Here is a 72,089-nt window from a genome sequence, read left to right on the forward strand (position 1 = left end):
TCATGTCAGCTGCATCCACAGCTGATTCTATTCGTAATCAGCTAAGGGCAGTGTCTTCTGCAATGAGTGATGCTTTATCTAATCACTGGAGGCCTTTTAAGGAGGATTCAGAAGAGACAAGCTCTCTTCCTGCCTCGGCCATTGAGCTTCTCCTGTGGAGTTTGTCCAGACCCTCCATCAGAATCATCAGCTTCATACCCTGCCTTTCAGACTTTGGACTCTATGTTCCTATGATTATATGAGATACTTTTATAAATTTTATGTTTACGAATATTTCCTGTTGATTCTGTTTCTCTAGAGAGCCCTAACTAATACACAAAAAATTCAATCAAGATATTCACATGCTATAAAAGCACAGAAGATCAATAAGCATATCATAATGTAGACAGATATAGCCCTGCCTAATGACCAAATTAAAATACCAGAGGAGATGCAGACATTGGAAGAACTAATCAAAGATGTTCACATAACTCTACTTAATAAAATAATTGGGATGGCAAATGACATAAAGGAGATCAAGAAGACAATAGAAGAGCATAAAGAGGAATTTGAAAGAATAAATAGAAAAATAGCAGATATTACAGAGATTAAAGACTTGGTTTACCAAATAAAAAACATACTAGAGGCACACAACAGCATATTTCAAGAGACAGAACAAAGAATGAGCAATATAGAGGACAGGATAACTGATTCCAAATACACAAAACACTGAATGGAAAAAAAGGATGGAAAAAATTTGAATTGGATCTCAGGGAAATAATAGTAAAACAAAGCACACAAATTTAAGGATCACTGGTGTCCCAGAAGAAGAGAGGAATAAAGGGCTAGGAAGAGTAGTTGAGGATATGATAGGGGAAAACTTCCCAACACTTATAAAGGACATAAATATACAAATCAAAGATGCCCAACAAACTGTAAACAGAATAAATACAAATAGGCCTTCCCCAAAATACACATTTATCAGTCTGTCAAATGCTGAAGAGAGGCAGAAAACTCTGAAAACAGAAAGAGAAAAACAATGTACTATATAAAAGGAAAACCACATAAGACTGAGTTCAGACTACTCAACCAGCACCATGGAGGTGAGAAGGCAGTGGTATGATACATTTAAGATCCAGAAAGAAAAAGACTTCCAGCCAAGAATTCTGTTCCCAGTCAAATTGTCCTTCAAAATTGAAGGAGAGATTAAAATTTTCACAGACAAACAAGTCCTGAAAAAATGTGTCAACAAGAGACTGGCCCTACAAGAAATACTAAAGGGAGTTCTTCCAGTTAAGAAAACAAAGAAAGGACAAAAAAAAAAGGAGAAGGAGGCCAGGAGGAGGGCACAGAATTGAAGAGTACCAATAAGGGCAACTTAAAAAGAGAAAGAGTGGAAAGAATAAAGATCTTGCAAATAAAGTAAAAAAAAAAAAAAAAAAAGAGATAAGATGTTGGATTCAAGAAACACCTTTTCAGTAATAACTTTGAATGTTAAAAGACTAAACTCACCAATTAAAAATATATAGATAGGCAGACTGGATTAAGAAATATAATCCAGATATATGCTGTTTACAAGAGATGTAAACATGTATCTTAGAAAAAAGGATACAAATATATTAAAAGTGAAAGGATGGACAAGTATTTTCCACCTAAGTTGTAACCAAAAGAAAGCAGGAGTAGCTATACAGACAAAATAAACTTTAAGTGTAAAGACATCATAAGAGACAAAGAAAAACACTATATACTAATTAGAGGGTCAATTCACCAAGAAGATATAACAATCATGAGTGTTTATGCTCCAAATCAAGGATCTCTATAGTACATGAGACAGACATTGCCAAAACTTAAGGGATCAATAGATGTTTCAACAACAATAGTAGAAGTCTTCAATGAACCACTCTCTACTATAGAAAAAACAACTAGACTGAGATCAACTAGGAAATAGAGAACTTAATCAATTTGATAAATGAATTAGACCTAACAGACATATCTAGGTCATTGCATCCCAAAAAACAAGGATATATATTCTTCTTTAGAGCTCATGGAACATTCTTCAGGATAGATCATTCACTGGGGGCACAAAACAGGTCTTTATAAATTTAAAAACATGGAAATTATTCAAAGCCCTTTCTCTGATCACAATGGAATGAAGCTGGATCTCAATAGCCACAAAAGAATGAGAACAGTCACAAATATATGGAGATTAAATAATAAACTATCAAACAACCAGAGGGTCAAAGAAGAAATTCCTAGAGAAATCAGTAGCTCTCTGGAGATGAATGAAAATGAGAATACAACTTATCAGAACTTATAGGATATGGCAAAGACTGTGCCTAGAGGGAAATTTATTGCCTTAAATACCTATATTAAAAAAAAAAAAAAAACAAGAAAGAGAAAAAATCAAAGACTTAACTGCTCACCTGGAGGAACTTGAGAAAGAACGCAAACTAACCACAAAGCAAATGGAAGAAGAGAAATAACAAAGATTAAAGCAGAGGTCAATGAATGGGAGGACAATAGAACAATAGAAAGAACCAATAAAACCAAAAGTTGGTTCTTTGAGAAAAATCAATAAAATTGATGGGCCACTAGCAAGACAGACAAAGACAAAAAAGAGAGAGGATGTAAATGAACAAAATCAGAAATGAGAAAGGGTGTGTAATAACAGACCCTGAAGAAATAAAAGAAATCATAAGACAATACTATGAACATCTATGTGCTAACAAAATGAACAAAGTTAGATGAAATGGACAAATTACTGGAAACACACAAACAAACTACACTGACTCAGAAAGAAATAGAAGATCTCAACAAATGAGTCACAAGTAAAAAAGATTCAATCAGTCATCAAAAATCTTCTGAAAAAGAAAATTGGGGAATTTTATCAAACATTCCAAAAAGAACTAGCACCAATCCTGCTCAAACTTTTCCAGAAAATTGAGAAAAAAGGAACTCTACCAATCACATTTTTTTAAGCTAATACCAACACTGGGTAAAGATGCAAAAAGAAAGGAAAACTAAAAGCCCTAAAATCTCCCTAATGAACATAGATGCAAAAATTCTCACCAAAATATTAACAAATGGAATCCAACAACACATTGAAAGAATTATACACCACAACCAAGTGGAGTTTGTACCAGGAATGCAAGGATGGTTCAACACAAGAAAATCTATTAATGTAATACAGCACATTAACAAATCAAAAGGGAAAAAAATCACATAATCATCTCAATTGATGCTGAAAAGGCATTGGACAAAATTCAACATCCTTTTCTGATTAAAAAAACACTCCAAAAGATAGGAATCAAAGATAACTACCTCAATATGATAAAGGGACTATATGAAAAACTGATAACCAGCATTGCACTCAAAGGAGAGAGACTGAAAGCTTTCCCCCTAAGATCAGGAATGAAACAAGGATGCCCACTGTCACTACTATCATTCCACAATGTGCTAGACATTTTAGCTAGAGCAATCAGGCAAGAAAATAAATAAAATGCATCCAAATTGGAAAAGAAGAAGTAAAACTTCCATTATTTACAGATGACATGATATTATACTTGTAAGATCCTTAGAAATTTACAGCAAAGTTACTTGAGCTAATGAACAAACTGAGCAATGTGGTAGGATATAAAATTAAAGTGCAAAAGTCAGAAACATTTCTATACACAAGAAATAACAGAGGCGTCAGTTAAGGAAGAGATGTCATTCAAAATAAAAACCAAAAGAATCAAGTACTTAGGAATGAACTTGACTAGGAATGTAAAGGACTTTTACACAGAAAACGATATAACATTGTTAAAAGAAATCAAAGAAGATCTGAATAGGTGGAAAGACCTTCCCTGCTCATGTATAGGAAGGCTAAATATAGTTAAGATGTCAATTCTACCCAAATTGCTCTACAGATTCAACACAGTACCAATCAAATTTCCAACAACCTACTCTGAAGACTTGGAAAAGATAGTTACCAAATTCATCTGGAAAGAAAAGAGACCCTGAGAGTTAAAAGCATCCTAAAAAAGGAACAAAGTGGGAGGATTAACACTCCCTGACTTTAAACCCTATTATAAAGTCACAGGGGTCAAAATAACTTGTTACTGGCACAAAGATAGAAGCATTGACCAATGGAATCAAAACGAGAGTGCAGAAGAAGACCATCAAATCTATGGTCAACTAATTTTTGACAAGGTCCTCAAATCCTCTGAATTAGGACAATATAGTCTTTTCAATAATTTGGCATGGATGAACTTGATATTAATAGCCAAAAGAATGAAAGAGGACCCTTACCTTACACCCTATACAAAAATGAACTCAAAGTGGATCAAACATCTAAATATAAGAACTAGCACCATAATGCTTCTAGAACAAAATGTAGGGAAACATCTTCAAGACCTAGTAATAGAAGGTAGCTTCCTAAACTTCTCAACCAAAGCACAACCAACAAAAGAAAAAAATAGATGAATGAGAATGCCTCAGAATCAAATGCTTCTGCACCATAAAAGACTTTATCAAACAGGTGAAGAGGCAACCAACTCAATGGAGAACATATTTGGAAATCACATATCGGACAAAAGTTCGATATCCTGTATACAAAAAGAAGTCATACAACTCAACAAAAGAAGAAGAAACAACCCAATTATAAAATGGGCCAAAGATGTGAATAGGCACTTTTCTGAAGAGCAAATACAGATGGCTCAAAACCACATGAAGAGATTTCATTTTCATCGGCTATAAAAGAAATACAGATCACGACTACAATGAGATACCACCCCACACCCATATGAATGGCTGCTATTAAACTAACAGGAAACTATAAATGTTGGAGAGGATGTGGAGAAACTGGGACACATGCATTGCTGGTTGGAATGAACTCTGGTGCAGACACTATGGAAGACTGTTTGGCACTCCCTTATGAAACTAAATATCAAGTTGCACTATGACCCAGTAAAAAAGTACTTGGTATATATCCAGAAGATCTGAAATCAATGACACAAATAGACCTTTGCACACCGATGTTCACAGCAGCATTATTCACAGTTGCCAAAAAATGTAAACAAACCAAATGCCCATCAACAGATGAGTGCATCAACAAAATGTGGTATATACATACAATGGAATATTATGCAGCAGTAAGAAGAAATGACATCCTGAAGCACAGAATGGATGAAGATGGAGAGCCTTGAGGATATAATGCCGAGTGAAATAGGCCAGACACAAAAGGATAGATACTGCATGATTCTACTTTTATGACCATGGTACAAGTAAAATCAGAGGCTTATAATACAGAATGTAGGGGACTTAGAGATGCATAGAAGCTAGAAATGGGTGAACGGTTAGCTAATGATGTTGAACTCCAATGTGAGATGGAAGTGAAGGCAGTTCTCTAGTGGTTCTATAAGTAATATTATCAAATTGAAGATGAACAAGATTGAACTGGGTTGTATAGACCTATGTGTTCCAATGATTAACGCTAGAATTACAAATTACTTCTTGCAAGAATTACTTTAAAGGTATAATTTTCTTCAAAAAGTATTTAAGTACAGGGTTTATGGGGGAAACTACTATTGCATCCTATGGGCTATGTTTAAAAGGAAAAGGTCAGCACTACCACAGCAAGAGCAGAGGCATATATAGGGGGAAGGACAAAAGTTAAGAGGAGGTTTAGATTTCCTACTTGGCACAGGTGTGTTCGTTTATTGGTTTTCTTTCTCTTGGGAACAATGCAATTATCTAAAATTGAGAGTATTCGTGGATTGTGAACTGAGTGCACTATAAATGATGCCTGATGAACGCAGGTGGCTGAAGGATGCACTGACTGAGAAGCAGATTGGCAAATGATGGTGAATACATCTGAATGAACGTTTTGCTGCTACAGAGAGTAAAGAAGTCATGAAGCATGCAACGATGTGAATGATCATGTGGGACATTTGGTGGGGCAAAATATGCCAGAAACAAAAGAACAGCAACAGTGTGGTCTCCTTTAGAAAATGCTTATAAGGAAACAGGGGCCTAGATTGTAAACTCTTATAGCAGACACATTAAGTACAGAGTGGTAATTATTAATTTCTGAATTTCGAGAGACCTAATACTTAAAGATAAGAACTAAGATAATCAGGTTGGGGTTAAAGTAATTCAGAACACAGGGGTAAGGAAGATATTGTCTATATTTAAGAATCACACATACTCTTTGAGACCAAAGGAAGGAGGATTTCTTTGGTCTGGAACTGAAATTTTCTGTAGCACATAATCTTGCTCAAGCTATCTGTATAGTCTATTTGAATAATTGAAACACTGGGAGCCCAGAATAAGAAAAAGGTCCTTTAATCCTGAATAGATTAGAGTAATGCCTGGATATATACTAGAGTATATTAAGCAGATAATCAAAAATATTGGCAAAGTTCCTTGAGGGATGGGAGGAAAAATATGGAACTATTAAGCCTTGCCATCAGGGAATCTCCTGATACTGTGTCAAACTTTAGGGACACCCAAATCAATAGGCCATGCTCTTGATCCTGAGGCTTATTCTTGTGAAGCTTATGTAGGCCATGGAGAAGCCTAGACTACCTATAGACATGCCTAAGAGTTACTTCCAAAGAACCTCTTTTTTTGCTCAAATGTGGCCTCAGTCTCTCTAAGCCCAACTCTGCAAGTGAAATCATTGCCCTCCCCCCTAGTTGGGGCATGACATCCAGGGGTGAACGTCTCCCTGGCAATGTGGGAGATGACTCCCAGGGATGAATCTGGCCCTGGCACCATGGGATCAACAAATCCATCCTGACCAAAAGGGGAAACGAAGTGTAACTAACAAAGTGTCAGTGGCAGAGAGAGTTCATATAGAGTCAAGAGGTTACTCCAGAGGTTGCTCTTACACAAGCTTCAATTAGACATTGCTATCTATCATAACCTGCCAACCCTAACCAGGACCATTCCAGCCAATCCTAAGAATATCTTGGGCAATATATAAGATTCCATAAGGGTTCCATGCACTAGTGTAACTTTCCAGAAATGTACAACCTCCATATTGATCCCTGGGCCAGATAACCCAGAAATCTAGAGGGTCCAGTCTCTCCAGAGCATCAGATACTTCCATCTCCTGACCCCATATCAGTGACCAACCGTTCCAACATGAAAAAGTTAGAATAGCCATAATCAAACACCACTAAAGAGAGGGATAGAAAGATCAAATGTGATGGTGGAGTTATACAGAGAAGACAGGATTTAACAAACAAATATGATCGCTGAATCACTTAATGGACACTGCTTTCAGTCTCAGTATCTTATAGCAGCTAGAAGTAAAAACCTAAAATTGTGGAATTAATGCATATCAAACTCTGAAATATGTCCTAAAACTAATTGTTGTGCTGTGCTTTGAAATGTCTTGTTTTTGTATATATGTCGTTTTTTACAAAAAAGAAAGAAAAAAGTTGACTGCAGTGACAAAAAGAAAATATTTAAGCCTTCTAGCCTCCTATATTCTGGAGCAGCTAGAAGGAAAAATCTAAGAGGATTGTGTGGTCGCCCATGACAAACTCTCGGATCTGTCTTGTAACTTCTTGTTGAGGAGTGTTGTGAAAACTATCGAGTTTTTTATTTCTTTCCTTTGTTTATATGTTATATAATGCAATAAAAAAGTTAAAAAAAAAAAAAAGCAATCCACAGTATTCCAAAATCCTGAAATTGAAATAAAAGAAAATTCTACTCCACTTCAAAATCTTTCCAGAAATAGTAGACGTAGTTTTTTATTTCAGGTTTGGTTGTTTTGTTTTCGTTGAGCCAGACATGACTATGTGCTTCCAAGATTGATAATGTTTTTATTTATTATACACTCAGTTGTGTTTTCTTTAACAAACATCTTACAGAATTCTCTCCCTCAGGCACTGAGTGTTAGATGTAGCTAGTGTATTAATACCAAAAAACTTATCTAGTACTTCTAATTTTTTTAGACAGTTTAATGTAATGTTCAACTGTTAACCAGTAACCTAATATCGTATGGTAGGCAGAGTTTGGATATCATTGAATAGCTAAGGAACTACTCTTTCTAGTGCAAAGATCACGCGTTGTTGATTTTGTGGTGGAGGCAGCCTCTATGTGCAGGCCTTATCTCTGGGAAGGTTTTGTCCATTCCAAATACAGTTTAGAGTATTAAAAAAAAAAGCCATTCCAACATGTTTGGTATTTGCAAACCACAGGAACACCACACTTCTCTGGTACCAGAAGTCTATTCCAGTTTGCTGGCAGCCGGCTGCAATGCAATATACCAGAAATGGAATTTCTTTTTAAAAGGGAATTTAATAAGTTACAAGTTTACAGTTCTAAGGCTATGAAAGTGTCCCAATTAAAGCAAGTCTATAGAAATGTCCAAATCTAAGGCATCCAGGGAAAGATACCTTGATGCAAGAAGGCCGATGACATTCAGGGTTTCTCTCTCAGCTGGAAGGGCACATGATGAAGTCTGCTGGCTTTCTCTTCTGGCTTCTTCTTTCATGAAGCTCTCCAGGAGGTGTTTTCTTCCTTCATCTCCACAATTCGCTGGCTGGTGGATTATCTATTTCATTGTTCTGTAGCATTCTGCCATCCTCCTCTACTCTCCTTGATTTTTCAGGTTTTTCTAAAAATGCTTCCTCTTTCAGAGGATTCCAGTGAAGAAATCCAGGCCCACCTAGAATGGGTGGAGACACATCTCCACCTATTCAAGTTAAATACCCATTCTTGATTGAGTCACATCTCCACGGAGATAATCTAATCAAAGTCTTCAACATACTGTACTGAATAGATTAGAAGAAATGATTTCATAAAAAATGGAATTAGCATTAAAACATAGCTTCTCTAAGGTACATTAATCCTTTCAAACCAGCCTAACTTGGTAAACGGGAGGGCATCCAAATTTCTTCTTTGTAGACATACCCTTTTTCTCTTTGCAATTCATAAGCAATCTGTGGGATGCTTTTATGAGATTCTAGAAATAAGCCTTTCTTCCTCATGATCTCACTCATTAGATTTATGTACTACTGATAGATTTTAACATCCATTATTCCTTCTATATGTTATTTGAAATTATATTAAAAGGACACGCCTTCCCCTCAATATTTTATTACTGTATCTTTAACACTCAAATGCATTCATGGATTCTAATTTTATTTTATAGGTTATAGTATCTTATAATCTTATTTATTTGTGTAGTCACATTGGCTTTATTCATTATTTTTTTTTGCATGGGTAGGCACCAGGAATTGAACATGGGTCTCTGGCATGTCAGGTAAGAACTCTACTTACTGAGCCACCATGTCCCACCTGTCACATTGGCTTTAATTTGGTCTGAGAATGCTCCTTCAACTACAACTTGGGTCCTTTTGACATATCCCAATTACTTTTTAAGCACTTCCTAATGCCTTATTCTCTGTCACAATATATTGATTGGGATATACTTTATACTTTCCTATTCAAGTTCTGGATATATCAGTTTTCCCAAAGAACCTTAGTACTTTATAGTGAAAAAAGTAATTGAGAAACAAAATCTAGGCATGAAGTTTGTCCACTGCTGCTTTTATGCCACTGCTGTTGCTTCTTGAGTGGACAGAGATATGAAATGTATTCACATATACAGACACTCATACAGTATTATATGATTATGTTTATATACATATATATATATATATATATTTATACATGTATGCCTATACCTACCTGCATTAAAATAGTAGATTAATCTGATAATTCTAATACCCATTCAAACACTTAAGGTTCCTTCCTATCACAACCTTCTCCATATAAGTAACTCCTTTCTACAAAATATGAAAACTATGTTCCATTATCCTCCATATTCTCCATCTTTTCCTCATTTACTCAAGTCCAGAATACTCTTCATGTTGCTAATTAATATCAATTCTATGAATTTAAACACGAAATCTGATATTCAATATTTGTTTATACAATTTTGTTTGTTTATGTAAAATTATTTACTGTCAGTAAAAGGTATAAATCTTGAGGTTATTCCTTTTGCATGCTTTAAAAAGTAGATACAACTTTGTCACCCTCAGTTCTGTCAAGGTGTAAAGCTTCCATCATTCTACATAGTTGCCTCCTCATGTTCCTTTCCAGCTAATGTTTCCCAACTCTACCTGTACAGAGGAAAGGCACTTTTATTTTTTTCTTCAGAAAATGGAAAAATAAAATAACAACAGTTCATCTTTCTTCTTTTTTTTCTTTGTCAATATTTTCATGTGTATCCACAGCTTGCTTCTTATTAAATGCCTGACCAAGAATTCTGCACTTTTTCAATATTTTTTCTTTACTTTATATTATGGAACATATTTATGTAATTTAGATTCAAGTCTTGTCAATTCATGTGTTGTACATAATCTCCTTGTTTGTGACATTCTTGCTCATTTATTTTCTAAACAGTACACACTTGTTGAAGTCCATAGATCAGTAAGATGGTGATCTTACTGTGCTCTGTGTCCTCAACAGGACGTTCCTCCCTGTCTTCAATTCCCAAAGACAAGCCATGGTTTTCTTCCTAGAAATTTTAATTTATTTAGGTCTATCGTTGGGTCCATTGCTTAACATCAATAAATATTTAAAGCAGTATGAAAAAGAGGACATTACTTTTTCCTTCATATGAACAGTATTATTGGAGTAACATTTATGGGAAATATTTTCCTTTTTCCATGGAATTCCTTTGTCATATACTTATAAACTCAACTGACCATACATCTGTGGCTTTAGATGCAGGTTCTCTTTTGTGCTTCATTGACCTATTTGTTTATTCTTATGCTTGAAAATAAACCATTTGAATTTTTATACATTTATATTAGTATTGATATTAGATAATGTCAGTACTCAAAATGTGTTCTTCATATGAAAATTGCTTTAGATATATGTCCTTGACTCACTTTGTAAATTCTAGTATTAGCTTACCTATTCATGTAAAAACTTTGATATCTAGGACTGTTTCAAAACAATTTAAATATACAGTACTTTTTTTAAAAGAACTGCTGCCTTAATATTGAGATATCCAAAACATGAATATTGATTAGTCCTATTTATTTAGAATTTATCTACTTTGTCTTAATAGTGTTTTTGCAATTTTCAGTATAGAATCATTGATGTTTTTTATTATTTAATTGGACCCAAATATTTCCTAAGTGTTTATAGTTTTTAGACTCACTGGAAAAAAGCACTTCATTCTATTTCCCAAATAATTGTTTCCAGCATATAGAATTCAGATAATATGTATATAGACCTTATATCCCATAATCTTACTCAATTCTCTTATCATCAGTACCTCATCATGACTTTCATTTTCAGTGGAAATTCTTGAATTAAAACTTGTCTTCAATCCCATTTTCGGATTACCAGTTCAATGATTGTATGTGAGAGAATCCTTCCAAGAATTTTGTTCTGATACTGTTTCTTCAAAGCCTCCTAGGCTTTGATGGCCAATCTATTTAGGAAACTTAAAGATAGTTGCTGGATTTCTGCCTTCGGTTGATAACAATTTTATATATTTCACATAGAAATGGTAGATGTAGGTCAACGTATTTCCTGTATTTATTTTATTTTATTATTTTAAATTGTTATTCCTTGTATTTTTAATGCAGTTTAAAATGTAAGGACACAATTTAGAAGCAAATGACTTGCAACTAAACTCATGAATGAGCTCAATTAAACATCCCCTGAGTATCATAGTGATAATGGAAGCGTTTCCCCAGGGCAGGACAGACATTGTCAGAAGCAGCAGCACAGTATTCCTCCCAAAGAGAAGAAAAGTCGAGATGACACAAATGATGCAAGGTATTCTTCCTAAACTGGATATTTAGTAGTGGAACCCATCATGGACCAGAAGGGCTGAAATATTATGACTCCCTCATGCCAAATCCAACATCAAGAGTGAGAAGAATCAACTACTCCCTAGTTGGTCAACAATAAATAGTAATCAAAAGCCATTGTTTCTCTCAAGTCACGCTTACTAAGAAATGGGGGGTCCTATTGAAAGCTCTCTTGGGAATTCTAGGACTAAAGTCCTTGAATATTAATTTATCAGACTGTAAATTCAACAAAGCAAAGGGACCCAATTTTTTAAAATGTTTTTATGCATTTAATTAAAGGAAATGTATTTTACAGAAAAGATATATAAATATCATGACAGAAAAATATTTGGTTCTTTCTGTTCAATGCATGTTAGAAAGTAAACCACATCTCATCTATTGGATAAAGGTTAAAATGTTTGATAAAAATCAGTATTGGTAAAAGTTCAGCAAACAATGTCTTTTAGTCTTTACTAAAATTCATACTTGTATATGGAGCTTAATTTTGAAATTTCTTAAAGTCATTAATAAAAAAATATTTACAAAATATGTTTTCTTCTTCCAAAGAATTGTATGGTCAAAATTTTATTCCATCATTGTCCAGTATGACTGTGTAAGAGCATGGAGAGTGTTCTAGTTTGTTAGCTGCTAAATGCAATATACTAGAAACAGAATGGCTTTTAAAAAGCGGAATTTAGTAAGTTGCAATTTAACAGTTTTTAGATGATGGAAATATCCCAATTAAAGCAAGTCTATAGAAACGTCCAATCTAAGGCATCCAGGGAAAGACACCTTGATTCAAGAAGGCTGGTGAAGTTCAAGGTTTCTCTCAAGTGGAAGGGCACATGGTAAACAAATTCAGGGTTTCTCTCTATCTGGAAAGGCACATGGTGAACATGGTGGCATCTGCTGCTTTCTCTCCAGGCTTCTTGTTTCATGAAGCTCTCTGGGAGGCGTTTTCCTTCTTCATCTACAAATGTTGCTGGTGGGTGGATTCTCTGCTTTGTGGTTCTGTGGCAATCTCTGCTCTCTCAGAAGCTCATGGCTTTCTCTCTTGTTCTCTAGCTTTGTCCAAAGTACTTCTTCTTTTAAAGGATTGCAGTAAAGTCAATCAAGACACATCTCCCCCTAATCAAGTTTAATATCCACACTTATTGAGACATATCTCCATAGAGATAAGCAATTAAAATCTCCAACATACAGTACTGAATAAGAATTAGAAGAAACCATTGCTCCCACAAGGCTTATTAGGATCAAAACATGGCTTATCTAGGGTGCATAAACCTTTGCAAACCAGCACAGAGAGTTATGCCATTAGTCTTTGCATTGACCTATTTTATTCTCTATTCCACTTGTATTCTTCAGATTGAAATTGGGCCAGAAAATTTTAAGACTACAATGAGTGAACAATCTGAATTCATAGCTAGACATCAGTGAAGAAGTTAAATATTTTCTGGTTTCATATTCTGTCCCTGCACAGATCTTATATTCCTACATATGTTCAGCAACTATTAGAACTAAAAATTGTTAGAAATATTTCCAAACTTCACCAAATAAAATTAGAGTGTCATGGACCTGCCAACTCATTCTGCTGCCTGTTTACGACCTACCTGCTATTAATGGTCTTTACAGATGGACTTTTGCATTTTGATGATCTAGCTTTGAGATTTATTTCAGCAAAATATAACTTCAATTTCTCATTCAATCTGAATTATATATGTATTATTTTAAATTATTATAATTATGATATTTTAAATTAAATAATTAAAAACTGTGTGGAATTCTGTTTTTTCTTTGCTCTTTGCCAACCTACCTGATATTCTCAAATATTGCTTCTAGGACAGCAAAGACTAAATCATTCACTGTTATGTTTTTTGCTGAAAAAAAAATTCTGCACACTGACACAGATAAAAATATATATTCACATAATATTTAACTGCTTTACAAAATAACTTTTGTTTTCCAAGTAAAACAACACAGTTTAGTATTCCAAATCACTAAATATCATTTCTCAGAAGTATTGATACAGGAAACTTCTCAATGATTTCCCCCTACAGAGCCTCTAGATTTTTCAAATGTTCATCCTGATGTATGTAAATGACAGTTATATTCACTGAATGAGAAAGATTATCTACCATGTATGTAGCATGAACTTCAATATTCTTTACATAAGTGATGAATATGGTAAACAATGCATGGTCATTAACTCAAATGGGAATGTTTTTATAATCTTTGTAAAATGATCACTGAGCTAAATTTTACAAGAAAAAAACAACTTCAACAATTAACCTCAGATCACTAATTTTAGACTTAAAACTCTCTATCATTGATGATATAATAGCCATGACTCACTTAAAAGCACATTGTTTATATCTACTGAAAAAGTGTACTGACATATTCCCAGGTGAAGACATACATATCCAAGTACCTTGCACATAGACAAGCTTATTCAACTACAAAGTAAAGATTTTATAATAAAGTCTAATCAACTTTGTACAGATATAATGAATATTGTTTATATTTCTATTGTCCTTGTCTCCTGAAATTGTGCACTACATTCAAAATATATTGGGGAAAAAAGGTTCAGTTCTCTTAAATCCACATTATCTAGTTAAATCTCCTCATTAATTCACCTCTGCATGTGTGTCATTCATGCTTTGGCCACTCATAAATTATCCCTCAAAGGTCAGATTACCTAACTGAAAAACAAAACACACAGAACAAAAGCACTTTTCCTGACTCCCTTTCCCTATATTCCAGTGGTTCATCTCTTTCCTAACATCCTATCTCACATGTACACCTACTGTATCTCATTCTCATCTTTTCTCTTCTAGGAATTCATGGCCACAAGCCCACACAACATAACCACTATGAGGAATTTACTCTGCATTGCTATTGCCTAGGAAAATATTTATAATAGATAGTTCCTAGAAAACACTACTTGAATACTATATTCAATGATGTAGGGAGTGGGAATCTATTGATGTGAAAATTGGACATGAGTTCTCATGCACTTTGATCCAGGAACCTCCAGAATGACTCAGGACATGTACTTAAATATTCAGATTTCATAGTTTCAGCAACTCTCAAAGATTTTTTGCAAATACATAGTTAATATCCCCATTTTTGTACATTTAAAAAAGGTACGGAGCAGGCCACCGTGGCTCAGCAGGCAGAGTTCTCTCCTGCCATGCCAGTGCCTGCCCATGCAAAGAAAAAAAACACATGAAGATGGAGGAAAAATGGAGACAAGCACATGTTTTTGTTGGATACTCTAGCACAGTGAGATTGGATGTAGTTAACTTGTATGCGAGAAATACCTAATTCACGAGCCTTTCTGGAGATAGATTGTGGATAGAGAAAATTCAAGCAGGGATTTATTATATAAAGAAAAGGGAAGAACATAAATTCATTATTTGTTCTCTCTACATCTCTGACTTTCCCTTTTCAGGAAGCATCTAAGTTCTTATTGAGGGAGAGCTATCATGAGATATGTTGATCTGAAAAGGGCTACTGTGTAGGAAAATTTGAAAACAAAAATAAATGAAAGATTCAGTCACCTCAAATAGTTAATGCTTCTTTTATTTTGAAAGATGAATGCTGTTCACAAAGTACAGATGAAAGTATCAATCCAGGAGGATTTAGGAGCAGAACATTTTAAACACATGAACACGAATCTGTTTGGTCTTTATACCATAGACGAGTGGATTGAGAAATGGAGGGAACAGCAAGTAAATGCTAGAAAAGAGAATATGGATATAAGGGGGAATATGAGACCCAAACCTATGTGTGAAGAAGGAAAAGAAGCCTAGGAGGTAGAATTCAAGGAACACACAGATGTGAGCAATGCAGGTATTAAATGCCTTCAACCTAGATTCCTTCTGGGGCAAATGAAAAACTGTAATAAATATCTGGATATAGGACAAAGTGATGAATATGAGGTCAAACCCTGCAACGCTGAAGGCCACAAACAAGCCATAGATCTTGTTGACCCGGACATTTCCCACAGCTAGTTTCACAATGGCCATATGCTCACAATAAGAGTGGGAGATGACTGTCGTATGATAAAATTGAAATCGACACTTTATCAGTACAAGGCACGGGGCTACCAGAATGGCAGCCCTGAGTGTGACTATAGCTCCTATTTGGTAGACCAGCTGGCGTGTGAAGATGGTGGCATGTCTCAATGGATAACAGATGGCAACATAACGGTCCAGGGCCATGGCCAGCAGGATGCCTGACTCTATTCCCTGAAATGTGTGTATAAGCCACATTTGTAGCAAACAGGAATCATAATAGATCTCAGACATGTGGAACCAGAAGATTCCAAGCATCTTGGGCATGATGCTGCTACCAAGGGCAATATCTGTGGCTCCTAGCATACCTAGAAATATATACATGGGCTCATGGAGGCTGCGCTCAGATTTGATGATGTACAGAAGCAAAGAATTTCCAACCATAGCAATGAGGTACATGGCACAGAATGGAATCCCAATCCAGCACTGCATAGACTCTAGTCCTGGTATCCCCATTAGTGTCAATACAGGAGGCATGAAGACTGTTAAGTTGGAAATGGACATAGTTACCTTGCTGCTCCTCTTGCAGCAAAAGACTGCCTTTAGTACCAGCAAAATCACCTTGGTAAGGCAACAGCCTTTTTACATGTACTTCCCTTCGAGATCTGCTGACAAAAAATCAAAGTTATTTATTTTGCTTGAAAATGGCATTTTTAACAGAGTTTGATGAGTCTTTCCATAGCCCACCCACACTCTGGCTACTCCTGTTTTTTCCTGTTTTCTTTCCCCAATTGTCTTTCACTCATCAATTGTCAATTTGGACAGACATGTTCCCAAAATCTGAACAGTTGATTCCCAAAGTCATAAGATATTTGTGTATCTATATCTATATCTATCTATAATATCTGTATCTATGTATCTTTGACCATTCTTTTAAAAGAATGTAAAAGAAGAGATGTAAGAAGAAAATACTCATTTTATATATTTGATTAGCCTGTCGCTAAATTCCCTGCTGTTTTTCAAATTTCTAGAGAAACTGTATTTCTTTTGCCTACATTTCTAACAGTTAACATCCTTAAAACTAGCTGTATGCTTAAAATAGTAAGCATAACTAATTGAATAAACGTGGACAAATGATTATGAGAAACAACCTTGCAATGCAGTAGAATTGGCAACAACGAAGTATGGGGCTGAGGACTCCCTTCTGGAGAAATGCCCTATATATAAAATATGGGGACATGGTTAAATGGTCAGAATATAGACCTGTTTTTTAGGTTAATTTCAGAGCAATCATTAACCCAAGTATGGCCTAATTAGGTTCATCAGTTTTAGTGAAACACAGCTACTCTAGAAAGTGGGCATTTTGTAAATGTGGACATAAACAATTTTAAGAAAATAAATAGTGTAAGGGAAAGTACCATAAATTGAGTCAAATATAGGATTAGACACAGTACACAAACTGGTGCATTAGATCTGATTAAGAAGAAGGTTATACAGTAAATGTAGAAAATTGAATCACTTCACAACTTTACTCACAGCTGAATTTCCAAAAACCTTGTCTCCTTAAATCTTCTCTGAGTAGTTTGCTTAGATAAAAATCACAATTTTTTAAATTACACAACTGAGACAAAAAATTCTCAACCTATACATTACAGTACGGGTTCTCACACTGAAGAGTACAGTGGGTTATTTATTATTTGTTAGACTCTCCAATAAATTTGTTTCAAATAATGCCAACAAGTTCCTAACTCAGCTAATAAAATATTCTTAAGCAATACACCCTTAATTAAGGAAGCACCTTTGGTTTTTACTGCTAAATTTCAAGTGAAAAGATAAAGGCAGTGAGGCTGCATTTTATGTGGAAAGCTTTATCCCCTAACTTGCATTTAGGATAGTTCAGCCAACTATGTATTCTGATTTCCACAGGCTTGCCCCCATGCTCAATTCCATGATTCCTCCATCTAAAAATCACTTTCTAAGAGGAGCAAAGTGTTTCTTCTCCAATGTTAGTCAGTATTAGAACACACATCCTTCAACAGTTATCACGGTGCCTGACACATTCCAGAATAAGCTGGTGAAATGTAAGACTCACTTGAATATAAGGTAGTTGGGTGGCTTGTGGGAAATTCTGTAAGCAAATAAGCAACTGAGTACAGCTTACTGGTTTTCCATGACCTTAAACATAATGAAATTATTTCTTCAATGTGTTTCAGGAGCTATTTTTCTCCATTTATGAAGTATATTGTCCATTTTTATATATGTTCTACTTATCAACTCCATTCTCCTCCATGGTTTCCAAAATCATACTCACACTTTTGATATTTTGCAATGATTCCTCTTTCTTCTTCACTCTTTGTAACAGTGATTCAGTTAATTAATTCAGTTAATTCAGTTCACATGACTTTAATGCCTTTGGCGGTGGGATCACCTGCTGAAACTAGACTCTGGACATCCTCTGAGATAGTGTTTCATACTCTGAAATCCAAATACTCCTCTTATTTCACAACTTTCAATCATGTTTGATTGTTGATCCTCCAAGAGGACTCAGGGCTGGGTCTCTAGTATCTTGGACAAACTAAGTATATATATATATATATATATATATATATATATATATATATATATATATTTAGCTCCAGTTAGAGAACAAAGCTGCTAGCACCAGTTTTTATGGTCCATAACCTTAGTGTGGTCAAAGAGAAGGACTTATGAACAGGGCATGAAGGACTTTCCAAGCCACCAGTCAAGGTCCTCTGGGACACAGAAGATTTTAAATTAGTCCTCTTGGGTTCACCTGTAAAACTAAAATCCCTGAAATAATTCCTACACTTGGCAGAAATCACCTTACACCCCCTTTATGCTTCCCCAAAAGCTAAATGCAGTCATAACCATATACACACATCATATTTTTAAACTAAATTCTTTTGTTTCTCTCCTTGTTTGCAATAAATATAAAGTCCACTTAAACACAGACTTTTCCTATGGAAATTGCATTCTCTTCGAATAAATAACCTACCTATCTCGTTCCTGACTTAGATAATTTCTGGAATATTTCTGTCTCCATGAATCCCTTTAAAGGCATATGGTATTTGACTTTTGATGTCCTGCAGCATCTCTCTTCCCATTCTTATGTTCTTGAAATTCTTGCAGTGCAAGTGGGGTTATTATGAGAGTGACCAATTTCAATGGTTATTTTCTGATTCATAGGGTGTTGAGCTTTTGAGTATCCAGGTTGCTGAACTTTTTAATAATAATCCTTCCAAACCTCCCTTATTTTCTTTCTCCATTACTTCTTTGCTTATTCTTTCTTTTCTTCCTTCAAAACTGTTGTTACATGTCTCCTAAGTGTGAGGAATCATGTTGCATGCTCTTGATTGAGCAACAGCAACAACAAAAAAGCAGTACTCATGACACCAGCCTTCAAAATCTTCCTACTGTGAGGGTTTTGTTAGCATAGCTTTAATCATGCTAGTGAATGGTATATTCTAGGAAGGACATAGCAAGTGCTCTCTTTGCACATGACATTTTCCCCTCTGGTTTCTTGTTTGCTTGTTTTCTATGTAGTCACTTTCCAGGTATTTGATGTAATGTTGAAAAATAGATAAATTTAAGAAAAATACTTCCAGTGGTGGATCGTATGCATGCTAGATTTCAGGTGGAATAAGGAAAGAAATGAGTGAAACCACAAGGAATTCTCTTTCCCATATTCCCTCCGTGAAGTGAAGAGGAACAATTTATTTGGAGGGTAGCACAGGGTCAGCTAATTTTCAGGCTCATTCTTGAATTGCCAATACTAATTTAGACTATTCTCCATTTTGGTACCTACCACATCTCCACTTTTAGTGAAGTCCTTCAGATTATGTTGCTTCCCAAAGTTATGAATCAGGTCTTACATACCCTCAAACTTTGCAAAGTTGCCAGTAATTCTATCTACTCACAAAGCTTTAGTCAAGTTTACCTTGCTGTATAATGAACTCTATTGTCATTTTATTTAATACGTGATATATGCAAACTCAAGTATGAATCTAAACAAAACTGTCCTGAACTAAAAGCCATTTTATTGTCTGTTTTTTCCTAACACCCCAATTGTTTCTTCATATTCAAAATCATGTGATTCCTTTTACTAACTTATATTTTACAATTACATTGTTTTGTTTGTCATTTCTTTTATTTGTCACAGATTGTATTCCTGGGATGCAGACTTGGAGATAGAGAATAGTGGGACAGGAGATTAATTAAAGTTTCCACCTGGAAATAATGTCAGTGAAATGGAGGCAAGGAAGCTGGATTGGGCATAGAGACAAGAAGAGTTTTGTTTTATTCTCATTTATGGTCTCAGATGACCCTCGAGGGTCTTCTGGTGCTTAGATGATACTCAAGAGTAGTCCTGAGTTATAGTACGAGTGCTACGTTTTCAAATGCTCACATCAGTAATACACACGCTGCAGATATGTGGGCTTAAAAGGCAAATCTGTTACTGAATGTATATCTGAAACTGTCAGAATGGATCATTGGACATTATAGCTAGAAGAGGCCCAATATATTCAACTTGTCACCATTAGCTGTCTTGTTTTATTTCTTGAGGACTAGTGCTATTTCAGAGGCTCAATGTCCATCTCAGCTAACAATAGTTTGGCATTTGCATGCAGGTGGATCTGGGTCAGGCTTGTGAAGCTGTAGCCCATGATCTAGGGACCCATGCATTGCCTCCATCCTTGCCATCTTGGCTACCCTGTTCTGGAGCATATGAGACAGGTCCAGTGTGGTTGACAAGAGAGGCTAACTGACACGAAGGTCACAAGTCATTTTGTCTCTCCATGCCTTCTTCTTTCCAGAGGAAACCCTCTGGTGTGAATTAATATGCAATAAGAAGTATTCACAATTCTTTCCTAATACATTATGCCTGTCCATATGCATCTGACACAGATCTCTTTTTTTATTGATGTTCCAAGTTTTCTCCATCAATATCCCTAATTATGCCAAATGTTTGTCACTACTCACATGCATTTCTATGCACTCACCCAGAACCACTTAATTTTACATGCAAAATGAATAACTGTATTTCCCTAAAGCTCAGTTGATTGGAAAAATCTTCCTTCTCTCCTGTTTTCCAAGATGTTTTTTTCCTTGCACCTATGTATATTTCAGATATTCATCAACTTATCAAGGTAACCCTTCCACAAACTAAATCACAGGGTTATTCTTTTCATGTCATCTTGTCATAATAGATCTTCTATGTGGCCATAATATGAGATGAAACAGAAGTGCTGGTGTAACGTTTATCAATGACATGAGAAGCAGGACTGCTTATTCATGCAAATTGCCTGTGTCCATGTCCTGCTGGTGCGTCATCCTTAATAAGCCAAGTTTTCCATATTCTGTGAGTTTATGGCTTACAGGTTGCAAGGAATGCCAATTCATGGGGGGCAATCATACCCATTCGGTCAATTTGTGGTCCACAGTTAAGCTTGTCATCTGTGCAGGGAACCAGTAGTATGCCAGAAGTTCTATTTCAAAAGAAAATGACATTTATCTGATAAATTCTTTTCATTTCTAGGTAGAAGGAAAGAGACTGAGAATTCAGCATTTTCTAGGCAGAACACCATTGCTGCGGGTCAGTAGAATGGCAGAGATTTTAGCAATTTTGGAAGGCATGGGAGAAAAAAAGTAAGTAATGAAGGTTTGAGATTCAGGTGTGAGAAAGAAGGATTAGATATCTCAGCCTGACATTTTTTCGGTCTTACCCTCAAACATTTTCTAAATTCTGAAGCTACATATAATGGAAGGTCAAACAACAGAGCAGATGATATTTGCGAAATGAAGGGAATTTCAGGCAGGACTGCATTCCTTGGCACATAAGGATTAAAATCCAGGGAGTGGAATCTTTTCAGACACACCTTGTTTTCAGTTGAAAATCTGTAGGCTCAGATGCAAGTCCACGCCCCTACATATAAATGGTAAAATAGACTCCAACCCAGCCAAATCCTGGATTATATTAAATTGATAAGACCCTATACAAGTTTACCAGAGTAATTATCACTTAACAAAATAAAATTATATAGCCTTCACAAAATTTTAATACCTGAATTAAAAAACACATAATTAATTAAATAATAGAAACAGAGCCACAGTTAGTTTGTATATTGTAATAAGGTGTCAAGGATTTCAAAATGATGATTTTAACGTGTTCAAGAAAATAAAGGAATACAGATAAAATAAATGGAGGGATAGGGAATTTGAACATAAAATGTGAATATACCAAAAATAAGTAGGGAGAGAGGGTGAGAGAGATATATATCAAATAGCCTAAAACTGTAACATTCAAGAGCTAAACCTAATAATTTAGAAAACCAGAATTATAGAGCAAAAGGCAAGAGTGACCTAGCATATAGGTCAGTAGTAAATAACAAAACTGAAATTCTCAGACAAGCTATATTACTAGAAATTAAGAGAAGTATTTCACAATGATTAAAAGGTCAATGCACTGTGACTATATATTAATTTGAAATCTATATACATACATTAAATTTTCTTAAAAATACACAAAACAAAAATCAACAGGACTAAAAGGAGATACAGACACATCTATAATAATAATGGGGATTTCAACATAATTCTATCAAAAGCTGCTAAAAGCAGGGGACAAAGCGTTGGACACAATAATGATAAAAACCTACGCAGTTAACAAATACATGCACGCAAATATATGGTTAGGAAAATATAGATAGACCTAGCACTGCACTCAAAAAGTACAGAATTCACATTGCTTTGGATGAAAATTGGGTATTACCAAAAGTATCACAGACGGTGTCATGAGAAAAGTTCAAATTTATATTTTTAAACGTACTGTATCTATAAGCAGAGTAAAAATATAGGCATGACGTTTCCACTCAAGACAACAGAAATGATGATTTCCATAATGAAAACAATAATAGTGATGAGGACAATAATATTGCCTGTATTGTGTCCTTAACAGGTATCAAGCCCCATTTGAAGGAACTGTTTAAATTTAATCATATTACACTACAAAAACCACGTCTCTACCTCTCAAAGAGGCATATGTCATTTTGTCTGTATTTTGTACATTAGGCTGCTGAATTTGTGATGATAAATTGTTTTCCCACCTCACATAGTTAGGAAATGACAAACTAAAATTTTGGGCCTAGATCTGTGTGACTCCAGAACACATGCTTCTAATGAAATCCTCAATTACTTCCTTTAAATACCAAAATTAAATCTTTCTCCATCAAATGTCCTTGATAACCATTGGCCTACTTGCCTTCGGTTATGAAGGGCTTGCAAAATGAAGTTTCTCTAAAACATATTACTATTAGTATATTAGCTCATTAATGCAGAATAAAATTGACATTGCTTTGTTAAAAAAAAAAAGCTGCAGTGGGGAGAACTAGAATAATGATGATGAAGCTTACAGATATTTTTATGCAATCTCCCTAGATCTACAAGTCTTGTTAAGTCATGGGTTATTCCAGGAATCAAAAAACCATTGACAAGAACTTTAAAATACTATTGTACAATAATACATGCGCTTATATTCGTATAAATGACCTGATATCAGAGCACTCCTCAAATTGCTGTACGTACAAATGATGAAAGGAAATGATCACTTAAGAAACAATCCCAAATAAGCACATTATTGTCAGTCCCAGTGTCAGTTGTGGTTGAGCAACTATTTTATGTGATGTGAAAATCATCAATTTGAATATAGTACGAATGGCATGAATGGGAAAGGCATCATGAAGAAAAAGATACTTATTCAGACAAAAATCAGTTGTTATTTAATATGAGGGGAATCCTCAATAAATGGGTTTTCATGGGACAAAGTAAGAAGAAAAGGAGATTTTAAAATATTTGAAGACAATGTGGAGAGACTCAAATATTAGATAGAGAAGATGGACCTAGGTGCTCAGAATAGAAAGGAATCAATGTAAAGATTATATATATGCCACTGTGATCTGCCAAAGGGTCACTAGTCCTGTCCTCATGTGATCAGGACTGTGTGTCCTGACATAATCCTACAGCCAGGGATTTAGTCTTTCAGCATCTAATCTGCTCTTTTCTTTCTCTGAAATTCTTCTGACTGCCTCCTGATCACAGGTCAAAAACCTATGGAAATTTTAACAAATCATTTATATATTAAATTTTCAAAAAGCATGATGACAACCCAAGCATTGCATGGACATACAAAACACATAGGGTCAAAGACGAGTCATTAAATTCATAAAAGGAAATATTTAATGAAAAGTCAAATCTGTATGTTGGAACAGAATATTTTTACTGCCTGATTTCAAATCTGCTTGGTTTTCACTCCATAGACAAGAGGGTTGAGGAAAGGGGGGACTAACAGGTAAAAATTGGACAGGATAATGCTGTATATATGATGGGATATAAGATCCAGATCTGTGAATAAAAAAGGAGAAAAAAGCCAGGAGATAGAATTGGAAGAAGACACATATGTGGGGAATGCATGTATTAAATGCCTTAAGACGAGCTTCCTTCTGGGGCAGGTGGAAGACAGTCATAAATATTTGGATGTAGGAGAGCGTGATGACTAAGAAGTCAAACCCACCAACAGTGAAAGCTCCCAGGAGCCCATAGACCTTATTGACATAAACATCTTCAGTGGCAAGCTTCACCAGGGCCATGTGTTCACAGTAGGTATGTGATATTAACTTGGTTCTGTAAAGTTTCAGGCGACACTTTATGAGCAATGAGCAATAGGCAAGGGATTACCAGAATGACAGGCCACAATATCCTGCCTACTCCAATATTAGTGACTGCTTGGCGAGTGAATATGGTGGCATGCCTCAGGGGATAACAATGGCCACATAGCGGTCCAGAGCCATGGCCAGCAGAACTCCTGACTCAATACCCTGGAATGTATGGATAAGCCACATCTGAAAGAGGCAAGTATCAAAATAAATCTCTGGCAAGTGGAACCAAAATTCCAAGCATCTTGGGCACAGTGCTGGTGCTAATTACAATGTCTGTGGCTCCAAGCATGGCCGGGAAGATGTACATGGGTTCATGGAGGCTGCACTCAGATTTGATGATGATCAAAAGTAGAGAATTTCCAATCAGAGCTGTGATGTACATAGCACAGAATGGAATCCCAATCCAGCACTGCACAGATTCTAAACCAGAGATTCTAATAAGTGTCAGCACAGACGGCATAAACACTGTGTCATTAGTAATAGGCATAGCAATCTAGGTCTTCTTTGCAAGGAGGCAAAGTTTGTCAACCTATGATTTTTTGCACACATATATCCTATCTCCATGTAATGACAAATTTCTTGAATAGCAGAATCAGGCGAGTCAACTCCATCAGTTTATTCTTTAATGTTTTAAATGAATGAGTTATCCTTGATATGGAAACCATGGAAAGGTTCACCTTATAAACTTTACAAAATTATCCACCCAGCCTCATTCATACTCATTCATATCCATTATGTGAAAACTGAATATTTGAATAGCATCCCTGTGACAAGTCCAAAGGGATCCGCATCCCTAGCAGTGCTCTTCTTCCTCCCTCACGGTGCCTCCTTTTTCCTCTTCCAAACTTTTTTAAAAAATCAGAATTAAAAAAAAAATTGGAGGTGTATTTCAGACAGAGTAAAACCAAGTCCCCATGCCGTCAGTCCTCCCTCTTGCCCTATTTTCTCTCTCCTCTACAGACTCCATTCACTTGCGATGAGCAGGAAGGAAAACATCTACATTGTATGTTAATACTTCTTTGATAAAATTTCAATTGATGAAGGCCCTTTTTTGAAGCTGTGATTCCTCTGCTAAAACCACCTCTCCTCACCTTGTTCTTCCTTCTGACCAAGTAATTTTCAAATATGATATTGATGCAGGACTCATATCCCATCCAGATGGGTGACATTAGTTACATAGTTATGGCATATTACCAAAGTAGATTTAACAGGGAGCCAAATCTGACATAGACTCTTCAGGGAAATTTGCATCTATAAGCCTTCAGTCTAGGCTCTTCCCCAATATATGGATTGTTGTGAAAGAATGAAAACATTATTTAATAAAATTAAAGGCATTCAAGTGTGCCTGGTGTAGGGGAGGAGAGGACTTAAGTTCTTTCTACAATGGAACAATGAGGAAGATGCTGTAAAGGCTAGGATTTAGATTACATAAATGACTGTGGATCCCAGATTTCCATTCAGAGGCAGCTTTGAGAAATAGCATCCTTATATAGATATCAGGATTACTTACTTTTGAAGGGAAGTAGAAAGTTTGAATTTTACATATTTGGGGATAATTGACACTAGAAAAATATGAGAGAGTGGGAATCTGTTCAGAAAGGTCCAAGGAAATTCATGGGAAAATAACTGATAAAAACCTAGACACATTCAGATGGAAGTGATTTAAAATCAGGATACAACAGAGACAGAAAGTTGCAACTCCAAGAGAACAAAATTCTTACTGCAATATAAAGGATGTTGCTCAAGACATTTCACATGTTCTACTAACTATACGCAAGCAAACAGCTATAGCTTCCTTGTAGACCTGTGAAGAGTAGGAATCAATGACTATTTATTTACAAGTGAGAACAGATCAGAGGTGATGTTTAATCTCAGTCTAAGTAGAACATATATAACATTTGTTAAGTGCTGATGTTCTAAGCATTCCTAAACATTTCTCCACACATTAATTCATGATCTCCAAATATTATTTTGCATTCTTCTCTGAACTCCATAGATCTTAATTCCTATCCACAAAATTTAAATTTAGAAACTTTGGGAGTTTTGTCAAGCAATTGTCCTTCTTAAACAGAATTGTGTAGTGTGGCTTCTTGTCAACTAAGCATGCATTTTTTTTTTTAACATAGGTTGGCACCAGGAAGCGAACCCAGGTCTCCAGCATGGCAGGCAAGAATTCTGCCACTGAGCCATCATCGCACTGCCCTGAGCATAATTTTTGATGTTTTTGATGCCTTTCCCATGCTTACTTGTGCAATTACTAATGATTCTCTCTCTCAGAAATACCTTATTTATATTGAGCCAAAGTTTTCCCCATAGCATTTCTTCCCCTCTGTATTATATGCCTTCAGATATAAAGACACAAATGTTCTCTTTTTCATGGTCTTTCTCTCCTTTGAGTTAACATTGACAGGCTACAGCACTTGGACAATAGCTTTCTGTAAATTGCTCTGAAATCTGAATTCTCTGTGGCAGAATTGACAATTAATCATCTCTATTATTGGATTGTAGTCCTTGAACTTCAAATTCAAACCCTGTCTATCAAAACTATGTGTATACGCTTTACTTATAAGACTTTAATTTTATTTTTATTCTGTAGTCTATTCTCATTAACTGCATGTGTTTTTCCGTTAAAAAATACCATGCCAACTCCACTTGTCCTTGTTACAGATTCCTAAGTCTGTGCACTTACTCAAAATCCAGAAGCAACAACGAAAGTGACTGTTTCAGGGATATATTGCTCACTGCTGGCCCAGCTATGGCATATTTTTGTTTTCTAACATAATTTTCCCTGCCAATCAGTTTCATCAATCTCTGACCAGTCCTGAGAGTTATCATGTATTCCCAAGATTCAAGAAGGATGTTTCGGCCAGAGAAGCAGTCACTTTTCTTAGAACTATTTTCTTGCTGAGTCTCCATAAGCCATGACTTATCTAATAGCCTGACTTGGAGAAAGCCAAATTTTAAATATAAGAATATTTAATTTAAAAAATATGTTGGTTTTGGCTTTTGTATTACCATTGTATAAAATTAATGTAAAAAGAGAGAAACTGAAATATTTATAATCCTACCACCCTAAATCAAGTATTCTTAAATCTTTTTGCACACTAACCACAATATTTTTAAATGCTTTATTAAAATATACTTACATTAGATACATCTTTTAATTAATATCTTATTATTATAATTTATGGTTCATTAAAATATTTGAAATATCATTATTAATCATATAATGTTCATGAGAAATACCATAATTAATATATAAATGGATGACATTCTATTCTTTCAGTTGTTTTTTTTTAATTTTACAATGATATTATTTATGAATTACTGTACTCTGCAGTGCAAGAACTGGAACTCTGTCTTTATAGTCATTGCCTTAATTAGTATTGCTTTATCCAAAATATCACAAGGTTCTCCAAATATAGAATAATCTTAACAAACTTCCTTTAAAGAAAGTAGAATGCATTTTAGAACATTTTCATTATGGATAGGAAATTATTTGACATACCAGATTAAACTAACTGATGTATCAGGGATATAGTCTCATATCTTTTCTTAAAGCATATTATATAAAAATAATACACAAAAAATGGAGGGAAGCATAATACCTGATTATTCATATCACCCACCGTATTGTTTACTGAGGGAAACTTCATCAATACAGTTGACGAACACTGGGTACCCCACACCAATAACTTCACATTAATAACTTTTGTGTGTCAAAGGATGTTATTAAAAAGTAAAAAAGATAAACCATAGCATAGAAAAAATAATTTCTAATGGTATATCTGATAAGTGTCTAATATCCAGAATATATAAAGAACACTTGCTACTCAACAATAAAAAGATAAATAAATTAAATGTTAAATGTGCAAAGATTTGAATACATATATCTCTAAAACAGGTATATCAGTGGTTAATATGAATAAAAAGAGAAGTTCAACATCATTAGCCATTAGGGGAATGCTAATGAGAGCACAAATAAATGCCACTTCAAACCCATTCCATGGCTATCATCCCAAAATGGAACAGCAAGTGTTGGTGAGGATGTAAAGGAATTGGAACCCTCATTCATTGCTGGTGGACATGAAAATGAGGCAGCTGCTGTGGAAAACATCTTGGTGATACCGTAAAAAGTTAAACATAGAATTTCATATGATCCAGCAATGCTACTACCAGGTATATACCCAAAAGAATTTAAAATACATAACCCAACAAAAATCTAAATTATCATAGCGACATTAGTCACAATAGCCAAACAACCAAATATGGAAACAGCCAAATGTTTATCAACTGAAGAATGGGTAAGCAAAAGTTGTATATCCATACAATGAACTATTATTCAGCTTAAAAAGAAGTACTGATTCATGCTACAATCTGAATAAACCTTGAAAATATTCAAGGTTTCACACTACTTGTGAAAGTAGTCACAAAAAGATCATATATTTTATGATTTCCTTTAAATTACATTTTCAGAATAGGTGAATCCATAGAGAGATAAAGCAGCTTAGTGGTTGACAGGGGCAAAGGGATGGGAGCTAGAGGAACAGATAACTTAATAGGTATGGGGTTTATTTCTGTGTAATGAAAATATTTTGGACCTAGATAGAGGTCAACAATGTGAGTGTAGTAAATGCCATTACAGTATAAAATCATTAAATTTATATTGTCTGAGTTTTACCTCAATAAAATAAATTTAAAAGTTTTAATATAGAAAGATGTCCTTATTATATCATTATCTGTAAACTTGCAGTAGAAACTTGTTCATCATATGATCCCATTTTTATTTAAAATAACCCTACTCAGACAGGTATATAATATGTCTGAATATCACACCATTTAATAGTGGTTAATTCTAAATGAGAGTCTGGGAAAAGAAGGACAGAAGAAGAAACACTTTGTATTGTTTATGTTTTTTTAACCACAAAATGTATTGCTTCAATTTACATACAAATATTTTTATTGAAAGCAGAAAGATCTATAGATTGTTCACAGGATGTGGCATAATTTTGATTAATTTAGCTGTTTTTCTACATAGACATAAAAATAATCTCATATATGTTAAAGTCAACATATGAACTTTGTCATTGGCAAAGTTTTTTAAGCATAATAAAAAATACAATAAAAGAAAAAATGGGAATAATAAAAATGTCTCGTGTAAAAATTGAAATTAAAATTCAGTCAATAGGGGGATCCACAGGTGGTTCAGTGGTAGAATGCTTGTCTTCCATGTGGAAGACCTGGGTTCGATTCCCGAACGATGCACCGCCAAAAACTAGCAAAAGTTCCGTCAATAGGGTTATAAACGATGAAAGTAAAAAAGCTTAGATGAAAATTTAAAAATAATTCTAAATGCCCTGGAGACCTTCTAAAGAAAAAAGTTTATCAGAAAGGAGGATTGTAGAGGACAGAGGGAGCTAACTTTCTAAATGCACCTTTGACTGGAGGTATTTGTCCTTTCTGGATATAGACCAGAGGCTGAGAATGCAAGATTCTCCTGGTAGAGAGCTAGAGCTGAGGGTCAGAAGAACAGACAGAGTCTTAGGAAGCCGGGGAGGGTATCAGCAAAGAAAATAGGCAACGTGAGTATTAAGACCCAGGTGAAAGTAGAAGAGTAGAGACCTAAACCTGACACCTTCCTAATTTTCCTTTTATGACATTTGTTATAATTGAGGCTACATGGAAAGGGAGGCCAAAAAGCTAAGTGGAGAACATTTGGAAAAAAAGAGGGACATTCTGGCAGCCTTGAATTACTGGGTACTCAAGAATTATAATCCAGGCGATTGGAGCTGTGTGCACAGACTCGGTTCACAGCTGAAAGCCCCAGTTTATGCAAGATACTGCATAACCATTTATGCAAGATACTCTCCAACAAAATAGTAAAATTGGCCCCAATCCAGATAGAGCTTTCATGGAACTTATCACAAATGAAAGGGTGGAGCATCCTTGGAGGAATGTAACCTCATCTGTTCTTGATTTTTTAAACACCAAGACTGACATTCACTCAGAAATTGTTATATATGTTAAGAAACAGAAGTAAAAGATCAAAAACTCAAATAAATGTAAATATTAATAAAAATCCAAACAGCTATTTTATGTATTGGAATTATCTTTCAAAGATTTTCAAATAATGATAGATAGTTGATTCTAGAGTAATAAATAGGCAAAAAAAATCAAGAGGAGGGGAATTTCATCAGCATATTAGAATTAATCAAATTTAAAAATAAAGAGATAGAAAGGGAAAGAGAATTAGATGGACTAAAACTATAAAATTGAAATGTTAAACCTGATAATTCAGAAAAACAGAATTGTAAAGCATACGATGGGATCAGTTAACTAGAAGACAAGTTAGTATAAAATAACAAAACAAACTTTGAGGCAAAATGCATTATTGGAAAATAAGGAAAAACTTTCACAATGACAAAATGTTCAACCCACCAGTAAAATATGTTAATTTAAAAACTTTCTGTATCTAACAATATGACTAAAAGTACCAAAGTGAAAAAACAACATAACTAAAAGTAGAAACAGACAAAATCTATATTCATAGTAGCACATTTTAGCACATTTCTATCAAAAGTTGATAAAAGTGGAAGATAAAACATCAATAAGGCATTAATGATAGAAACACAAAATTAATATTCTTGAGTATATTCACACAAATATATGGATTTGAAAAAATATATAGATATAGACAACACTCACTCAACTCTGCAGAATTCATTCACATTACTTTTGAGTAAATGTGTTTTTATAAAAAGTGATTCACAGACTGGGTCATAAGAAATGCTTAAATTTTAATTTTTAATTATATTCTAGACATATTAATAAACTTAAAACGTAGAGACATAACATTTCTACTAAAAACTACAGGAATGATTATTTTCATAAGAAAACCAACATCACATGTCATATATCCACAATATCATAATGACAGAAACAATGATAACATTTTGATGATAACTTATTTGTATTGAATCCATACCATAACACAAATTAACAATAGATTGCCCTATAGTAACCATTATCTCTACCTCCCTATGAGGCATTTGTTATTTTTCCATATTTTACATGACTGCATAATTTGTGACAATAAGTTGTTTTTCCATGGCATATATTTCTAGTTAGGAAGTGGCAAAAGTAAGTTGAACCCCCCTTGGTTTGGTTCAAAAGCACAATCACGTAAACAACTTTCTCAGTTATTATTTTTTTTTGACAAAATTAAATCTGTTTTTAGATGTGTTCAGGACAATCACTGGATGATTTTATTTTATTATGGAATTACAGAGCTTCTCTATCAAATATTATTACTAACATACAAGTACTTTAATGTAGAACTAAGTTAGCTTTGTTTTATTACAATAAGTTATTATTTAATCCAGTAGACAGATTAACCCAACCTGCATATTTTTGCCCAGTCCTCTCAGACTTTCATTTATCTTTAAGTCAGAGGGTTTTGTTGTTGAATCAAAAAGTAGACTGATGAGACCTTTTAAATAAATGTTCTGCAATAGTCTAAAACCCTCACACTCATAAAAATAGCCAGGCATCAGAACTTTCCTAAGTACAAATGATTAAAAGAATTGCACATATGAGAAACAATCCCCAATAAACACAATGTTACATGTTCCAGTTCTAATTTTGGTACAAAAACAAAAATTGAATGGGACATAAGAAACATAAATTTGAATATATTTGCCTGACATAATAAGGACAGGCCTCATGAAAAGTAGATATTTATTTCAAACTTTATATAATATATAACATGAGGGAGATATTCAAAAGGTAGATTCTGATGAGACAAAGTAATAGGAAAAAAGATTTTTTAATAATTGAAGAGCATACATGGATGAACTCCAATTTAAGATAAAGGAAACTGATCTAGTGCTCTACATGGAAATGAATCAATGTAGATGTGTTGTTTTACTGTGATCTGATGAAGATTCTCTTGTTCTGTCCACAAGTAATGAGGAAGACCATGTGATGGGTCACATTCCCAGAGGCCGGGGTTAATCTTTCAGCAACTTTTCTGATCCTCTTTTTCTTTCAACTTCTGACTTCTTTCTGACCACTAGTCAATAATCTGTGGAATTATGATGATCATTATTTATTCAACAAGCCTGATGACACCCTAAACCATTGCCTGGAGATAGAGATCTCATTATAGGTCCAAAGATGAGACTCTAAACCAATACCAGTAGTTATCTCAATCAAAAGTCAAGTGGTCTTTAGAACAGAACAGTTTTACTGCCTGATCTCGAATCTGTTTGGTTTTAACCCCATAGACAAAAGGATTGAAGAAAGGTGGGACCAGCAGGTAAAGATTGGACAAGGTAATGTGTATATATGATGGGATATAAGATCCAGATCTGTGAGTAAAAAAAGAGAAAAAAGCCAGGAGATAGAATTGGAAGAAGACACATATGTGGGGAATGCATGTATTAAATGCCTTAAGACGAGCTTCCTTCTGGGGCAGGTGAAAGACAGTCATAAATATTTGGATGTAGGAGAGCATGATGACTAAGAAGTCAAACCCACCAACAGTGAAAGCTCCCAGGAGCCCATAGACCTTATTGACATAAACATCTTCAGTGGCAAGCTTCACCAGGGCCATGTGTTCACAGTAGGTATGTGATATCAACTTGGTTCTGTAAAGTTTCAGGCGACACTTGATGAGCAATAGGCAAGGGATTAACAGAATGGCAGGCCGCAATATCACACCAACTCCAATATTAGAGACTGCTTGGCGAGTGAATATGGTGGCATGCCTCAGGGGATAACAGATGGCCACATAGCGGTCCAGAGCCATGGCCAGCAGAACTCCTGACTCAATACCCTGGAATGTATGGATAAGCCACATCTGAAAGAGGCAAGTATCAAAATAAATCTCTGGCAAGTGGAACCAAAAAATTCCAAGCATCTTGGGCACAATGCTGGTGCTAATTGCAATGTCTGTGGCTCCAAGCATGGCCAGGAAGATGTACATGGGTTCATGGAGGCTGCGCTCAGATTTGATGATGATCAAAAGTAGAGAATTTCCAATCAGAGCCGTGATGTACATAGCACAGAATGGAATCCCAATCCAACACTGCACAGATTCTAAACCAGGGATTCCAATAAATGTCAGCACAGAAGGCATAAACACTGAGCTATTGGTAATAAGCATTGTAGTCTGGTGTTCTTAGGAAGGCTGCAAAGCTTTCCAATGTGTTTTCCTCCACCTTCTTATAGATCCTATTCTCATATAGTCTCTTTTATTATGTAACAGAACCAGAAGAATTAGATTCATCAACCTAGTCATCATTATTTCAAATGAATGTGAAAACAACACCATGGAGTACCATGCACCATTCCATCAGCGTAAACTTTGACAAAATTATTCACCCACCACCTTGTGATCCACAGCATGAGAGCTGGGTATTTGAGCACCATCTCTGTGATGAGACAAACATGATCACCCTGCTCGGTGGTGCTGCCTTTACTCACCTATTCCATCTTCCCTTTCTGCTTCTAACCTGTTTATGAAAATCAGAAGAAACAAAAGTTGGAAGCGACACCTTAGACCAAAAAAACTAAGTTCCCTGATGCTGCAACCATACTTTCTCTCTCTCTCTCATATCTCACTCTCTCTCTCTCTTTCTTTCTTCACTAGTGTCTTTCACATTGGCAAGAATGAATATTTCTACACTGGATGCCAACACTTCTTTGATAAAATATTGAATCTCTTCCTAGGACTGTAGCTCCATCCTTAAACTCACTGCTCTTCATCTCTTCACCTTTCCCTTCATTATTGTCTAGTAATTTTCAAATTTGTGACTGATACAAGACCCAGACTCAATCCAGTCAGGCAATTAGAGTCGCATCATTTTGTTGTATTACCAAGATATACCTAAATAAAAGACAAAGTCTGAAATATGAATGCTTCAATTATACTATGAATCTACAATCCCCTCAAACAAGGTTCTTTCCTACATATGAAGTATAAGGACAGAGTAAGAATATCTTTTAATAAAATAAGTGGATTCAAACCTACCTGTTGTAGAAGAGGAAAAAGATTGGTGTTTCCTAAAGAAGTATAATGAGGAAGATGCTGTACTTGCTAGAGGAAAGGTTAAATTATGATGGTGAATGTCCATGTCTCCATTTGGAGACAGCTTTAGTAGAGATAATATTTATATAGAAATCATGGCTACTTACTGCTTAAAGAATGTAGAAATTTCTAAGTTTGTATCTTGGAAAGCTGAAACAAGAAATACATAAGGGAGTGGTATTCCTTTGAGAAATATCAATTGAGAATAATTGACAACAGTGGAGATATATTCAAATAGGAATGCCTGGAGATATAGCAGAGAAAAAGGAGAACAGAAAGAAAACAATATTCTTATTGCAATATAGAGGCTGTTTCTGGGAACACTTTCCACTAATTATCTTATAGCAAAGAACAATAGTTCCAGTTATAGAGCCGATAAGAGTATGCATCAATGAATATTTATTGAGAAAGTGAGAACAGGAAAGTTACCTAAGTGATTGTCTAAGTCTAATCAATACAGCCGGCAGATTTTTAAGTGTTGTTGTCTTAAGCTTTCTTAAACATTTCTTCACTAATCATGACCTCCATAACTTTTTCTGGGTTATTCTCTAGCCCCCATTGATCTTAAATCTACTCACAAATTTTAAGCTGGAAAGTTTTGGAGATTTTCAATCAAGTTGCCTTTCCTAAATGAGATCCTTTGGTGTGGCTTCTTGTCACATGATTACGTGTACTTTGTTGACTTTCCCATGCCTAGCTGTGTAATCGTACAACTCTTACTTTCAGAAAGGACCTATTTAATGGAGCCAAGTTTCTGCTGTAGTATCCCTTTCTTTTCAGTTTTTTTTTTTAAATATATTTTTTTTTATTATTTTTTATTTTTTATTTTTTTATTAACGGAAAGAAAAAAAAAGAAATTAACACAACATTTAGAAATCATACCATTCTACATATGCACTCAGTAATTCTTAACATCATCACATAGATGCATGATCATTGTTTCTTAGTACATTTGTATCGGTTTAGAGGAACTAGCAACACAACAGAAAAAGATATAAAATGTTAATATAAAGAAAAGAAATAAAAGTAGTAATAATAGTAAAAAACAACAACAACAAACAAACCAACAAGCAAACAAAAACAAAAAAAAACCCTATAGCTCAGATGCAGCTTCATTCAGTATTTTAACATGATTACTTTACAATTAGGTATTATTGTGCTGTCCATTTTTGAGTTTTTGTATCTAGTCCTGTTGCACAGTCTGTATCCCTTCAGCTTCAATTACCCATTGTCTTACCCTGTTTCTAACTCCTGCTGAACTCTGTTACCAATGACATATTTCAAGTTTATTCTCGAATGTCCGTTCACATCAGTGGGACCATACAGTATTTGTCCTTTAGTTTTTGGCTGGATTCACTCAGCATAATATTCTCTAGGTCCATCCATGTTATTACATGGTTCATAAGTTTATCTTGTCTTAAAGCTGCATAATATTCCATCGTATGTATATACCACAGTTTGTTTAGCCACTCTTCTGTTGATGGAGATTTTGGCTGTTTCCATCTCTTTGCAATTGTAAATAATGCTGCTATAAACATTGGTGTGCAAATGTCCGTTTGTGTCTTTGCCCTTAAGTCCTTTGAGTAGATACCTAGCAATGGTATTGCTGGGTCGTATGGCAATTTTATATTCAGCTTTTTGAGGAACCGCCAAACTGCCTTCCACAGTGGTTGCACCCTTTGACATTCCCACCAACAGTGGATAAGTGTGCCTCTTTCTCCGCATCCTCTCCAGCACTTGTCATTTTCTGTTTTGTTGATAATGGCCATTCTGGTGGGTGTGAGATGATATCTCATTGTGGTTTTGATTTGCATTTCTCTAATGGCCAGGGACATTGAGCATCTCTTCATGTGCCTCTTGGCCATCCGTATTTCTTCTTCTGGTAGCTGTCTGTTTAAGTCTTTTTCCCATTTTGTAATTGGGTTGGCTGTCTTTTTGTTGTTGAGTTGAACAATCTCTTTATAAATTCTGGATACTAGACCTTTATCTGATATGTCGTTTCCAAATATTGTCTCCCATTGTGTAGGCTGTCTTTCTACTTTCTTGATGAAGTTCTTTGATGCACAAAAGTGTTTAATTTTGAGGAGCTCCCATTTATTTATTTCCTTCTTCAGTGTTCTTGCTTTAGGTTTAAGGTCCATAAAACCACCTCCAGTTGTAAGATCCATAAGATAACTCCCAACATTTTCCTCTAACTGTTTTATGGTCTTAGACCTAATGTTTAGATCTTTGATCCATTTTGAGTTAACTTTTGTATAGGGTGTGAGAGATGGGTCTTCTTTCATTCTTTTGCATATGGATATCCAGTTCTCTAGGCACCATTTATTGAAGAGACTGTTCTGTCCCAGGTGAGTTGGCTTGACTGCCTTATCAAAGATCAAATGTCCATAGATGAGAGGGTCTATATCTGAGCACTCTATTCGATTCCATTGGTCGATATATCTATCTTTATGCCAATATCATGCTGTTTTGACCACTGTGGCTTCATAATATGCCTTAAAGTCAGGCAGCGCGAGACCTCCAGCTTCGTTTTTTTTCCTCAAGATGTTTTTAGCAATTCGGGGCACCCTGGCCTTCCAGATAAATTTGCTTATTGGTTTTTCTATTTCTGCAAAATAAGTTGTTGGGATTTTGATTGGTATTGCATTGAATCTGTAAATCAATTTAGGTAGGATTGACATCTTGACTATATTTAGTCTTCCAATCCATGAACACGGTATGCCCTTCCATCTATTTAGGTCTTCTGTGATTTCTTTTAACAGTTTTTTGTAGTTTTCCTTGTATAGGTTTTTTGTCTCTTTGGTTAAATTTATTCCTAGGTATTTTATTCTTTTAGTTGCGATTGTAAATGGGATTCGTTTCTTGATTTCCGCCTCAGCTTGTTCATTACTAGTGTATAGAAAAGCTACAGATTTTTGAATGTTGATCTTGTAGCCTGCTACTTTGCTGTACTCATTTATTAGCTCTAGTAATTTTGTTGTGGATTTTTCTGGGTTTTCTACATATAGTATCATATCGTCTGCAAACAATGATAGTTTTGCTTCTTCCTTTCCTATTTTGATGCCTTGTATTTCTTTTTCTTGCCTAATTGCTCTGGCTAGAACTTCCAACACAATGTTGAATAATAGTGGTGATAGTGGACATCCTTGTCTTGTTCCTGATCTTAGGGGGAAAGTTTTCAATTTTTCCCCATTGAGGATGATATTAGCTGTGGGTTTTTCATATATTCCCTCTATCATTTTAAGGAAGTTCCCTTGTATTCCTATCTTTTGAAGTGTTTTGGGGCATTCTGGTTTGGTGCATAAATATTTATGATTGTTATGTCTTCTTGCTTAATTGTTCCTTTTAATAGTATATAGTGTCCTTCTTTGTCTCTTTTAACTGTTTTACATTTGAAGTCTAACTTGTTGGATATTAGTATAGCCACTCCTGCTCTTTTCTGGTTGTTGTTTGCATGAAATATCTTTTCCCAACCTTTCACTTTCAACCTATATTTATCTTTGGGTCTAAGATGTGTTTCCTGTAGACAGCATATAGAAGGATCCTGTTTTTTAATCCATTCTGCCAGTCTATGTCTTTTAATTGGGGAATTCAGTCCATTGACATTTAGAGTTATTTCTGTTTGGATAATATTTTCCTCTACCATTTTGCCTTTTGTATTATATATATCATATCTGACTTTCCTTCTTTCTACACTTTTCTCCATGTCTCTCTCTTCTGTCTTTTCAGTTCTGACTCTAGTGCTTCCTTTAGTATTTCTTGCAGAGCTGGTCTCTTGGTCACAAATTCTCTTAGTGACTTTTTGTCTGAGAATGTTTTAATTTCTCCCTCATTTTTGAAGGACAATTTTGCTGGATATAGGTGTCTTGGTTGGCAGTTTTTCTCTTTTAGTAATTTAAATATATCATCCCACTGTCTTCTAGCTCCATGGTTTCTGCTGAGAAATCTACACATAGTCTTATTGGGTTTCCCTTGTATGTGACGGATTGTTTTTCTCTCACTGCATTCAAGATCCTCTCTTTCTCTTTGACCTCTGACATTCTAACTAGTAAGTGTCTTGGGGAACGCCTATTTGTGTCTAATCTCTTTGGGGTGCGCTGCACTTCTTGGATCTGTAATTTTAGGTCTTTCATAAGAGTTGGGAAATTTTCAGTGATAATTTCTTCCATTAGTTTTTCTCCTCCTTTTCCCTTCTCTTCTCCTTCTGGGATACCCACTACACGTATATTTGTACGGTTCACATTGTCCTTGAGTTCCCTGATACCTTGTTCAAATTTTCCCATTCTTTTCCAGATAGTTTCTGTTTCTTTTTGGAATTCAGATGTTTCATCCTCCAAATCACTAATTCTATCTTCTGTTTCTTTAAATCTGTCGTTGTAGGTATCCATTGTTTTTTCCATCTTTTCTACTTTATCTTTCACTTCCATAAGTTCTGTGATTTGTTTTTTCAGTTTTTCTATTTCTTCTTTATGTTCAGCCCATGTCTTCTTCATGTCCTCCCTCAATTTATCGATTTCGTTTTTGAAGAGGTTTTCCATTTCTGTTCGTATATTCAGCATTAGTTGTTTCAGCTCCTGTATCTCATTTGAGCTATTGGTTTCTTCGTTTGACTGGGCCATATGTTCAATTTTCTGAGCGTGATCCGTTATCTTCTGCTGGCGTCTGGGCATTTAGTCAGATTTCCCTGGGTGTTCGACCCCACAGGTTGAAAGATTTTTCTGTGCAATCTCTGGGTTCTGTTTTTCTTATCCTGCCCAGTAGGTGGCGCTCGTGGCACACGTTTGTCTACGGGTTCCACCAGTTAAAGTTGCTGTGGGTCCTTTAACTCTGGAAAATTCTCGCCGTAGGGGAGGTTCGGCAGCCGAAGCGTCTTGGAAGAATGCCAGCCGGCCTGGGATTCCGAATGCGGGGAGGGTCGCCGGCCGCCGCAGCACGGGAGAGCGTCCGGCCGAATTAGCTAGTCGGCCCGGGGCACCAAGCGTGGCGGGAGGGCGCCAGCTGTCGCAGCCCGGGAGAGTGCCAATTTTCTGCTGTAGTATCCCTTCCTTTTCAGTTTTATACATCTTCAGATAAAGAGCACACAAATTCAGTCCTTTCTGAGCTTCGTCTCCTTCAATGCAACATGTATGGGCTATATATATCACTTCTTCATCAGTATGACGATAACAGTCTTTAATCTCTGAAACTTCCAGCACACATCAGCACTGTTCTTTGATTATACTTCTAGAAATTCAAAGTCAGACTCTATCTATCAAAAAAACATTGTTACTCAAAATACAGTATACAACAGAATACAAAAATGTATTGATATGGTTTATAAATTTTATTATCGAGTCTTATTGGCTATACATTTGTTTTTACCTCAAGAAACATCATACCACTTCCACAGTGCCCTTGATACACATTCCTAAATCTATACACTTAACTCATTATCCAGAAGCAGCAGTGAAAAATACTGGGTCAAGGAAAGCTTGGTCATGCTAGCTGAGTTATGGGAGATTTGTGACATAATTTCACCTAGTGATCAGTTTCATCAGCCTCTGGTAAATCCTGAGAAATATTGTTTATTCCTAAGGGCCAGGAAATATTGTTAGTCCAGAGGCACAGCCACATATTTTTAGAGCTATCTTCTTGCTGAATCCTCATCCAAATCGTCATTTATCTAGTAGTGTGGTCAGGAAATGGCAACTTCTCTTAGTCAAATAAGGTAACAGTGCCTCTCACAGCACCAGATATTAGAATTCATATTGTTTTTTTTTTTTTTTTATTTTATTTTTTTTTTATTTTTATTTTTTATTAACGGAAAAAAAAAAAAAGAAATTAACACAACATTTAGAAATCATACCATTCTACATATGCACTCAGTAATCCTTAACATCATCACATAGATGCATGATCATTGCTTCTTAGTACATTTGCATCAGTTTAGAGGAACTAGCAACACAACAGAAAAAGATATAAAATGTTAATATAAAGAAAAGAAATAAAAGTAGTAGTAATAGTAAAAAACAACAACAACAAACAAACCAACAAGCAAACAAAAACAAAAAAAACCCCTATAGCTCAGATGCAGCTTCATTCAGTATTTTAACATGATTACTTTACAATTAGGTATTATTGTGCTGTCCATTTTTGAGTTTTTGTATCTAGTCCTGTTGCACAGTCTGTATCCCTTCAGCCCAATTACCCATTATCTTACCCTGTTTCTAACTCCTGCTGGTCTCTGTTACCAATGACATATTCCAAGTTTATTCTCGAATGTCAGTTCACATCAGTGGGACCATACAGTATTTGTCCTTTAGTTTTTGGCTGGTCTCACTCAGCATAATGTTCTCTAGGTCCATCCATATTATTACATGGTTCATAAGTTTATCTTGTCTTAAAGCTGCATAATATTCCATCGTATGTATATACCACAGTTTGTTTAGCCACTCTTCTGTTGATGGAGATTTTGGCTGTTTCCATCTCTTTGCAATTGTAAACAACGCTGCTATAAACATTGGTGTGCAAATGTCCGTTTGTGTCTTTGCCCTTAAGTCCTTTGAGTAGATACCTAGCAATGGTATTGCTGGGTCGTATGGCAATTCTATATTCAGCTTTTTGAGGAACCGCCAAACTGCCTTCCACAGTGGTTGCACCATTTGACATTCCCACCAACAGTGGATAAGTGTGCCTCTTTCTCCGCATCCTCTCCAGCACTTGTCATTTTCTGTTTTGTTGATAATGGCCATTCTGGTGGGTGTGAGATGATATCTCATTGTGGTTTTGATTTGCATTTCTCTAATGGCCAGGGACATTGAGCATCTCTTCATGTGCCTCTTGGCCATCCGTATTTCCTCTTCTGAGAGGTGTCTGTTCAAGTCTTTTTCCCATTTTGTAATTGGGTTGGCTGTCTTTTTGTTGTTGAGATGAACAATCTCTTTATAAATTCTGGATACTAGACCTTTATCTGATATGTCGTTTCCAAATATTGTCTCCCATTGTGTAGGCTGTCTTTCTACTTTCTTGATGAAGTTCTCTGATGCACAAAAGTGTTTAATTTTGAGGAGCTCCCATTTATTTATTTCCTTCTTCAGTGCTCTTGCTTTAGGTTTAAGGTCCATAAAACCGCCTCCAGTTGTAAGTTTCATAAGATATCTCCCTACATTTTCCTATAACTGTTTTATGGACTTAGACCTAATGCTTAGATCTTTGATCCATTTTGAGTTAACTTTTGTATAGGGTGTGAGATACGGGTCTTTTTTCATTCTTTTGCATATGGATATCCAATTCTCTAGCCACCGTTTATTAAAGAGACTGTTCTGTCCCAGGTGAATTGGCTTGACTGCCTTATCAAAGATCAAATGTCCATAGATGAGAGAGTCTATATCTGAGCACTCTATTCAATTCCATTGGTTGATATATCTATCTTTATGCCAATACCACTGTGGCTTCATAATATGCCTTAAAGTCAGACAGCGCGAGACCTCCAGCTTTGTTTTTTTTCCTCAAGATGTTTTTAGCAATTCGGGGCACCCTGGCCTTCCAGATAAATTTGCTTATTGGTTTTTCTATTTCTGAAAAATAAGTTGTTGGGATTTTGATTGGTATTGCATTGAATCTGTAAATCAATTTAGGTAGGATTGACATCTTAACTATATTTAGTCTTCCAATCCATGAACACGGTATGCCCTTCCATCTATTCAGGTCTTCTGTGATTTCTTTTAACAGTTTTTTGTAGTTTTCTTTGTATAGGTCTTTTGTCTCTTTAGTTAAATTTATTCCTAGGTATTTTATTCTTTTAGTTGAGATTGTAAATGGATTCGTTTCTTGATTTCCGCCTCAGCTTGTTCATTACTAGTGTATAGAAAGGCTACAGATTTTTGAATGTTGATCTTGTAGCCTGCTACTTTGCTGTACTCATTTATTAGCTCTAGTAATTTTGTTGTGGATTTTTCTGGGTTTTCGACATATAATATCATATCGTCTGCAAACAGTGATAGTTTTACTTCTTCCTTTCCAATTTTGATGCCTTGTATTTCTTTTTCTTGTCTAATTGCTCTGGCTAGAACTTCCAACACGATGTTGAATAACAGTGGTGATAGTGGACATCCTTGTCTTGTTCCTGATCTTAGGGGGAAAGTTTTCAATTTTTCCCCATTGAGGATGATATTAGCTGTGGGTTTTTCATATATTCCCTCTATCATTTTAAGGAAGTTCCCTTGTATTCCTATCTTTCAAGTGTTTTCAACAGGAAAGGATGTTGAATCTTGTCAAATGCCTTCTCTGCATCAATTGAGATGATCATGTGATTTTTCTGCTTTGATTTGTTGATATGGTGTATTACATTAATTGATTTTCTTATGTTGAACCATCCTTGCATACCTGGGATGAATCCTACTTGGTCATGATGTATAATTCTTTTAATATGTTGTTGGATACGATTTGCTAGAATTTTATTGAGGATTTTTGCATCTGTATTCATTAGAGAGATTGGTCTGTAGTTTTCTTTTTTTGTAATATCTTTGCCTGGTTTTGGTATGAGGGTGATGTTGGCTTCATAGAATGAATTAGGTAGTTTTCCCTCCACTTTGATTTTTTTGAAGAGTTTGAGGAGAGTAGGTACTAATTCTTTCTGGAATGTTTGATAGAATTCACATGTGAAGCCGTCTGGTCCTGGACTTTTCTTTTTAGGGAAGCTTTTGAATGACTAATTCAATTTCTTTACTTGTGATTGGTTTGTTGAGGTCATCTATTTCTTCTTGAGTCAAAGTTGGTTGTTCATGTCTTTCCAGGAACCTGTCCATTTCATCTAAATTGTTGTATTTATTAGCGTAAAGTTGTTCATAGTATCCTGTTATTACCTCCTTTATTTCTGTGAGGTCAGTAGTTATGTCTCCTCTTCCATTTCTGATCTTATTTATTTGCATCCTCTCTCTTCTTCTTTTTGTCAATCTTGCTAAGGGCCCATCAATCTTATTGATATTCTCATAGAACCAACTTCTGGTCTTATTGATTTTCTCTATTGTTTTCATGTTCTCAATTTCATTTATTTCTGCTCTAACCTTTGTTATTTCTTTCCTTTTGCTTGCTTTGGGGTTAGTTTGCTGTTCTTTCTCCAGTTCTTCCAAGTGGACAGTTAATTCCTGCATTTTTGCCTTTTCTTCTTTTCTGATATAGGCATTTAGGGCAATAAATTTCCCTCTTAGCACTGCCTTTGCTTCATCCCATAGGTTTTGATATGTTGGGTTTTCATTTTCATTTGTCTTGAGATATTTACTAATTTCTCTTGTAATTTCTTCCTTGACCCACTGGTTGTTTAAGACTGTGTTGTTGAGCCTCCATGTATTTGTGATTTTCTGGCACTCTGCCAATTATTGATTTCCAACTTCATTCCTTTATGATCCGAGAAAGTGTTGTGTATAATTTCAAACTTTTTTAAATTTATTGAGACTTGCTTTGTGACCCAGTATATGGTCTATCCTTGAGAATGATCCATGAGCCCTGGAGAAAAAGGTGTATCCTGCTGTTGTGGGGTGTAATGTCCTATAAATGTGTGTTAAGTCTAGTTCATTTATAGTAATATTCAAGTTCTCTGTTTCTTTATTGATCCTCTGTCTAGATGTTCTGTCCATTGATGAGAGTGGCGAATTGAAGTCTCCAAATATTATGGTAGATGTGTCTATTTCCCTTTTCAGTGTTTGCAGTGTATTCCTCACGTATTTTGGGGCATTCTGGTTCGGTGCGTAAATATTTATGATTGTTATGTCTTCTTGCTTAATTGTTCCTTTTAATAGTATATAGTGTCCTTCTTTGTCTCTTTTAACTGTTTTACATTTGAAGTCTAATTTGTTGGATATTAGTATAGCCACTCCTGCTCTTTTCTGGTTGTTGTTTGCATGAAATATCTTTTCCCAACCTTTCACTTTCAACCTATATTTATCTTTGGGTCTAAGATGTGTTTCCTGTAGACAGCATATAGAAGGATCCTGTTTTTTAATTCATTCTGCCAGTCTATGTCTTTTAATTGGGGAATTCAGTCCATTGACATTTAGAGTTATTACTGTTTGGATAATATTTTCCTCTACCATTTTGCCTTTTGTATTATATATATCATATCTGACTTTCCTTCTTTCTACACTTTTCTCCATGTCTCTCTCTTCTGTCTTTTTGTATCTGACTCTAGTGCTTCCTTTAGTATTTCTTGCAGACCTGGTCTCTTGGTCACAAATTCTCTTAGTGACTTTTTGTCTGAGAATGTTTTAATTTCTCCCTCAGTTTTGAAGGACAATTTTGCTGGATATAGGAGTCTTGGCTGGCAGTTTTTCTCTTTTAGTAACTTAAATATATCATCCCACTGTCTTCTAGCTTCCATGGTTTCTGCTGAGAAATCTACACATAGTCTTATTGGGTTTCCCTTGTATGTGACGGATTGTTTTTCTCTCGCTGCCTTCAAGATCCTCTCTTTCTCTTTGACCTCTGACATTCTAACTAGTAAGTGTCTTGGGGAACGCCTATTTGTGTCTAATCTCTTTGGGGTGCGCTGCACTCTTGGATCTGTAATTTTAGGTCTTTCATAAGAGTTGGGAAATTTTCAGTGATAATTTCTTCCATTAGTTTTTCTCCTCCTTTTCCCTTCTCTTCTCCTTCTGGGATACCCACAACACGTATATTTGTCGCTTCATATTGTCCTTGAGTTCCCTGATACCTTGTTCAAATTTTTCCATTCTTTTCCAGATAGTTTCTGTTTCTTTTTGGAATTCAGATGTTTCATCCTCCAAATCACTAATTCTATCTTCTGTTTCTTTAAATCTGTCATTGTAGGTATCCATTGTTTTTTCCATCTTTTCTACTTTATCTTTCACTTCCATAAGTTCTGTGATTTTTTTTTTCAGTTTTTCTATTTCTTCTTTATGTTCAGCCCATGTCTTCTTCATGTCCTCCCTCAATTTATCGATTTCATTTTTGAAGAGGTTTTCCATTTCTGTTCGTATATTCAGCATTAGTTGTTTCAGCTCCTGTATCTCATTTGAACTATTGGTTTCTTCGTTTGACTGGGCCATATGTTCAATTTTCTGAGCGTGATCCATTATCTTCTGCTGGCGTCTGGGCATTTAGTCAGATTTCCCCGGGTGTTCGACCCCCAGCTTGAAAGATTTTTCTGCGCAATCTCTGGGTTCTGTTCTTCCTATCCTGCCCAGTAGGTGGCGCTCGTGGCACACGCCTGTCTGTGGGTTCCACCAGCGAAAGTTGCTGTGGGTCCCTCAACTCTGGAAAACTCTCGCCGTAGGGGAGGTTCGGCAACCTAAGCGTCTTGGAAGAATGCCAGCCGGCCCGGGGTTCCAAACGTGGGGAGGGTCGCCGGCTGTCGCAGCACAGGAGAGCCTCCGGCCAAATTAGCCAGTCGGCGCGGGGCACCAAGCGTGGCGGGAGGGCGCCAGCTGTCGCAGCCCGGGAGAGTACACTGTTCCCAGCCGACGGGGGAGTCACGTGTTTGGAAGGGATCCCCCGGTCACTGTTCTCTGCAGTCTGGGGGTTTCCGACCCAACTATCTCAGTTGTTCCGGGGGGCCTCGTGTGGTGGGGGCACCAGCCGCCGCGGCCTAAGGGGACCGCCTGTCCAATTCTACCAGCTGGCCCAGGAAGGTGGAAGGGAGGGACTCCGGTCGCTTGTCGTCCCACCCAGGAAAGCCCGTGCCCCTTGGTGATCTCACCGGAGCTGGTTCTCCCAGATAGTCAGCCGTTCCAGGATGGGGTCCGCTGTCCCTTTGATCTCCGTCGTGGCTCCGGGAGCTGCTCTGTATTAGCTCCACTCCCCCAGTAGCTGTTCTGGAGGAGGAAAGGTGAGGGCGGCAAGGCTGTCGAGGCTGGTGGCGGAGGAGCACGGTGAAGGCGGGGGAAGAGGGCACCGTGGTGGTTGGAGAGCAGCCGGAGCAGGCGGAGAAAGAGAGGGGAGAAGGAGGTCGGGCGGCTCGGCTGCTGCGGGGCTTGGGCGCCGCGCGGCGGGCCGGCGGAGAAAGAGAGGGGAGAAGGAGGTCGGGCGGCTCGGCTGCTGCGGGGCTTGGGCGCCGCGCGGCGGGCTGGCGGAGAAAGAGAGGGGAGAAGGAGGTCGGGCGGCTCGGCTGCTGCGGGGCGTGGGCGCCGCGTGGCGGGCCGGCGGAGAAAGAGAGGGGAGAAGGAGGTCGGGCGGCTCGGCTGCTGCGGGCCGGCGGAGAAAGAGAGGGGAGAAGGAGGTCGGGCGCCTCGGCTGCTGCGGGCCGGCGGAGAAAGAGAGGGGAGAAGGAGTTCGGGCGGCTCGGCTGCTGCGGGCCGGCGGAGAAAGAGAGGGGAGAAGGAGGTCGGGCGGCTCGGCTGCTGCGGGGCGTGGGCGCCGCGCGGCGGGCCGGCGGAGAAAGTTCATATTGTTTTTAATATGTGACAGAGAAATGGGGCACCAAAGGTGAGCAAATACATAGAGTGAGGTTTCATTGTATTCCTGAGTAAACTGACATAGCTTTACCCCATGCTTTCTAAGGAAAGGAATTTGAAAATTTTACAAATAATTGCCTTTTCATATGCTTAGCCTTAGCCATCTCGTGGAAACTCAGGGTTTCCAGAAGGAACTTCAGTGATTCAGGAAGAAAGTGTGATTTTTGAAAGAGGATAGGGAAGACAGGGTGATACAAAATCCTGCGGATTAACAGGGGAGCAAATCATCTACACACAGATTTATTTCTTTTCTAGGAAGGTATAGGATGAGGGAGGAGAGTACTTAAAAGAGATCATAGAATTTTTCAATAATTCCTTTATAAAAAGAACTGTCCTGCTCCTAAGCAAGTTTAATATATAGTTTAATTAAAAAACATATATACATTTTAACCTTGTATATATAAAATTAACCAAGGTATCCAAAGTTAAACATTATTAACCTTTTGTTTCACTATCTTCTAATTATTTTCAATCATGTTTAATAATTAAATTTTATATATAATTTTTTCTGGATATATTGTCATAATTATTTTCACAGTTCATGAAAAAGTATTAAAGTACCTTCATTAATAACATAATGCTTTATTATGGAGAATTATACTAATTAACATGTGAACATTAGATATATTATTATAATTTATGTTTTAAAATTATTCTACAATAATCATATTTATGCATGGCTGCACTTGTATTTAAGCACTGGAACTCCATCTGTATGGTCCTTGCTTTTTAGATTATGTCACCCCTAATTTCAATCAAAGCTCTCAAAACATTAACTAACCTTAATAAATATATTTTAAATAAAATAAAACACATTAGGGCATATTTTTATTATGGATCGAAAAATATTGTACATGGTATGTTAAATTAACTTACTTACCAAGTGATATATTAGGGATATGTTCACATATATTTTTAAAAATGTTTTACAGTAAAAATATACAAAAAGGAACAGAACATAATACCTGAAAACACATTTGCCATCACACAGTTTACCATGACAATCATCATCAACACAACTGAATTTCACTTTTAACCCCACAGTAATGACAATTTCCACCCTCCCTCCAGAGTTAATCAATCAATCATTTACCTCAAAATTATTATTTCCAATGCATCTCTTTATTTTTTTACAAGCTCACTTCCTGTCATTCATTCTTATTACAGCACTACTTTGACACCATGAGGTATACCTAATCTGCTGATCTTATATTTTCATTGCCTTTCATAGTTTCATATCTCATCACAAATGGGATTAAGTGTGATTTCTTCCATTTCCTTGTGCTTCTCTGGACTCATCATACTCATTTGGCAAAATCCCTTCCCTGATGAAGCCAAACATCACTTTGTTCTTTCACCCTTATAACAGAATATGAGTGAGGAAAATACACAAAAATTCTGAACAGACTGATGTTACATTTAGGACAAATACTTCAAATGAGTTCTTCAATTTGCCAGGAAATCATATTACACTCCTCTGTTGTTTCTTTTACCTCCTCCTCTGGACAATTTATTTTATACTTTTTTCCTTAGCTCCACAAATTATATTAATCCCTCCTCTTTCTCAAATGATTAACATTATTTTTATTTCAGAGAGAAAAGAGAAGCAATAGGAAGAAAAATAAATCTTCTACATCGCATGTATGTACCTACCAATATCTGCACCTGAATAACCTGCATTTCCTATTAATATAAATAAATGGTCTATCTTCTTATTTCTGGAAACCTTCACTCTTGGGTCCTAAATCCCATTTCCCATAGGTCATTTAAAGATATAGCTTCAGCCCTTTCACCACTTAAAAATTATTCCCTCTAAATTAAATGAAGTGAATTATCACCTTCAAATATCATTTACATCAGAATCTCACATCTTAGAAAATAAAATTACTAGCACCCATAAATAAGTTCCCTTTAACAAAATATAGGCAAGCAGATCTCAGAAATGTGTCTAAAAGGATAATGCACCATGGCCAAGTGAGTTTTATTCTACAAATACAAGGTTAGTGTAACATTTAAAGCTAAGTAAATATTATACTACACTTTAATAAAAAAGTGAATATATGATTATCCTAATAGAAATAGAAACATCATAATTTTAAAAAGCAAAATTAAATATCCATACAAGAATAAAATAAATTCAAACTAGAAGAAGTAAGTGAATAACAAACACAACTTCAGGCCTCATTAATTCACTGGTAAAATAAGTAAAATCTGCAAGGAAGAAATAATATCGTTATTACGCTAATAATGTAATTACAGAGGAAAGCCATCTAGCTCATCTTATAAGACCAGCTTTAATAAAAAATTTCAGGAAGACATTTCAAAATTTTATAACATGCATGCAAACAACCTTAAAAAATATCTGTATCATTTTATTATTAATTTTGATATGTCTCCATGAAAAGTAGAATACAGATTTGGAAAACTGTGTATATCGGTTGGTCTAGTCCACAGATGGTCTTCACTTGAGGGAGGCCTGAGAGGAATGTGACTTTAAGCCATTACCTATCATGGATAAAAATTTAACTCCACCTGCAGGACTGATAGAGACACTAACACAGCCAATCTTTTCTGGTTATTTTCATTATCTTTAGTGAAAGAACCTTGGCATCCTCTCACCCTAATATAAAATTTTGGTGCATGCATATTGTGTTTCTTCAGCTGACTTGAGAGAGGGTATTTGGAAAGAAAGGAGAATAAAAGGAAATATGGTTAACAAATTGGTAAAGACATTTAGAAACAGAATTCTGAATGCTCTGCCTTCTAATTCTACAATCCTCTCTTCGCTTGCCAATTTTTGTGTTTACAATCTGCACTAGGAAACTCCATAAGACTCTACAAAGCAGATACCCTAACTCAGGCATATTTTTCTCATGTATATTTTGGAATGTTCACTGCACACTTCATTTTATCTTGTAATAGATTTCATTCACTTTGCCCTAGAAATGTGTTGACCTTCCTCTTTAACTGAATGCACATTTATATTTTTAGATATGCTAAATCTCCTTTTATTGGAATCTTGAAAAGGACAAGAGATAAGAATTATCTACAGCTATGGAAGACATTGAGAAATAAAAACTTATGTATATATCATTTTCTTAATTTGAGGATCTCTACAACTTCATTTTTTAAAACTCTTTTAGTGTTTCAGTATTTGGAAGTACAACATTTCATTTAACTAAGTCTATAATTTTGAGCTAGATTATTTCTAATGTTTTCCTTATTAAAAGTCTATTATAATACTTTTTCATTGCTGAATTTTTTTCACTTGGAGTATTGCTTAATCCAACTCTTCTTTATCCATACCTTTACCTCCACTGGCTGAACAACCCTAGTTACTAAAACCCTTGACCATTTTGTAGCCACTACCCATCCACTGTAAAATGTCACCATCTTTATCCACCCACGAAATGTCAAGAAGTGATTGTTAGCTTTCCTCGATGGCCTCCTTGCCCAGCCCGATAAGAGGCTGCTATTCTACAAAGGCTTGACAATTTTCTATTCCTATTTTCTTCACCATAAGAGCATCATCTATGTACTGGCCTTAGTCTTTTGTTCATCGATTTCAACTCCTTATTCATCATCTTCTCATACCTTTATTCTCCATGCTGTGCTGAGCATTGCCTCTAAAAATAGAGGGTCAAGTTTCAAGGCCTTTAAAACTAGCAATTCCTACATTTTCATTTTCCTGGTACTGAAACATGCTGTAGCTCAGATGTCTTACATACATTGATGGCAGATCTAGTTCTCTTGACTTTTCCTATGTTCAATCATATTCTACAGTCTGAAAAACAAGAAGTTCTATGCAGCTTTTTAAAATAATTTCAGGAGCCAGGGAAGTGGAAGGCTCTTCTCTCCAACAATGACTTATGATGGAAGGTATAGCTAAATTATAGTTCTAAAGCATAATGACAATAGAAGGTAATACTAATCATAACTCTTATAATAATAATGATAGTTTTAGGCATTCAGCTTAACATTTTTCATCCTGATGTCAATTACTCCTCAAAAACACTTTTCTCATTTTGTGGATATGGAAACTGGATCCATTATATTTAAACTCCTAAAATCACATTTTATATATACATTAAAAATATTTCTTCAGCATTTTGAAAAATAACGTTTTCAGTTTCAGGGAGATAAAGATACTTGTCTAAGAGCGTTCATCTCTTATGCAGTTGAAACAGGATTTAAACTCAGGATAGCCTGTATAAGAATAAGTTCTATGTTCCATATCCTATCAATATACAGATAAATCTCCTTCCACTAAAGCCAACTTGGTTGAACCCTTCTCAGTTCAGATAGGTGCTTTAATAGCTGATTAATAGAATGATTTGATTAACTTTCAGCTTTTAATATGTAATTAGCAACTCTAAATGAAGCCTGTAGGAGTTCTCTAATTATCAGATGCTGCATTGTGTTAGATAATGATTCTTTGGATAAGCAGCTTGAAATTTACAAAAACAAACCTCTTTTTCCTTGTATTGACTTATCCTGTCTTCATTCCTGTTCTCCAAAACATGATTGCTAAATGCCTTGTCTCTATGGTCTTTCAATTTGCACATTCCAAATATTTCTCAAAAAGAAAAAAAAGTCTATATCCCACATTAGTCTGCACTTAATATTTTCATTTCATTATATGGTATTGCTACACAGTTTGGCAATTTTCTTTGTAGACTTTAGGTTTGCAGGTATTCAAAATAATTGTTAAGGGCAAGACCTTTGAAGAGGTACAGATGTGAGTTTAAGTCCTATTCCTACAATTAGCAGTTTATGTAGCACTGCATTCTTCATGCATGTATGGATTGGTAATCAAAACATTATATCTTTAAACCACACAGATGTTTGTCTCTTTTCTAGAATCATGGAATTCAAAAGGAATATGATTTAAGTGAATATGAGGAAAACAAAATTAAATTATAATGATTTTAAGTAATTATGCATAGCAAGATCCAATGAAACTTATGTGTTTGCGTATTTTAAAATGTTTTGGGAAAAATAAGCCTGCTTTCCTGTAATTAATGCACTCTTACATACAGCATGTGACAGCTTTGAAATCCAAGTGCAACCACATTTAATTTGGGAAACTGGCAAATTATTTAGTATCTTTTAACTTTGGTATCCTTACCTTAAAAATGGAGCTTACTAATAAAATTAACTTCATTTATTTTATGAGAGGGTAATTCGGTAATTAAATAAAGCTTAAAGCTTGAGGTAAATATTCAATAACTAAATTTATTTTCCTCTTTTTAAGAATAAAGTGTTTTAAGGATATCCCCCATTTGTTTCATAGTTACATTTCAATGTGCCAAAACCACCTTTAAGAGGTACAACATATTATGCATGAGATCTCTCAGTTGATATATTCATCAATTTATTCATTTATTCATCAATAAGAATTGATTATATGCAGTATTAAAGATATTGTATTAGCTGATAAAGACAAAATGGCAAAGACAACAAATACGGCTCCTGGCTGTTTAGAAGGGAGATATTAAACAGGTCATTATATTAATGTGTGGCAAGAGTCATGATGATAAATGCAGCCATATATGTCCATGAACATTCATCCTTTATTAAAGAAATGACTTTAACATCTACTGTTATGCCATTTAATAGGGTATCTATTGGGTGTTCAGAGATAAAGCAATTTAATATTTTCCCATAATTATGCACAATTAATTGGATAAGAAAGACATGATGATGTAAGTAAAATTGTACTGTAAGAATAATAGTAAAATCATTCATGGAGTATATTAAGGGAAAAGGCAAAGGTCAATTCTACTAAAATGATCAAAAATTATTAATAGAGGAAGTTTTGTTTAGTATGGGTCTCAAATTTCTAAGCCAAGAAATTGGTAAAAGCTTGGAGTCATGTAAAATCTGGTATACATATGTAAAAATATATTAAATCATTCATACTGAAGAGATGTGCTATTGGGTACTTGTGGTTGAGGTTGGAGAAATAGACAAGGATAAGAGAATGGAAAAGTTCTTACAATGCTTATTCAGCCTTTATCTTTTTAATTGGAAGCCACTTAGTTAGAAAGTCTTAATTGGAAACCACTTAATAAAACTTTTAAATATATAAATAAGAGAGAAACACTAAAAAAAAAAAAAAAAACTATTTCAGAAAGATCCTTCATGGAACAGTGTGTATGATGCTTTGCATCAGGAAAATAATAAAAATATTACCATCATATTGGCAGACAAGGAGAATTACTTCATCAATTCTTACAAAACCATGATGATGTAATGATGCCATATTCCTAAAGAGAAACAAACATGGATGAAAGAAGAAGAGTGAGTTATAGTGTCCTTTTCACTAAGGCCATACTTGATTACTTGAGTAACTTTCTCCTGTCTTTGATTACCTTGTGCACTGCTAACTGTATCTCTTTGGTTTTTAAGCTATAAACCAGTGGGTTAAGGACAGGGGTCAAGAAGAGGAAGAGATTAGACATGGTGACATGGAGAAGGGGAGATGTGAATGTACCAAACCGATGAATTAGGGCCAGCACAATGAGTGGCACATAAAAGATAAAGACAGTGAAAATGTGGGAAACACAAGTATAAAATGCCTTGAGCTGACCGTCTTGAGAAGCAATACCCAGCACTATTTTCAAAATCAAGATGTATGAAATGACAATGAACATAGAATCAACTCCAAAGGAGCAGAGGACAAGAGTCAACCCATAGATGATATTGACTCTGACAGGGCCACAAGCCAGCTTCATAACATCAGGGTGGTAGCAGTAACAATGTGATAGGATGACATCTTTGCAGAAGGGCAATTGCATGAGCAGGATGGGCAAGGGAATCATCAACACTGCACCTCTAATCAAAGCTGCAAGTCCAATTGCAATGATCCGAGAAGGGGTTAAAACCACAGTGTAGAGCAGTGGGTTCCGAATAGCTACAAAGCGGTCAAAGGCCATAGCCAGCAGGATGGCTGATTCCATGGAAGAGAAGATATGAATGAAGAACATCTGTGCCAGGCAAGAATGGAACTCAATCTCCCTGTGATTCAGGAGGAAGACATTGAGTACTGTGGGTAGAGTTGATAAAGACAAACCCACATCTGTAGCTGACAACATAGATAGGAAAATATATTGAGGTTTATGAAGGCTAGGAGTGATTTTGATAACAAAGAAGATTGTGCAGTTCCCTAGAAGGGCGATTAGGTACATGGCACACAATGGGATGGAGATCCATATTTGTACAGCTTCCAGTCCTGGGATGCCTGCTAAAAGGAAAGCAGGTGGCTGGAACCAGCTGCTGTTTAAAAACCCCATAAGGATATTTCTTTGGACCCAGCTCAAACCAGCTTCCCAGTATTCCTGTTGAGAGAAAAATATCACATTTAAAAATAAGTGGGAATAATGCTTCTGACTTCTCTGAAGCAGCCTTAATTCTAGACATTTTTATATCAAGGAATTGATCCTTTGAAGGGTCCTAACCTGTCTGGAGTTAGGACATTGGGTAACTGGCATTTCAAGTTAAGGTATAATAAAATTCCTTTGGTCTAAAGCACAATGATGACTAAGAACATAATATTTCTGCATCCAATTCTTAGAAAAATTTTGTTCTCAGACTGTTTCTTATTCCTTTGTAATTTAATTTACCTAATTATTTTGGCATCTATTTTTATTTTCAGCCACTTTTGCTGAAACTCTATAATAAATTCCTGTACTTTCTTCCCCATCAACTTCATACCTATAAATATTCAGGCATCTGACAATATATGCACTTTTTACTAGGTATTTCTTCTACCTGCAGAAATAATGCATAGGATATTTCAATAACCCATATAAACTCCAAGCTTTTTAAAGAACTTGCATGTGATCCTTTTTAAACGATGTGTCGATTTTTCGAAAGAGAATATTCATTGAAGTGTGACCAAGTGATACAACCATCGAAATGGATATTACTGTTTTTCTTATTAGGCACTAGAATAGTATCAAACATCAATCAATTATTTTTTAACAGATTTTGAAATATCTCTACTTCAAAATATAAATAAAATATATTAAATCATAAATATCATATTCCTCAGTAAATGTCTTATAATAGCATAGTTGGAGGAAATATATTAACTCTCAAGCGCTTATCTTCCCAACAGCTATAGGAAGAGATATTATCCATGACTGGCTGAATACAATTATATTTAAATATTTTGTTTAAATTACAGAGTTAACCATGCAGAAACAGAAAATTCTAATATAACTATATTTTTATGGAGGAGAGGTAGAGGGCAGAGAAGAATGAACTGAACTAGGGAAAAAAACAAATAGAAATTGATCAATGATTCTTTCTGAGGAGGAGGGCTAGAAATAGGGAGGATGAGGGAAACAGACTATTGTCTTTTGCTGCCAGCCAAAATTACAACTTCTGTATTATTTTAAAACTATGTACATAGTTTTAAAATTACTATATTTTTATATATGTAATTGTAATTGAACATCACATTCCACCCAAATTGCAGTTTATGTATTTCCATCCAATGATGTATATACCTATGCTTGTTCAATCTTCCATACACATATCCTTGACACCAAGTACCTACTATATCCTACAATATTTTTTCATGGGATGGCTTATAATTTTTTTTTCTACAAATCATGCACTTTTATTTGAGGGACTGAGTCATGAGCAGCCTTTCTAGGGGCTTAGAATATAATGAAATATTAGCTTCATACAAAATTTTTCAGCTATATGCATGGAATGAAGAAGTTACTCATCTTGAAAAATAAAAAAAGGTGTGTTGCCTAAGGAGCTGGTGAAGCCAATCACATCATGTAGACTACCCACTCTCATAGGCACGCATCACATTGCTCCCACTATGCTAAGATTAAAGCACTTCCTTATAACCATAAAATTTGGACCTACATAACATTCTACACATTTCACATTTCAACTAAATATACACAATACATATACTGCAGGTCCACATATACACATATAACCTCCCTCTGTTTCAACTACCTTCCAAAATATCTTAGAATTCATTCTCTTTTCCCTTATCTCCATTTCACCCTACTGTTTTAGCACAGACCCAGTCACTGTCAACATAGCCAGGACCAATACCTTCAACTCTACTGGGACCACCAATATAAAACTCAAGTATCTACTTAGTTCAGACTGTTGCTTATTCCATTTTTTAATATCTCTTGTACCTATCTTCCTGATCCTTTCCAATGAAAAAGCCTTCTGTTCAACTAGTTAAGATTTTTTTCTAGTCTCTCTCTACTTTAGTCAAATTGGGTCCTTATATCACTATAAATGACTTACTTATTCCCACTTCAAAATATTTGTATAACTTCTAGGGAAAAATTCACAAATTATCACAACTTATCTCTACCTTAGTTAAATCCATTGTTTTAAGACAAGTTTATATCCAGCATTCTATAAAAGGCTTCCCAGAAATCCCGTAACTTCATGTAACAAGAACTCCTCTCTCCAGCCATTAAATGCATACAGAATGCACAGTTGTCATCGTTGTTGTGTTTTTTCCCTACATTTGGCATTTACCATACATAGTTTCATATTACCTCCAAACTGTTATCTACATGAGCTTCCCTTATCTACCTTGATTTTAAATGTCTTTAAGATCTAGACTGCATCTTTCACATTTCTCAGTATAAGGATAGTCTGACACTGTTTGGACGTAGAATACATCATAGTAAATTTTGTTAAAAAATATATTACAGGTTCAGAAATTCCTACTCCAGCATAGCAGAAATCCAAACTTCATTTAAACTTTGATGTAAGAAAAGTTTTGCTGGTCATCTTTTCTGCCAAACTTGAAAGACGAGGAGTACTCCATTAGGTAGAAAATATTTATCACCTTACTGGATTTCCAAAATTCTTATGCTGTATTTATATTTACCTGTCTGTTGGACTGCTTGTCCTAGCCAGACAGATATTCTACAGACTTTCCTGGCTATCCAAACGGCATTTAACTACTCTAACTATGGTCCATATGCAATCGCTTAAACATACTTTTAAGTCTCTTTTTGGCCTTTTGGAGACAAGTCAGTCTTTTTTTATTGTTATTTTTATTTATGTATTTTTGACAAATGATTTCTCCAGTTTGTTGTCTGCCCCAGAGTCCACTCTTACAAAGTATGAATCCCCACCAGTTAACCTTGAATTCCTATAATTCTCAACTAGACTTTTATATTCTCACCTTTTTCCAGCACTCTTTTGTCTTCCATATTTAAGGGCACTGAGCTTCCATGACTTTTCATTTTACATGCCTAAGGAAACCTTCAGTTAAGTAACTTCTAAAAATAGTGACCCATCTTCATACTTTTAAAGAAAACCAATTCAACAATTATTTTTATGTGCTGAGCTCTCTCCTTACCATGGAACCAGCAACCTTCTGTACAGATTGGCATGTGAGTTCAGCAGGACAGTTCTTTTCTGTCAGTCTCAACCTCATTGGCATAGACAGGGAACAGATGGTTTCTTTTGAGATCTTACAACCCCCAATAGAGACCACACCCAGAGTTATTTATGAAAAGAAATATAGTCTCTTAAGAAAATGGCCATAGGGTGGTTATCAAATTATTCCCATAGGATAGCTTCAACATGCTACACATGAGATATCGCAGAAAAAAAATACTTGAAACCAAAACCTTGCCAAACTGCTTTACTCAAAATTTCAGAGGCCCTACAATTAATCACACACTCATGCATGAAACCAGTTGAATCTCTAATGTCCACCAGAAACATTTGATGAGCTTTTCATTAGAAGTGATTGCTTCTCATAAGTGAATTTAACCTTTAAATATCACCATTTGGTTTGGATTATTTTTGAGGTAAATCATTTTGTAATGCAATTCTCTACTTTCTTTTGAGAAGGTGAGGATTGAAATTACTACTGCTATGTATGCTCATTAGTTCATTGTTTTACAACAATAAAACACTGTAGATTATTTGAGAGGTATAGGACCATTTATTTTAATCTGTTTGAGTGGTAGTTACATTCAGTTGCCAACTTGGCTAGGTGAACGTGCCTAGTTCTGTTGCTGTGGACATGAGCCAATGGTACGTGAACCTCATCTGTTGCTCATTACATCTGCACTTGGATAAGACATGTGCCTGCTGCAATGAATGATGTTTGAGTTAATTGGCTGGTGCTTAAATGAGAGAGTTCAATCTAGTACATCCCATCCCAAGCAGCTCAGCATATCTCATCTCAGCACTCACAGTTCAGCCCAGGCCTTTGGAGATGCGGAAAGAAATCACCCCAGGGAAAGTTGTTGGAACCCAGAGGCCTGGAGAGAAGGCCAACAGAGATCACCTTGTGCCTTCCCACAAAAGAAAGAACCTCAGTTGAAAGTTAGCTGCCTTTCCTCTGAAGAAGTAATGAAATAAATCCCCTTTTATTAAAAACCAATCTGTCTCTGGTGTGTGCATTCTGGCAGCTAGCAAACTAGAACAGTTAGTATGGCTTTTTAAAATGTTTGGTTTTCACTCTTTCTTTTATTCCTGTAATCTTGTTATGTAACATGTCTTCCTCCTTTCAAAGTTTTAAATTTATTTCCTTCTTTAACCCAAAAATCCAGAACCATGCCTGGTATAGAGATGCATGCTGAATACATGTGATCCATGAAGCATTAATAATTGGGAACTCTCACTTTAGGCTACCATGGGATACTTGGAATTGAATTTACCTTCCCATCTAAAACAACCAAAATAACTGCAAAAGACAGATAAATAAAGTGTTCAATACACAGAATATGGCAACAAAGAACAATAATCCCTGCAACACCACAAAATAAACGAAGTAAGCCCTATGACTGCCACAGATTACTGCCTTGAGAATTTTCAGGTCATAGTAAAAGGACAGGAAATACAAATAGAGTGCAGTGGACTCTTTGAATTGAGGAACTATTGCTGATTTGGGCAAGTAATGAGAGTTTATGGGCCAAAGTTCTGGATAAGAGAGAGCTACACAGAGACAAAATTGGAGGAATGCTAATAGATCCCTCAAATATTCATTTGAGTACTGATTCATGGTTATGTGTGAGGAAACTACAGGAGGCCAAGCAAACAAAGACTAGAGAGAGCTATGCTCAGTGCTCAGTGCTCACACATTGCCAGAGTAAGTGCTATTTCTAGCCATACTAGAATACCTCATAGTTTACGAGGTATTGGGCACAATACTCAGAACAATAAAGTCCAACTATTGGAGAATAATTAGCCCTAGCCAATTAAGCATTTTCTGGTCATAGGTAACAAATAAGTCTTAAAAGCCAGATTACAAGGATCAAATTGTTTCCAGGTAATTAAACTGTGGTCTCAGAAGAACCCAAGGATATTTATAAGCAAAATTATGTAATCATCTAATGAAGCAGCTGATGTTAGAGCACAGAGAAATAGCTTCATTTAGGAAACAGAAGAGGAAAGATCTTAGAAATTGTTTTAAGAAGAAATGTTGGAAGAACAAAATGTTGGAAAAATGAAATGATCAGTGCCACTGAAAGAAAGATTCTAAAGAAGGATTAAGAGCAAAGTATGCTGTGGGGATAAAGGCATACCTGTAAAAGAAAATGGCTGTTTAAAAAGTTTCCCAGTATAAAGAATGAGATGCAAAGGGAAAGTCAGAAGATGTTATAAAGAATAGTATATCAGCCTGTGGTTGAAGGAAATAAATCAAAGAAGCAAGACACAAAAAGGGAAGAGCATACCAAGTAAAAGACTGACCTTACAAAATACGTTTCAAAATGTATTTTCCAAATGTAATGACAGGATTATGTAAATATCTCATTTTCCATACCTATTTCATCAATGGTTTAGCATTCATCAATGATATATTTTTTCTTCTTTTTAATGTTCAGGTTGGCTCAGATTTATGGTTATCCCATCTTTTTTTTTTTTTTCTGCATGGGCAGGCACCGGGAAATGAACCTGGGTCTCTGGCATGGCAGGCGAGAATTCTGCCACTGAGCCACCATTGCACTGCCCAATCCCATCCTTTTGATATGTGCCCACCATTCTTTGATTATTTGCTGACCTCCTGACACAGCAAATGTTCCATATATATTTTGTACTTTCCCTAAATTAGGTCCAGTGCCTAAAAAATGAACTGGTTATTTATTATTATTATTATTATTATTATTATTATTATTATTATTATTATTATTTGCATGGGCAGGTACCAGGAATCAAACTTTGGTCTCCAGCATGGCAGGCAAGAACTCTGCCACTGAGCCACCATGGCCCACCTAGAACTAGTTATCTTTGGAGGAGAATAGTATGTGAAAAACCAATCTGGTTACTAGATAGACTCATTACAACTGAGGTGTATCACTGTTCTCAGAGCCTCTCAGTGGAGAGACACAAGAAATATATGTAGGGTGGGCCACGGTGGCTCAGCAGGCAAGAATGCTTGCCTGCCATGCCAGAGGACCCGGGTTCGATTCCCGGTGCCTGCCCATGTTAAAAAAAAAAAAAAGAAATATATGTATATACATGGAGAGATAATAAAAGACGGATGAGATGAGATAGATAGATATAGATATTCACACAAATTTATATCTTAATAATTTCTATATTTATCTATACATATTGAAAATCATGAGTGCAGACATAAGTGACATAGTCTAATCCAACTCAAAAGGTTCATCCTAATTTTCTTCCTTTTCATATTTGTAATTCCCTTTACTGTCAGTGAAAAAAAAAGCACCAATTAGCCTCTATGAATTCCTTATCTGTTCAATTCCCTTGTATGGAAGGCACTTTTCATTGTCATTGTTCTCTCCCTGGTGCAGATTCCTTCCTTACTCAAGTTGTTCTCTGACATCCTGCACAAGGCTGACTTACTTGTGCATTCTCATCATACTGAGGTTATTACATTCCTTGCAAGGTGGCCATCTCTCCTAAAGGAACACCTCCTCTTCTCACAGTTTCTGACGCCTTATTTTGGGAATACCCCCATATGTGTATGCCCTCCTCACTCTGTTCAGATTTTGGCTCTCTGCACTAAAACTCCCCTTCATTATGACAACATTTAGTATCCAACTCACCATAACAAGCTACCACCTTCACCTCCCCTCTCACGTGGGCATCTGTGGAGTGAGTTGCTACAATGCTGCATCATGGAAAAACAGGTTAAATATACAACAGAAACTTTCAGCAAATGGTTCCTTTATTATTTGCAAAGTAAGAGTCCAGATGGGGCAAATAATCTATTTGTCACTTACTCAGTACAAACAGTCCCAAAGAGCAGGGGAAGAAGTCCCATCACAGCCAGTCTTTCTGGTTCAGGGTCAATAGATGGCAGTTCTGAATGTCAAAATAGTGCTGGGGAAGAGAGACCAATCAATACTCTTTGAATATGTTTTCATCCACCTGATAGTGGGGCGGGCGAGGGTGACATGGGTGTTTAGTTACCTAGGCTGTTGAAGTAAATATTATGAAATGAATAAAATTAAACAATGGGAATTTATTTGCTCAAGGTTTTGAAGACAGAAAAAATGTTCAAACCATAGCATCACCAAGATGATGTTTTCATCCCAAGGACTGTTGCATTTCAGGGCTGGCTGTTGGTGATCCTTGGTTCCTTTGTCACATGGCGAGCATGTGGTGGCATCTCTATGTCTCTTCCTTATCTTCCAAGTTCCATTTCAGCTTCTTCCTTCCTTTGTCTTTATATATATATATATATGAATTTCATTTTGCTAATATAGGACTTCAATAATAGGATTAAGATCCATCCTGGGGTACATACAGCTTCATCAATTAACCATAGGGTTAGTGGCCTTGCCACTGAGAATTCCTATTTTAATAAGCATCTTAGGTTGCTTGTTCCCAGTTTCTGGGTTTAAGATCTTGCCAGGCCTTTTCATTAGAGAGGTTGTGGAAGTGCTCTCAATAGTAAAGGAGGTGGAGCTGGGGCTTTAAAGTCTCAAGGAGGGATACCCTCTTGATTGCTCATAAGTCATTTCATTGGGGCTTAAAACTCTCAGAGGGAGATATCCTCTGAATTGTGTCTAAGCCATCTAAGAATGAGAGTTCCTCCTTACCCTATCCACTATCATGGGAAATGGGCAGTCCTTGGTATTGTGTATGATTTAAGACCTAAGAGATTAATTTTCTATTGCAATACCACCTGGCCACAGTATAAGTTAGATAACAGGTCAGTTTGGCCAGAAAACAAAACCCTTGACCCACAAATTCTTCTAACCCTTGACAATTATTGCCAGCATCTCAGCTTGTGGAGTGGAGTCCCATATATCCATGCTTTTTTTCACTTGTGGAGGCCCCCCCTCTCTCTCTGCCAAATATGTTCCACTTATAAAATCCTTCTGCATTCCCTTCTCCCAAAGCAACCTATTTCTGAACTCAGTGCTCCTTCTCCTCTCCCTCCCAACTCTTCCTTTAATTACATGGAAAACCTTCTCCTTAAGGCCTCTCTCCCTCTTCCCTATGCAGTCCTTCCTGGCTGAGCTGCAGTTGCTGCTGAAACAGTCAGAAAATAACATTCCCCCCATCTCCAGACTAAATCAAAGCTCAGAAAGCTTAATTTCTTTCTGTCCAACCTATCCATGATCAAAGGCCTAGACATCTAAAGCAGTTATGGGAGGAGGGCTAAGCACAGAAAGATATGGTGAGGTATAGTTTAAAAAATTTTTTTTTTTACAGGGCCTGAAAATTACAAATGGTAAGCATAAAAATTGTTACAGAATAAGCTATGCTTGTTTGTATATTTTCCAATAAAACCTTTGCAATAATAACCATAATAATCAGAACATTATTAAAATATAAATAGCCTTGGAATAGAGGTAGCTAAATACAATCTAATCAAATCTCAGTAAGTAAGATGGAAGATCTTTGGGAAATATGAAAAATTCTCCCGAGTTCAAGCTTGGGACAAATTAAACAATTGCAGCATATTTTCCAGAACTTAACAATCAATGTGCTTTTTAAATTGTTTGTAATTTTAAGATATTATGAAAACAAGGATTTTTTTCAACCTCTGATAAAGCAAATTTTATGGTAAATTTTGAATTAAACAAATGTAAGTTTATTCTATTTGGGTATTTTCTCCCTAAATTTATATATGCTTACTGATAAAATAAACTTGCCTAAGGTAATACTGAATTGGACTGAAAAATTTTAAGCATATTGTAATGTAATCATTTATGTGTTCTGAATGTAAAGTATATAAATGCATGGCTTTTTTCCCTAGTCCAAGCATAAATTTCTTCCTTCTTCCATTATTTTGTACTACCTCTGTCTTTTCTCCCGTCGTGAATAGTTATTGGAAGAAAACATGCAAATTCAAAAGCTTTGTGAAGTTAATATTAAATTTATTTCTCATTATGTACAATCTGGATAAATAAAAATTATAGGTAAAATGAATATAGAAAGTAATAGAAAGTTTTACAGAATGGATTTTGTTTGCTATAGTCATTGTTAACTACTAGCCCTGAATGTTTAGAGGAAGTAGTAGAGAGTTGGAGGAAGTGGGGTTTGTTGCAGTCTTTGTTGACTATAAGCTCTGAAATGGATACAGCGAGTTGTAAAAAAAGGAGTTTATGAAAGTGAATTCTATCTGTCACAGTGCTGACCAAAATTTAGTACCTGTTTATGATATATTTCCCCCAAAAAAGCTTTTGTGTCAAGCCAGGTATTCACACAAAACTAGTTTTTTTCCCTGTTAAAATAATGTAGATTCGTAATCTGTTCTTAATGTACAGTTTTTTTAAAAAGTTTTTTTCTTAATCTTCAAAGTACTCTGTCTAGAAAACAAAAAATTCACATCAAAATAATACCCTTGTTAATATCCTTAACCTTCTTATCCTTTATTTCAAAAGACAAGTTTTCTGATGATTAAGGGGAAAAGTGTTACAAATAATTTGTTCTCTCCCCTTGTGTAAGTAAGGTGCTAAAATAGCTTAACCTATTGCATAGGAGGTGTTTGGGAAGTATTACAGTGGCTAAAAGGGATTTTCCATCCTGTTGCTGATTGCATTTGTATAGGTAAAATATTATTCATATATTAGAGATTGTGTAAAATTCCTAAATATTTGACAATGCTCTCACCGTCCATGCTATAACCTTATAATAATGTGTATGATGTTCAACAGTGGTAAGATGTTGTTAGTCATAGTTTCAGTTATTCAAAAAGCTATAGATCATAGAAACAGCTAAATTGTCAGTTGCACTGCTTTGCTCTAATACTTCTCTAAAAGTATATGTAGTCAACTATAGGTCAATGCTCCATCTGTAAACAAGGAAAGATTTGAAAGGAGAGGCATCACAAATATATAAATTATATTTTTATCTGTTAATTTACATAACTGATAAATGTTTAAAGGTGAAACAGAACAAAACCTTTTCTATTATTTGTTAATATAAAACCACTGTCTAATATTTTTTTATTTCTGAAAATATCTTTATTTAAAAATGCTTATAAAAATCAGGGCTTAGATTGGAAGCTTTAACTGTTATTTTTAAATTCTGAGATGCTTTATTCTTTGTGTAGCCTAATAGTTCCCTGGAACTTTTCATGTCTGTGTGACACCTGAGTCAGATTTGGTTCTCCAGCTCTGAAAGTCAGCATGGGTCCATACAGCAACTGCTAAAAAAAACAAAAAACAAAAAACGAAAAAGATCAAACTCTGATTTAGGATGTGATGAAACTGATCTTGTGAAAACTAAGGTAGATCAATATACAAGGTAAAAAAAATATATATTGTCCACATTTTAAAGCTTTAATCTTTGAGTAAGACAAAAGGAAAAATGTTTATTTTGTTCAAAATTTAAGCTTTCTGTACCATGCTATCTAAATTAATCTGTCTTATCAGTTAATTTAAAAACCTAATTCAGCTTTTTTGATATAGATCCTGGAATAAGGAATAAAATCTTAATATTCTGCATAAGTTAAACTTATACCATAATGCATTTCAAAGTATTTTGGGCAGAAAATGGAGGAGTGTTTGCCAAGCACCTTGAGGGGTGGGGAAAAAAAAATCCCCACCTGGGCAATTCCTGACATTTTCTTAAGTAAGCTAAATTGTCAGTTTACTGGGCCAATTTATTAGGCCAATGCCTCAATCTTGAGGTTTGTCCTTATGAAACTTAGTTCTGCAATAGCAACTGAACTTACTTAGGATTAGTGCCTAAGAGTCATCTCCAGAAAATCTCTGCTATTGCTCGAATGTGATCTCTCTCTAAGCCAGACTCTGACCATCCCCCCCACCATGTGGGACATAATGTCCAGGGTGTAAGCCTGACCCTGGCATCATGGGACATAACTGACCTTGGTATCATAGGACATAACTGGTCTTGGCATTAGGGGACATAAATTCCAAAGATGAGCTTGGTCCTCAGCATCATGGATTAGTTGACCAGAAGGAGGGAAAAGAAACAGAGGATCAATGGCTAAGAGATTTCAAATCAAGTTGAGAGGTTATTTTGTAAGTTACTCTTATGCACATTTCAGCCAGGTATTACACACTGCCACAATATGGCAAATCCCAACTAACAGTATTCCTGGAAACCCTAAAAAATATCCTGGACTCTACAGAATTTTATTTATTAAGTTTGTTTTTCAGAAACTTAAAACCTTTATATTTTTCCAACACCAAAGAAGCTCTGAAACCCAGAGATACTGGATTCTCCGAGACAACAATCAATTTCATTATATCATCATTTTGTCCCTTAATAACAACACACCTTTTTGACTTTGAAGCAGTTAGTCATCACCCAGATATCCCTTAATATTGAGAGATAATTATCAAATGAAAGAGAGGAATTGTAACTGAGAAATTAGGATTTAAGGGATAGTTTTAATTACTGAATTGTATTCCTTTTTGCCTTCTTGGATAATTTAGTAGACACAGGGGATACCTGAAATCCCTAAACTATAATTCAGCTGTTTTAATAGCTGAAATAATTGTAAAAACTCAAGTACTCATTCCTTTTCCACAAACTACATCAGGCATCTTCCTTTTGTCTTTAATCAATACAATCCCTTCAATAGACTCTACCAGCCCGTTCTCTTCCTCTCTTGTCCACCTTGAAGTATGGAACACAGAAACTCCCATTGTCATGGTCCACCATGAACCAATTACTATTCACCTTGAGGACTCCCTCTCTTTACTACTTGCCCCAATATCTAATATTCCCTGAAGGATTTAAACCCATTATTAAATGCCTCCAATGAAAGGGACTCTTAAAACAAACTTATTCTCCTTACAACACCCCTTCTCAAAATTATATTACTCCTCATTTTTAGGCCCTGTCTCTTACAACCCTTAACCAGCTTTATTCAAAGAACTGTCCAAGCAATGACAAATCAAGCTGTCAGCGACATGCAAAAACACAAGCACCAGCCATTGCCCTGTGATGAAACTGGTCTATGCCCCATTCCCACTCCTACCAGCTGGAAGCAGATACAGAAAACCGATCTTTGCCCTTCAGTATCCCCAGAAAATTATAAAGAAAAGGCTGGAATATTAAACTACCCCCTCCCATAAAGTAAATGACCCTTAACAAACATTCTAAGAAACTCCCCCCTGCCATAACTTTCAGGAGGCCCCTTGCAAAACCAAGCCTCATGCAACAGTCCCAAGATTGTCCTTGCATCCACTCTCTGGCAGCTGCATTCCTGGGATAGCTTCCCTTATCCAGCCTCCACACTCCAGCAGTTACAATCCCAGAAGCTACAAGCACATGATAACTCCCTGCTTATCCTGCCAATTTCTAGCTCCCAAGGTAGACAGTGAAAATCTACCACCTCCCTTTCCCTACACCTGCCAACCATCCTATATAAGCTGTATGCCTTCCCCTGCTCAAGGCTTTTACCATCTTCGCCATCAGCCTGTCTGCACATAACCTCTTAACAAAATTCTCCTTTAATAGAATTTTAGTTTCTTCTCCTCCCTCCCAGCCAAGAAATGTAGCATACATGTATTCTGACAGGAACTTATTTAAATTTAACATCTTTGATTTTTTAGTTGCCTATAGCCAAACATTAATTTTCATATATATTTGGTATTAAGATTATTTCATGTATATTTGGTAATTATAGCCTTTGTCTATATCATGATATAGATGGGATTTCCAATGTTAATAAAACTATTACCATTACAGTATACTGCTCTTATAGTTGATTTTTTATATTGAGAACACTTATTAATATGGTATCAAGAAATCAATCGATGACTTCTAAATGCTAAACACTATTATAAGTTCATGAGTTTACTCTCTTATTAAATTATAGAGGTAGGCCCAGTCTAAAGAAACAGACCACTAGTTAAAAGACAATGTTCTTTTAAAAAGTTCCTTCAAGATTTAAGTGCAATTCTTAAAAACAATGGAATTGGCATGATGAAGGACAAATTGACCTTGCCTTCATGGACACATGAAAAACTGTGAAAGCCAATGATTTAATAAAATATAACAGTTGATTCTCAGGAGTACATTAATGCCCAAAGTGAATCTAGTAGGTTTGTCACTCTGAAATATCAGCCCCAGGAATTTCAATAGAGATTTAGAAAATCTACATAGGGTTCTGCATGGAACCAAGCAGTTAATGTGCCCTGGGACTATGTAAGATTCCTTTTAGTACCTACATGATTCAGAATTATTTCCTTTCCTTGCTTAGGAGTCTCAATAAAACTATCTATTAACATGTTTTAGATATCTAGTATCATGGCATTTGAAATTCACTTTAAAATATGCATAAGATATGTCAGAAAGAAATTTGGTAAATGCATTCTATCAAAGGAACTATTAATAATAAAATTGAATCAGGACAATCAACAGGAAGTACAACAGCTTTACTAGACTGAGAAGTAAAAATGACCAGAGTCCTATCAGTAATTTTAATAGCAGGCTTTGAAACATTTTGTTTTGTTTTCAGTTTGTGTACAATTTGTCCCAAACTGTAGTCTTGGAAGTCATGGCACTGCTCTTTGAAAGAGCCAGGGAAATTATTACTTTAACAAATAAGCATCTTATGCATATATAGCTATTGCTTTGTGCCGAGAGAAAACTTTCAAACTCTGAATATGATAAAATAGCAAACTCTTTGATTTTGTTTGGGGGAAGTAGGAAAAGATGCATTTTAATATAATCCCTAGCAAAAACTGAGCATAATTTTCACTCTCAAAATGTATAAGACATGCTGCATCTTTTGCTCACTGTTTTTTTTTCTGTTGATGTTCTTTACTATCTTTTACATTTGGACAAAATTTATATATTTTACCTTTTGGCTGCTATCTTGCCAAAATAAATGTTACTATGTCTCTAATTTGATTATTTTCCCCCAAAAATGTCAGTTTTAAAAAACTAAGCCAAAAGTGTAATTCTAAGTCATAGCCTGCATTTTGGTGTAAGATTTGGGACATTTTTTGTTTAGATTCTAGATTCTATCTAGATTCTATCAAAAGGCAGTTGAGACCATTTCTTATTTCTCCTGTATGATTGCTAGGTTTCAATTCCTTAAAAATATCAAACTCACAAGGGTTGATTCTATCAAATGTTTGTATTACTTCAATGTGAAAAATTCTTACATACGTTTGTTTTTAAGGTCTGGCCATTGATTATAGCCAGACACCCAAGAAATCTGGGTTGTGGTCACTGGGTGCAGGTGACAGGACCTGATCTAGCCCATCCAGGCTTTGAACTTGATAATGTCCTTGCTTGCTAAATTCACTTGGTATGGGTTCTGATTCTATCTTAGTAATGTCTTTTGCAAGGTAAAAACTCGCTGCATTTTTCTCTTTCCATAAAAAGTGCATTGTGGGAATCAACAATTTTAGGGCTATTTTCATTATCTGAAGGAGCGCTAATTTCTAACATTCAGCTCCTCTGACTCTTAATCCTTTGTGACCCATCTCAAAGATTTTAATGAGACCTTAAAAACAAACGTATGCAAGAATTTTTCACATTGAAGTAATACAAACATTTGATAGAATCAACCATTGTGAGTTTGATATTTTTAAGGAATTGAAGCCTAGCAATCATACAGGAGAAATAAGAAATGGTCTCAACTGCCTTTTGATAGAATCTAGGGGGAGACAAATGTGGGGGCTAAATCTGAAGGGAATATGCATTTTCACACCAAAGATAAATTTTGCAAAGTATCATCTCACTTACGTTTCAAATTTTGCTGTTTCAAATTTCTTTGCTGCAGTGCCAGTTGGTTTTCATTAACTAAAATTCTCTAGGTGATAATGGTGGGCTGAACAAAGTTGCATTCCAGTTATCCACGGTCAAGCTAATGAGGTTCTGCTATAGAGCTTTTCTTTAAATCTGCAAGTAGAAATGTTCAGGACTTCTAAATGCTAACAGAAAATACTGGCTTAGACCGGTGTTCAATTTAGTGCCAAATTTCATTGAAATTCCGCTTCATATAACCTGAATTTTATTCACAGAGGTTATCTCAGTAAAGTAAGCCTTCACTTTGCTCTATTGAATTGCTCTTTTTCAAACAGCAATGTTATTTGCTTAAAACAATATTAAAATTTAAAAAATGGAGTCAGAAAATAAAATTGTGATTAGAGATTACAAGGCAAAATAGTGCAGAGAATATGCAGGATCATATTATAATTTAAAGCTGGAAATGTGTGGAACTCAAAGAATTGTATTGAGAGAAATATTTTTCTTATAATAAATCAAGAAATGTAAGTTTTAGTAATTAGTACATTGTGTAAACTTGTGTCTATGCAGGCAATCTATGGAATCAGACTGCCAGGAATCAAATCTCAGCGCTACTACCTCTAAATATAAAACCTTAAGAAAGTTATGTTATTAACATGCTTATTTTAAAAAAATAGTGCTTAGAACATAGTAAATGTACAATAAATGTTAGTTATTATTTATAGGAACAGCGACAAAAACTATACTCTCCCCTGTCCTGACTACCTTGAAACCAATCAAGCAGCTGCGAGACTGCAGGGGGAAAAAAAGGAAAAAAAAAATACAACTTCAGACTGTAAGCATTCTAAATGCCAAAGTTGCCCCTCACCTACCCCTCCCCTCTCCCTCTCACCCAGGCTAGTAGGTGCCTGAGAGGCCCTAAATGTGTAGTTTCTTACCTCCCATTTCTTCTCTCCCAGCCCTTAAAGGATCCAGCTAGCCTAATGACCATTAAAGGAAAACCTTCAGAACAAATGGTCCTAATCAACTTCAGTAAATCCCTCACCCACCCTGGTGACAAACCCCCTTACGATTTTCCTCTACCTTACTTCTAGCCCTTAAAAAAGCAGGTTGCCAGTTTCTCCTACACATTTTTTGGCTTCTTTCAAAGAGTGAGGTTACAAGAAGATAGTAATTTAAGGTATTTTGAAGAGGAAGCTAAAAGCAGAGAGAGATTAGTACCTTAGTTCCTGCTTGGGCATCTGATGGGGATTGCCTTGTGGGATGTCTCACAACAACGTGAGACAGCAGCATTAGAGCAGAAATGACCATGGGGTGCACTCAATCAGAGAAGAACTAGAAAGAACGCATTGTGATTCTCTTCTCTTTCCCAAGCCAGCAAATGATACAGTTCTTTATAGCACTGCACTGCAGAGAACACAAAATTATGGGGAATGCTGGATACTGAAGCTGTCCAGGGAGATGCCATGGTTATGAATGAATGACTATGTCGTCAAAGATCATGGGATCAAATGTTAGAGTTGGGGAGTAAAAGAAATAGAATAAGGTCTCAGGTCTTGTCCAGTAATAGCCAAGGTTATGGATGGGACACTAAGTGAATCCAAGAGAAAATAATCAGTGAAAATTCAGCAGATATAGAGGAAAGGACAGAACCCGAAAGTAGGTAAGATGAGGCATCTTTCAAGAAATGTCAGCCAGGTTTTACAGCAATTAGACCAGGGCCCCAAACAATTCCCTTACCTAATCCTTCAGGGAGATGTTGACTTCCCCTTTAGTGCAGAAGATAACAGGCCTGGGGTGGGGGTGGGTGGGAGAGACCTATGGAGGAAAGAAACACTGCAGCAGAAAAGATCAGCAACCCTGTTCAGAAAAGTTATCAAATAGATTGTTATAGCACAGTAAAGGTGCTTTTAAAACTCAAATGCACTAACTGACATTTAAGTGAATGGTTGGGATTTGGGGTAAATAATCTTTAGCAGGAACACAAGAGAAAAATAAAAACATAATTCATGACATTTGAATTTTAGAATATAAAGTACAAAATCTATTGCATAGCAATTTGGCATATCATAATACTTGCTGAAGAAAGAATGGACTATTGAGTAATTCTTTCCATTAGTAACTCATTTGAAAATTTATATTCATACCCATATATAATTTAAGACCCTTACTTTATGAGCAGCTAAGCAAAAACAAAAGCAAAACCAAATGAAACAAAAACACAGAGCCACAAAGAAATCTCTGTAATATAAAATGAAACAGCAACAGCAGTGGTAAAAAATGCTAAGAGGGAAATTGAAATATTGCAACACTTATCTTCTAGTAATTTAAATCTCTTTGCCTCAATTTCCTCACATGTGAAATGAAAAGATTATGATTTACCCAGCAAACATTTACTTTGAGGATTAATAGAGTCCCTGCACAGTGCTTCCACAGTAGCTGGTATAACAGGCATCTGATAAATATAAACCAAGTAATATTATTATTGTGGTGATTATGTTATTAGTAGTGATGATGTAAACGTTGAAAGTAAACTCTAAAATTAACAATTTTTATGAAACATTCTTATAATCACATGGTGTGAATGTTTATAACACCTTTATTTATAATCAAAGCTACAAAAAAGTTAAAATTGCAAATGGTTGATGAATGGACAGTTTTTTGATATATGATACAGTAGAATTGGACTTAGCAATAAAAATAAAGGAACTATAGGTATATGTAACAAGAGCAAATCTCAAGAGCATTTTTATTCAGTGAAATAATCCAGACATGAAAGATTACTGCTGATTTAGTTTACATGACTTTTTTTAAAAAACGAAATTATGGGACAGAAATCATATAAGTGGTTGCCAGGGATTTAGGGTAGTTGGGGGACGGGATTGGCCACA

The 72,089-nt window shown here is 35.7% G+C and overlaps 3 protein-coding genes, 2 long non-coding RNA genes and 1 pseudogene across 5 annotated transcripts; 1 reads left to right on the forward strand and 5 right to left on the reverse strand.

The window, feature by feature from the left end:
* The first annotated feature begins 9,193 nt into the window (after positions 1 to 9,193).
* On the forward strand, positions 9,194 to 27,641 carry LOC143643549 (uncharacterized). The gene is made up of 3 exons (XR_013156303.1): positions 9,194 to 9,238; positions 21,363 to 21,472; positions 26,664 to 27,641. It is a non-coding gene; the product is annotated as an uncharacterized LOC143643549 (long non-coding RNA).
* On the reverse strand, positions 15,431 to 16,369 carry LOC143643548 (olfactory receptor 52A1-like). Its single transcript, XM_077112164.1, has one exon. The coding sequence runs from the start codon at positions 16,367 to 16,369 to the stop codon at positions 15,431 to 15,433; it is 939 nt and encodes a 312-aa protein (XP_076968279.1).
* LOC143643917 (olfactory receptor 52A5-like) lies at positions 24,111 to 24,997 on the reverse strand (annotated as a pseudogene).
* A 5,102-nt stretch (positions 27,642 to 32,743) lies between the features above and the next one.
* On the reverse strand, positions 32,744 to 33,703 carry LOC143645173 (olfactory receptor 52A1-like). Its single transcript, XM_077114746.1, has one exon. It carries the CDS (start codon positions 33,701 to 33,703, stop codon positions 32,744 to 32,746), a length of 960 nt encoding a protein of 319 aa, XP_076970861.1.
* A 19,711-nt stretch (positions 33,704 to 53,414) lies between these two features.
* Positions 53,415 to 54,368, reverse strand: LOC143645174 (olfactory receptor 51A4-like). Its single transcript, XM_077114747.1, has one exon. The coding sequence runs from the start codon at positions 54,366 to 54,368 to the stop codon at positions 53,415 to 53,417; it is 954 nt and encodes a 317-aa protein (XP_076970862.1).
* Positions 54,369 to 64,414: 10,046 nt separating this feature from the next.
* LOC143643550 (uncharacterized) lies at positions 64,415 to 70,516 on the reverse strand. The gene is made up of 3 exons (XR_013156304.1): positions 70,420 to 70,516; positions 69,196 to 69,351; positions 64,415 to 64,669 (listed from the first exon to the last, which is right to left on the reverse strand). It is a non-coding gene; the product is annotated as an uncharacterized LOC143643550 (long non-coding RNA).
* Positions 70,517 to 72,089: the final 1,573 nt, after the last annotated feature.

This window comes from Tamandua tetradactyla, chromosome 8 (assembly GCF_023851605.1).
Source record: "Tamandua tetradactyla isolate mTamTet1 chromosome 8, mTamTet1.pri, whole genome shotgun sequence".
NCBI classification, from domain to species: Eukaryota; Metazoa; Chordata; class Mammalia; order Pilosa; family Myrmecophagidae; genus Tamandua; species Tamandua tetradactyla.

Bases quoted from the DNA above. Each gene is read 5' to 3' on its own strand.
- LOC143643548 (XM_077112164.1), bottom strand. From the start codon at position 16,369: ATGTCCATTTCCAACTTAACAGTCTTCATGCCTCCTGTATTGACACTA.
- LOC143645173 (XM_077114746.1), bottom strand. From the start codon at position 33,703: ATGCTTATTACCAATAGCTCAGTGTTTATGCCTTCTGTGCTGACATTT.
- LOC143645174 (XM_077114747.1), bottom strand. From the start codon at position 54,368: ATGGGGTTTTTAAACAGCAGCTGGTTCCAGCCACCTGCTTTCCTTTTA.